The sequence below is a fragment of the Lactuca virosa genome, chromosome 5, assembly GCF_052849685.1.
Source record: "Lactuca virosa cultivar CGN04683 chromosome 5, Lactuca_virosa_CGN04683_v6, whole genome shotgun sequence".
In the NCBI taxonomy this organism is placed as follows: Eukaryota; Viridiplantae; Streptophyta; class Magnoliopsida; order Asterales; family Asteraceae; genus Lactuca; species Lactuca virosa.
The window spans coordinates 402,235,008-402,307,096 of record NC_136430.1 but is presented as its reverse complement, the minus strand read 5'-3'; the positions used below and the strand labels follow the sequence as shown (position 1 = coordinate 402,307,096).

Below are 72,089 nucleotides of genomic sequence, written 5' to 3'. Positions count from 1 at the left end.
TCAAGCCTTCATTGATATGCACACAACTGTAGTTTAAGCAGCTCATAAGATTCCCACAAGGTAAAACTTCTGCCTAGCAGAATTCTCCTTGCACAAAGTGATAATATCTACCTTAAGATGTGATTAGAGTTCATGGGTTCATCACTTTTATAGCCTCTTCATTTAGATGTAGGAATAGCAAGTATGTGAGAAACCAACCTCCTGGTGCTCTAAAATGACTAAAATCAAAGAAACATAGTACAAAACACAGGAAAAAGAGAAACAGGGGAAACCTTTGGGGCAAATTTTCTAGTGTGTTTATTTGAGATTCTCAATCTAATCTGAATGGGAACAAAACTACATAAAACAAAGGAAATTCCTAGAGATTAGGAACGGACTCTCGGCCCCCCCTAGATAATTGTTCAAGCTCCGCCACTGAATTTATTAACAAACATTTAATAAAGTGTATTTATTACAGCTGATTATATGTATCCAAAAACATAACAACCTAAAACAGAGAAAAACAAATTAATTAATCTAAAACTTGCTCATCATATAAGAGAAAAAGACATGGGTTACAAAAGATTCAAATGATCAATGAAAAAGATCAAGTGATGTATATGCGTCTATTTACTTTCTCTAGTTTGCTAATTATTCCGCCAGATAACAATCTATTACAAAATTTCAAACAACCCACACACACACACGTATATATCGGATGTATACACCAACACAATATATAACCAAATGTCTTAGAACGAAAAAGGGGCTGGTGCTGCACTAAACAGGCGATGCGTTCCACTACCCACCGGACCACTTGCAGCACTCGAGCTTAGAAGATCGATCATGTTACAATCAGGGTCGCTACGCTGTTGTTCACACAAATCCGGCAACGATACTCCTGTAAAAGTAATCATACATTTCGAAATGAAAAATTACAGACATGGAGATCGATCATGTATGTGTAGATTGAAAGGAGCTAGCTAGGGTAATAATTAATGAATACCTTCACCGAGGGCCAAATTGAAGTGAAGATCGATGATGTTAGGGCATTTCTGATAACACGCAGGTGAGCAGAGTGTGACGATAGATTTTTTATCGAGCAAAGTGTCGGATGAAATACCTGTAGCGTTTCTATCAACGCCACAAGCTCTAATGCATTCGTCTGTCTCGATGTACTCTGATAATATCTCCACCACCACTTCCGATGTTCTGCATTGATATTCCACTTTTCCTTTCTTATCTTCGAAATTCTCCAACACGCATCTCTTTCCAGAAGATGAGATTGCAAATGAGCAATTATTCTTTGTCAAATCCTCGCATAAAATCTCACCTATAGATATATATTACGATGAACGATTAATTATGAAGCATGCATAATGGAGATGCATATAAATAAAGCATGTAAATGAGAGGGAAAGAGATACATACCGGTGGTTCCATGGAGGAAGAGAGATGAAGCAAAAAGGAGAACCAGAGAAAACTTCATTGGATTATGGATTGAAAGGAGAATAGAAATTATTGTGAGGATGAAAGTGATGAGAAAAATGGGCGGTGTGTGGTATATGTAGGGGTTGACGATTACAAAAATAGAAAGGGAAAGTCAGGAGGCCTCCGCATTGACGTTCCGGTCGCATGCACCAACTTCAAATCTAGAATACACAACTTCGATACACGTGTCATGTCATGTCTCTTCTTTTTCTTATTGGATATTTTACGTACTTGCATGATATTATTCGGCTCACTCTATTCACCACCTCCCCATGAGATATTAATTAGTTTTAATTTTAAATTGTTTTTTTTTAAATGACAAGTGTAATACGGTAATTATATCATTACTTGGTTGAGCGCTTTCTCATTTTTTCTATTATTTAAAATTTAATTAATTTTATTTTATAATCTAAATAGTTGGTATATTCTAATTTACTTGATTATTAATTTATGGTAATATAAAAAGAGTTATGTTAGTCGCACTTATAAAATATATACAGATTATAAGATTTATCAAAATATATGAACTTATAAGACAAATAGTACCAATTAGAAAAAGATTATGCTTATTTATTGTATTTTAGAAGATATGGTATATTTGTATATAACTTTTATTGTAAAGTGTGAAAATAATAATAATAAACTTTTAGTTTTATATTTTAGTAAAATAATGTTAAAGTCAAGTTTTATAAACATATTATAAATTAATATTTATGTAAGTGATTTGGTTATCTAAAGTGAAAACTAGTTTATATGTAGTTTATACATTATTAATGTTTTGAAAATCAGACTAATCATCTTATTGATTTGATGGTTCTATCGGTTCGACTGATCCAAATAACCGGATGACATTAGTATTACATCATAATTAAATATAAAATTATAAAATCTACAAAAACCTCCGATATAAAAATACCAATACAAATATGAAACTTAAATAAACAATGAGCATTAACTTTTTTTTTATCATGGAAGTTTTAATTTTGTCATAGTTTGGTCACTAAAGCTACCAATACAAATATGAAACTTAAATAAACAATGAGCATTAACTTTTTTTTTATCATGGAAGTTTTAATTTTGTCATAGTTTGGTCACTAAAGCTCTAATCGTGCTAATTAACCACTTAAACTATCAATTTTGTCACCATTTAACCATTTCAGGAGGTTTCGACCGGTTGCCACTTGCCACATAACTATGATGTGGCTCCTAGAAGACAATTAAACAATTTATCTTCTCTCATATGTCTTATCCATCTCTCTTCTCTCTCGTCTCATCTGCTCCCCATCAAGAACGGTTCGTCGTCTTTATCTACATGTCCTCTCATTGAAGAAGACTTCGATACACATGTCATGTCTCTTCTTTTTCTTATTGGATGTTTACTTGCATGATATTATTCGGCTTACTCTATTCGCCACCTCCTCTATGTCCTAGTTTTCTCTCCCCCCCCTCCCCCCATAAGATATTAGTTTTAAAATTAACAAAACACTAGTTTTACATAAAGACTAGGTACATCCGTGATTGCAATCCCTAAGGATTAGTGAGTATTTTGTTATCTTTGAAAACTCTATATTCAGTTGATCTTTATTACAAAGTACCATGATTTATGCTTGTAGTGCAAGACTTAGACTTCACACTGTCGGGTCTTTAAAATCATACAATGTGGCCATTAGCGTAGACATATGCTAAGACCGCTAGCTCAAATATAAAAGGCAATGTGAGTTTCCCTTGACTCGTCATATTACATGGTTTGATTCAACAAGTTGAGTAGGAGAGGATAGAAAGACGAGTGAGGGGGGAACATTGGTGGGATGACGGTGAAAGATAAAGAAGACCATAATAGAGAAAAAAAAGTGACAAAAAGGAGATGATCAACAAAAGTTTCAAGAGATATGAAGGTTGGTGTACCGACAATAGATAGAAAATGAGAATGAGAGGAGAAAAAACATATCTAAAACTAAAAAGAAGTGATGAAGAGGGGCGTACCTAGCGAATAATTCAATGATGGTTAGGAAAGATGAGTCTTAAGGATAGGGGTATGTGCTTTTTTTCTATAATTTAATAAATATTAAAAAATATAAAATATAAATAAAAAAGAAAAAGTAGTATTTTCAATATAAACGAAGATAGACTAAACAAATCGAATCTGAACTTTTCAGTTCATGAAGCCTTTGGTCATCCTGTTGCATGTAAGTTTTTAAAGTGCATTGTTGCTCATTCTCCCATTTAAAATTATATGGCTTTAATTATAATGAATGAGGTTGTTTCTTCAAATGAAAAAAATCCTTCCTATCAACAACTTTGTGGATCTTTTCTGTTTTGGTCCACGATAACCAAGATGGATCTTCAAAAAGGTTTTTGCATTTCTTAAATATCAATTTTATTATGATGCAAAAAATATTGAATATATATATATATATATATATATATATATATATATATATATATATATATATGTTCAAATGTTTCTCACATCTATTGTGTGCTACGATGCACCAATAAGAATTTAGTATTAATTATATGTATATTAAATGCTATCCATACTTATAATTCATTTTTATGGAAACTAATTAAATTCGTCATTAATGTCAACAATAATTTTCTTTCAGAATAAATTTATATCTAGAAGAATGAGAGTGTATTCCAGCAGAATGAGAGTGTATTGTAGTAGAATACACTCTCGTTCTTCATATTCCATGCAACTTTATTGTATTTTAAGTGAGTGAGTCCTGAAACAAAATACGAATTCATATATAAACTAGGCGAATGCCCGCGCGTTGCGTAGAAACACCTACATAGTTAAATCTTTACAAATATATGTTTTTTTTAAATATAACAATAACGTTGTTGTTAAATTTGATATAATAATTTGTATACTAAATTGATATAATATATTGATTATTTTGAATTATATGATAATATATACATGTATTATAACTATATAATTTCAATCGTTTGAATGACTTCTACCCGCGAGTTACTCATGAATAAAATTAAATATAATATATGACTTAACGTTATTTATAGTTTTTGTTATTGTTAGTTAATTTTTTAAAATTTATTTTCTTAACGTTTTACTTTCTAGCATTATAATTATTTAAAACATCAGACATTGTTTTTTTATTTTTAAATGTAACAATATAATCATTTATATAGAGTTATTTTTAACTATTGTTATTGTAAGTTATTTTAAGCTACTTATTAAAATTTTTTTAACGATTATACAAATATCTTTAGAAAATAGTATTGATATTACAATTTAGTTTTTGCATTTAGCTTTAAACTGATAATGGTTTACACACGACAACGTGTTAAATCTAATAAATTAAGTATAATATGTTAAAAGTTAAAGACATAACTTTATAAGTAAAAGTAAAGATATTATTTTAATATTGAAATTTAGTTTATTTATGATTACACTTTAGGTTTGATATTTATTTAACCTTATTAACCAAATTATAATCATTATTAGAAAGACACTACAACTTATCACTTTTAACTATTTATAAATATTATTTGAGTTGTTTAAGTTAAACTAAAATTTATATTTAAGTTGGTCCTGTAATATTATATTTAATTTTATAATTTAAATATTTTATACAAATTGTTCAAAAGTTGTAGCTTTAAAATGATAATGGTTTACATCGACCAATATATTAAAACTAATAAATTAAGTATAATATGTAAAAAGTTAAAAAAACATAATTTTATAAGTAAAAGTAAAGATATTCTTTTAATATTGAAATTTAGTTTATATATGATTAAACTTTAGGTTTGATATTTATTTAATCTTATTAACCAACTTATAATCATTATTAGAAAGAAATTGAAAAGTCATGGGAGTTTCAAATGAATGTGGTGAAAGGAAAAATACATGAGAGTTTCAAATGAATGTGGTGAAAGAAAAAATGCTTCCTTTATAATATAGTATGAAACCTAGATGTGAATTCATTCTGAAAGAATCTTATTGCTTGACATTAATGACGAATTTAATTAGTTTCCATAAAAAGAGAATTATAATTATGGATATCATTTAATATACATATAATTATGGAAATCATTTAATATCTATATTTATTTAATTAAATAACTATTTAATTTACTAAATTCCTATTGGTGCATTTTAGCACACAATAAATGTAAGAAACAAAATAACCTAGCCCTATATATATACATATATATATATATATATATATATATATATATATATATATATATATATATATATATATATATATATATATATATATATGTGTGTGTGTATGTGTGTGTGTGTGTGTGAATTTCATAGTTGCATGTGATATAGAGCAACTAAGATATTGGCAGAAATTAGAAATACAATTGGGATAAATGATTGCAAGATGGGGCACTTGATCATGAACCAAATCCATGGAATTTTATGTAAGTGCATTTCATGAATATACAATTTGTTACCATCTTTTTATAAAATAAAGCTTGAATGACTTGGATTTTTTTGACAGATGTCTAATGCTTCTCCAAGTCAGCATCTCGGTGTTTACTCAACAAAGAGGATGTGGATGAGGTTCTTTCTGAAAAAAAAAACAATTTTTTTAAGGCTATATAATAGTATAACTATCCATAAATATTAACTCTTTAACCATTCTCAAATGCAACAGTTGAAGGATTTTGTTCATGATAAATCTATCATCCTAAGATATTATTCCTAACATGACATGTTCTAAATCAGCATGTTGTTTTTCTTTTCTACCTTTTTCTACTTTAATCTCAAGAGAAACTTAGGTTGTGTTTGTTTCATGAATTTCATAGAAATTTGAAGGAATTGGAATGGGAGATTCCTTCAGTTACACATTTGGTTAACAAAATGGATGGAACTGAATTTCATTAGATTCCCCCAAAATCTGTATTCAAATGATTTTATCTGAATATACGACCCTATAAATGTAGATATCTATAATCAATTATTTATTTTTCTTCATAAGTCAATTTTAATGTCATATGTTTATGAAATCAGAGCATGTAGTTTGATGTTTATATAATTAGTGTTTAATAATTGTTTCATACATAAAATCTTTTGCAGTAAATAGCAATTCTATTATTTTATTAAAAGAATCACTAAAGGGGTTTTCGGTCATTTAACATAATTTCACTTCAAATTTTTTGATAGAATTGCAAAATAAACACAAAAAAAGAAATGAATGGAATCAATATCCTTTCTATTTTCTATCGACCATACACATGACAGATTCCAATTCCATTGAAAAATTTATTCATTTAATAAATATTCTGTGCACCACAAGTTCCGTTACATTACTCTGAGATTAATTGTTATTTGTAATTCCAATTCCTTTGACAGATTCCATTCATTACTCTGTAACAAGAAAAGGTTTTAGAAACCAAATAAAGAACTTATGGTGGAGAAATGGAAAAGAAATGCACCTGAGAATCAAAGTGTATGTTTTTACCCTCAACACCATAAAACACTTGATGCTTTTTGTGTTCTTATTCAACTTTTCTGTTAATGTTTGAAGGTTCACTTTTAGTTCCATTGAATCTCAAATAAGGGTGTTGTGTTGGGTGATTATGCATTCTATCCACTGATTACAAGCTGCCAAACTATACTTTGCTGATTACTTAATATACATGCAAAATGTCTAGTAGGGTAAACTTTCTTTAATTTTATCATTTTACCTTTATTTATAGTGGTGAATTTTCAAGAATTAACATGTTAAGATATTGTACTTTTTAACCTTTTCCTTATAAAGAGCACATGAAAGTTTTAACCTATTAAAACATTGCACTTTGGAATTTGAAACTTGTTTGGTATTAGTTACTGATAATACTTTCCATTTTTTTTTCATATAAGAGATTGTAGTCTGAAAATCCAACCAAGTATAACATTATACCAATTACAACATTATACTTTCAAAACCTAACATATTAGAAACATTATACCCTAATATGTTGATATTATCAGAACAACAAACAAGCCAAGTATGTTGCTATTTTTACCAAATTGCCCTAAGGTAAAAACTGTCTTTATTCTCTATTGCTACCATAAAATGGCACAGTTATACCTTCATTTACATTATTATAGTCTTACCATCTAACCTATTAAGATATTGTCCTTTTAATTGTTTTCCTATTAAGATTCTGTTTATTTTTTACTAAAAATTGTGCATTGAAATCTAACCTATTAAGACACCGAACTTCTAAAATTTTCCTTATTAAGAATTTATATATTGCTAATCTAACCACTTATAGCATTATAATTTCTATATCTATCTTATTAATATTTTTACTATTAAGACAATTTCACTTTGAAAATCCACTTATGACATTAATTACTTTCAAATCTTAACATTATACTTTGAAAACTAACCCCTCAGGAATTGTACTTTGACTATCTAAAGTTGTCTGATTTTGGCTATTACATATAGTCTTATAGTTCAATTTTAATGAAAGACCCTGATTTTTACGTCTTTTTCCTATTAAGTTATTGTATTTTCATGATCTAACCATCTATTACATTATAATTTAATTACAACAATATACTTTTGAAATCGAACATTTTGCTTTCAATTAAGAAAAAGAGCATATCTTATATATAAGGATCATGAAACTGTTTTTTTCCTTATATATAAGGATCAAATAATATACCCAAGATCTGTTTGATGAAATGATATTGTGATTCATTACATGTGCAGACACATGAGATTCTTCGGTTGTCAAAGCAGATTGAGGAGAAGTTGATCAAAATCTTAAAAAACATACATAAAACGCGGATAAAAAAGTATTTGTAAAAAACTAATTTTATAAAAATAATTTCATAGAAAACAAAGTTGTAACAGAATAACTTTCTAAAAAGATATTTAAGTTTTAAAAAAGTTATAACATTTTCTAAAAGAAGTTTGGATTTAATAAAAATAAAAATGCTATGGAAATGTAAAATAAAAAAAATAAGGGACCAATTTCGTAGTGAAAGATAAACCTTTGGGTTAAAACAGTTATTTTTTGTAAGTATTGTGTAATGTATTAATTTTGGAAAAGTTTGGTTTTGGAAATGGAAGCCAAAAGGTTTGGGTGGGTGTATTGGTAGTACAATACAACCTTCTTCACTCTTCTTCACTCATCTTTGTACAAAAAAAAATAAGTTTCTAAAGAATAGTAACTTTGTAAAAGCGATTTTAAAAAAAATAAAAATATAAAAGAAGCATGTTTTGAATACCGAACCGGCCAGCTCAACCGGTTTAACTGGGAAGCAGTCCGGTCACCAGTTTTTCAAAAACGATTCCAAATAGTAGAACTTCAATCATTTCAATTTATTTTCAAGGAGAAAAAAGAGGTAATATCTATACCTAAATATTAATTTGAATTACTATGAATCTCAACGACCAATAATTGGTATGGACATAGTAAGTAACTATAAATACATAGAAGTTTGTGGAAAGATTTCCTTTTATGAATTGTGAAAAACCGGTTCAACCATACCAGTAAAACCGATAGAAAACCAGCTTAACCATATCGATTAAACCAATAAAAAAAACCAGTTACCCCAATAAAACCACTTCGAGTTTATGTTTAGACATTGTACCTTTTATCCATATTTTTTTTAATTATATTGATTATTCTCATTAATTTTATAACTACATAAGGTTCAATGGCCATTTTAAAACCTTTTTTTTTCAGATAAAAACATATAAATAAAACTTTAGGATTTTTATCTAAGTTATTTTAATTGTATAGGGTTTTTGTATAATTAATTAATTTTTTATCATTTTATATTTAAGTTATTAACTACATAAGGTTCAATGGCCATCAAACCGTTTAGACAATCGGTCATGTTTTCAAAACTTGTAGTAGTTTGTTTTTTTTATATAAATGGAAAAGATGGTTGTAACAACTTTGGACTTGATAAAAATTAAAAAGCTGTCAAAAAAAAAAAAATTAAAAGTCAAAGTTAGAAATGTTTATTTATTTGTAAGTATCGTAATGTAGAAAGGTGTTAGTTTTGGAAAGGTTGAGTTTTATAAAAAAAAACCGTTAGAAATGGGAAGTCGAAAGAGTTGGGTCGGTGTATTGGCGCTTAATATAACCTTCTTCACTCTTCCACTCTTCCTCGCTCATCCCGCTCGCTGCTCTTCAAAAACCGTTAGAACAGGGTTTCTTTAACACCACCTTCTTCTCTTTTTCTTCTATCGACATCACCGTTTCATTCTCAGCCGTTCAAGAATCCTCTGCTTTTCTCCCTTCGTCTCTAGGTAACGTTCTTATTTATTTATTTATTATTTTTTTTGTTGTATTTGTTTATGTTACGTATTTTTAATTCGGCCAAGATTTTTCAGGTCTCTCATCCTTACTGGATTCATCGGGCTATTGGGTTGTACCTTTATGCTTTGTAGTTGTAAGACGTCTGGTTGCGATGTCAGTTTGGTTCACCGTCTTCATCGATAAAAAAAGAGTACAGATCTTTCTCCTCTGATTTCTAGGTAGTGTATTTAATTGTATCTTTAACTCATCGATCATGAAACTGTTTTTTTTTCTCTTACCCAAGGATCTACTTTACTTGATTGCAGTCTTAATTTACACTACGACCTCTCTGGGTTTCTTTCTCTTTCTCCATTTAGTTTTTGTTTTGTTGGTTTTTGAAACAAGTAACCTAATCGAAACTAAAGAATCCATCAAACGAAGATGATTTGGTCGAGCAAGTGTTAATGTGTTGTCCGGAAAATTTAAATATTTTTGAAGCCCAAAAAGGTATTGTTTTGTTGTAGATTGTTTCTCTGTGCACTTTAGCTGTTCGATAAAATGTCTTAACTAAGTTAAAGCGTTGTTTTGAGGGTGACAATGTTATCGGATTAAACTATGTAGAGAGAAGTAAATAGACACAAGAAATTAAAATATTAAACAAGTTATTGAACTATGAGAGATTCAATTAGGAAAAGATAATTTAGTGTTTGTATTTTTAACTCAATTAGAAGTAGAAGTGTATTTTGGTTTTAACTAAAAGTTGCATATAAACTTGTGAATTTCTGTGTAATTAAGTTAGGTTTCCATTCCAATCAATATACACTAGGATGAATTTGGCGTGTTGATTGTTAACCAACTACTGCTAATGCTACAAAAATATTTGGACTTATGTTTGTAATCTTTTCTACTGCAGGATTAGAGATTGAAATTTGGTTTTTGGGGGCATAAGGTCAAATGCTTGAATCTTAATCAAATAAGGATACTTCCAAGAGGTGTTGTGATTTTTGTGGGTCTGTTTTTTTGTATACGTGTGATGTTCCCTCTATTTTTGAATCTTGTTGTGTGATATATTTAAGCTTGAATAAAAAATTTCTTCTTTTTTGACCAAAATTGGAGCATCACACAACCCAAAAGACTCTCTCCTCCACTCCTGCTGTAATTTATTTAAGAAACTGTCTTTATTGTTTAATTTTTGAATTGAAATTGGTCTTTTGAATATAAGATTAGGTCCATCTAACAGATGCATAGTTTGTAGACAAGAAACTAATTATACACTTCAACCTTCAAATTGCATCAGATGTTTTGACAACCGAATGTTGAGGTATAAATTTATCTATTTGTTATTTAGTCAATTCTTTTTTTTTATTATTATTTAAAAAGTCTGGTTTTATTTAGCGAATTGGGACACCAGGGAAGAGAAAGGCCACATGTTGTGGTCTTTGGTGGGTTGAAATGTTAAAAACAAGTGGTCAATATAAAGAGGTAATAATCATTTCTCTTTTGTGAATAAAAATATTATATACGAGAATTTTGTTAAAAAATCTTCATTTTTTTTTGCAGGAACCTCTTCATTAAGCTATGATGCATGCTTGAACAAACATTTTGTTATTGTTACTTTTTAGCTAAACCAGTTATGTTAAGAAAGTATGCCATCAGGTATTGCAATTTTTGTTACCGGATCACTTCTTAATACTTTAATAGATAACTTAATAGATAACTTTCATCATCGAATGTCAATGATTCTGTAGTTTCATCTTTTTTTTTTCTTATCAGGGCATTATGCTTTGAAAATTCTTCCATATTATATATAGCATTGTACTTCCAATTTTTTGACATTATACTTTGAATAATCCAACCATTTACTAAAAAGTTTGCCTAATTAAGCAGTCTTTTTATACTGTTAAACAACATGTCTTTTTTGTCAGGTTGTGGTGGTTTAGGTCCAAAAGGGAATCTTATGCAATTTTGGTTCTCAAGACTTCTTATTTCCCATTTTCATTTTTCTTGAATCTTAACAGAGTTACTTCCAGGTGCTAAAATGAGTGATGCTTCCAAGAAACTTGGAAAGTGTTAGGGTGCAAAGTCACTCTTGGATGTAGTGTTTTAGGCTTACCCTCTTGTATGTGTAAATGGGTTGAGTCTTTCCTATAAATAGGAAGTGAGTGACTCCCATTATGTAAGGAACCATTTGGAGTGTTAGACTAGAGAGAGAAACTTTGTACAAACCCATTTGTATATTCTTTCTAGATCTAATATGAGCTTACAAAGATTTATTTACTCCTTGTGTTCTTGATTTTACATGATGATTACTAGATCTTTCTAATTCCGCACATGCCATCATAATCAACACCACTACAGAAAGTAATTTGCTACTGGAGGTTCAGTTATGAAGGTATACATACTTTCAATAGCTGCATAAGCGTATAGGATTCCAATAATCAGATTCATTTTTAAATAATTGAATTTTCTTCCGTTATTCTTCTTAGTATCCAAGCAAAACAGATTTTATTAGCCACTAATTTTTTACACCATAAAACTTTAAGAATTCACTTTTAAATACCGTAAAAATACATAAACAAGAAATTTATTATCAACTTACCACAACTATATTAACGTCAACATATTTTTGCTCAGTTTTATGTAGTTCATATATAATTAGGGTGTTAACAATTTAGAATGTTGTAAACATTTGAATCTATTGGAGGTTCTGAAACTGCGATTTATTGTTGTGTTCCAGCCTCCAAAGTCTCCAAAGCTACAGTAGCCACCATTGTTGACAAAATGAAGCCTACGAGACAAGTTTTTCTTCCCACTCTATGATGAACACAATTAATGAATGCAACTACAATGGTGGCTGCCAAGACTATAAATAGAGACTTCATTCTTCAGTTGTATGCATCCCAAAAACACAGAGAAACAGATAGTATAACACTTAGAGTGAGAGTGTTAGTGAGAGGGTTGGTTTTTTGTAATAGTTGAGTGTGAGAGTTGCTCCTCCTATTGTAATTCTATTTTCGTGTTTAATAGAAGAGTTTTCCAACCCCAACAACTGGTATCAGAGCCCCGTTTGGTGTCCAGGGAATTTTTCACTAATTTCTCTGGTTTTTCGTCAAAATTGTTTTGTCTCAAAATCGATTTCTAGGTACACCATTAGAAAGATCTCGTTTCAAGGATTCCGAAAATATATTTTTCGTAATTTTTTGACCACGGGAAGACCTCCAAAACACCGGTCAAAGATTGGTCAAACCTGCCGGAAAATTCGCCGGAAAAACCAGGTGGCCGGAGAAGACTGCCGGAGAAGACGGGTGACGTCATCAGTGACGTCAGCATTGACCAGCTTTTCAGAAAAGTTGCAGTTTAGCCTCTGAAGTTTCAGAAAATTGCAGAAAGGTCCCTCTGTTTCTGAAAAAACTGCAGTTCGGTCCCTGTTGTTCTGAAAATAACTGTTTTGGTCCCTGGAGTTCTGAAAAGTTTCAGAAAAGTCCCTGGTTGGCAGAAATATTTCAGATTGGCCCCTGTAAGTTCCGAAAATTACAGTTTAGCCCCTGTAGTTCCGAAAAGTTACAAATTAACACATAACTTTTCAAGAAAGTATATTTTGACCCCGAAAAACTCTACCCCACCATTTTTGACGCTTTCGAATCCAACCGAGAGCTCGGTTTTATCTAATTTTTCCTCGAAATATTTGTAAAATAAATTTGCAATTATTTTCGATGGAATCTACAAGTACGATTACGATGGTTCGACTTACGCCCACAAATTACAACATGTGGAAGCCAAGGATGAAAGATTTGCTTAATCTGAAAGATTTAGCAGAGCCTATAGAAAAGCAAGGCGTCAAACCCAACACGAAGACAGACGAAGTTTGGACGAGAATAAACAGGAAAACGGTGGCACAAATTCGACAGTGGATCGACCACAATGTTTTTCATCATGTCTCTCAAGAGACAGACGCGTACAAACTTTGGGAGAAGCTCGAGAATATGTATCAGGCAAAGACGGCACGCAACAAGACCTTGCTGATGAGGCGCCTTGTAAACCACAAGTTACGAAGTGGTACGTCCATAACCGAGCATACGAGTCAGTTCCAGGATCTCGTAAACAGCTCGGTGCTGCTGATTGGGTTCTTAAAGACGAGGAACAAGCCATATTGCTCTTGAGTTCTCTACCAGATAATTGGGAGACGCTTGTTGTGACTCTCAGCAATTCTGCCCCCGGTGCTAAAGTGACAATGGAGATGGTCACAGATGCCCTAATGAACGAGGAAGCCAGAAGGAAAGAAGCTGGTACAGACCAGTCTTTTGCCCTCGTGTCAGAAAACAAAGAAAGAGGCGGAGGCAGAACTGGAGGCCGAGGTCGAGGTAGAGGCAGAGGTAGACATGGTCAAAGTAGAGGAAGATCCCAAGATCGTGGGAAATCACGAGATCGAGGGAAATCGCGAGAGCGAGGTAAATCTTCAAATACATGGTTCGAAGGCTATTGCAATCATTGTAATTATTATGGCCACAAAAGGAGTGATTGCCGAAGGTTCTTACGAGAGCAGCCTGAGACAAGCCAGAATCCAAGCAGGGAGAATGGTGAAACCATGGTCACCATAACACAAGACGTTGCCCTTGTTACATACGAGGAGGAAGCATGCCTACATGTTGAAACTCATGATGATGAGTGGGTGATTGATAGCGCTGCATCATATCATTCGACTCCAAACCGGGATTTATTCAGTACTTATAAACCCGGAGACCATGGTACCGTGAAGATGGGAAACACCAGTTTCTCAAGCATTGCTGGTATTGGTGATGTGCATTTAAAGACCAATGTTGGATGTACATTGGTGTTGAAAGATGTTCGGCATGTCCCAGAGCTGAGAATGAATCTTATCTCAGTTGGAGCTCTTGACGTCCAAGGATATGATAATCAATTCAAAAATGGCACCTGGAAGTTGTTGAAAGGTGTTATGGTTGTTGCAAGGGGAAAACTTGATGGTACTCTTTATAAAAGTCATGCAAAGTTGCTTCAACCAAGTCTCAATGTTGTTAAAGAAGAGACATCACCAAACTTGTGGCATAGAAGACTAGGCCACATGAGCGAGAAGGGATTGACGACTCTTGCAAAGAAGGAGTCCATTTCAATGGCAAAAGATGTTGCCTTGGATCCTTGTAAATACTGCCTATTCGGGAAACAACACAGAGTTTCCTTTAGCTCCACAAGAAAGAACCGCTCTGAGTTGCTGAGCCTTGTCCACTCCGACGTATGTGGACCCATTGAAGTAGAATCTCTTGGTGGAAGCCGGTATTTTGTGACATTCATTGACGATGCGTCACGAAAGGTATGGGCATACTGTTTGAGAACGAAGGACCAAGTATTGGACCGCTTCAAAGCTTTTCATGCAATGGTGGAAAGACAAACAGGCAAGAAGCTAAAATGTCTCCGATCAGATAATGGAGGCGAATACTATTCCCGTGAGTTCTCTAAATACTGCACGGAACATGGTATCAGACATGAAAAGACTGTCCCACGAACCCCACAACACAATGGTGTAGCAGAACGGATGAATCGCACCATTGTTGAGAAAGTTCGATGCATGCTCAGCATGACTAAACTCCCAAAGCCATTCTGGGGTGAAGCTGTATTGACATCTTGCTATCTAATAAATAGGTCACCTTCCGCTCCATTGAATTTTGAAGTTCCGGAGAAGATATGGACGGGTAAAGACATATCATATTCTCACTTGAGAGTATTTGGGTGCAAAGCGTTTGCACATGTATCAAGTGAATTGCGGAAGAAATTGGACCTCAAATCCACTCCATGCATCTTTATTGGATATGGAGATGAAGAGTTCGGGTACAGGCTATGGGACCCAGAACTAAATAAGGTTATTCGAAGCAGAGATGTGGTTTTTTATGAAAACCAGTATTATGATTTCAAGGCACCGGTTAACAAGCAACAAAGCTCCAAAGTTTCAGATATAATATCTAAAAATAAAGATGATGTTTCCACTGAAGAAGTGGATGAAGAAGTCGATGATGCAGATCAAGAAGGTGTTGAGCAGGGGGAGCTTCCACCCCTGGATAATTCAGATCCACTGCCAGAAGTTGCAAACGAAGGAACTCAAGTTAGACGATCCGAACGAGTACGTGCTCCATCAACAAGATATCCGACTTCAAACTACATCCTTCTTACTAGTGAGGGGGAGCCAGAGAGTTTTCAAGAAGCTCAATCTCATATTGACAAAGCAAATTGGCAGAAGGCCATGGAAGAAGAAATGAATTCTTTGGAGAAGAATCAAACATATGAGTTGGTAAACCTCCCCAAAGGAAAGAAAGCCTTGAAAAACAAGTGGGTTTTCAAGTTGAAGAAAGACGGCAAGGGAAATACTATGAAGTATAAGGCGAGACTCGTTGTCAAAGGTTTCCAACAAAAAGAAGGAATCGACTTTGATGAAATTTTTTCGCCAGTTGTGAAGATGATGTCTATTCGAGTTGTACTCGGATTAGTTGCCAGTCTAGATCTTGAACTTGAGCAGATGGATGTGAAAACAGCCTTTCTCCATGGTGATTTGGATGAAGAAATATACATGGAGCAACCTGATGGCTTTAAAGTCCCAAAGAAAGAGCATCTCGTCTGTAAATTAAAGAAGAGCCTTTATGGTCTTAAGCAAGCCCCAAGGCAGTGGTACAAGAAGTTTGATTCATTTATGATGAATCATGAGTACAAGAGAACTGTTGCAGACCATTGTGTCTATCTGAAGAAGTTTCCAGATGGAAAATTTGTCATCCTTTTGCTCTACGTGGATGATATGTTGATAGTAGGCCAAGATGCAATGATGATCAACAACTTGAAGAAGGATTTTTCTAAGTTCTTTGATATGAAAGACTTAGGCCAAGCACAACAGATATTGGGCATGAAAATTATCCGTGATAGAAAATCAAGAAAATTGTTCTTATCACAGGAAGAGTATGTTGAACGTGTGATCAAAAGGTTCAACATGGAAAATGCCAAGCCCGTTGGTACGCCCTTGGCTAACCACTTTAAGTTGAGTAAGAAAAATTGTCCATCTTCTGAGAAAGAAAAAGAAGAGATGAAGGTAGTCCCCTATTCCTCAGCCGTAGGAAGTCTTATGTATGCAATGGTGTGTACAAGACCAGATATTGCTCATGCTGTCGGTGTTGTGAGTAGATATCTAGCTAATCCGGGAAAACAACATTGGGAAGCAGTCAAATGGATACTTCGATACCTGAAGGGTAGTTCGAAACTATGTTTATGCTACGGGGGAGCAAAGCCAATCGTGGAAGGTTATACAGATGCCGATATGGCAGGAGATCTTGATAGTAGGAAATCTACATCAAGTTACATTTTTACTTTGGCAGGGGGAGCTATCTCGTGGCAATCCAAGTTACAGAAGTGTGTCGCACTGTCAACAACAGAAGCCGAGTATATTGCTGCCGTTGAAGCTGGGAAGGAGCTTATATGGATGAAACGGTTTCTTCAAGAATTAGGCTTTCCACAAGAAGAGTACATCATTCATTGCGATAGTCAGAGTGCTATGGACCTGAGTAAGAACTCGATGTACCATTCCCGTACAAAACATATTGATATACGTTATCACTGGCTTAGAGAAGCAATTGAGGGACGAGAATTGAAGTTGTTAAAGATCAACACCAATAACAATCCTGCAGACATGTTGACAAAGGTGGTGACACAAGAGAAACACAGACTATGTGCTGACATAGTTGGGATGAGGATTGTTGGACGGAGACTGGAGGGGGAGATTTGTTGTGTTCCAGCCTCCAAAGTCTCCAAAGCTACAGTAGCCACCATTGTTGACAAAATGAAGCCTACGAGACAAGTTTTTCTTCCCACTCTATGATGAACACAATTAATGAATGCAACTACAATGGTGGCTGCCAAGACTATAAATAGAGACTTCATTCTTCAGTTGTATGCATCCCAAAAACACAGAGAAACAGATAGTATAACACTTAGAGTGAGAGTGTTAGTGAGAGGGTTGGTTTTTTGTAATAGTTGAGTGTGAGAGTTGCTCCTCCTATTGTAATTCTATTTTCGTGTTTAATAGAAGAGTTTTCCAACCCCAACATTTATTTTAGTGAATCCTTGTGAATGTTGTCAACATTTGTAGCGAAACTTAGATTTGCAAAAATTCATTCAAATGACCATTAATGGGTTTTTTTTTCTTTCTTTTTTTCTTATGAATACCAATTTTATCAGATGATCATGGAAGACTACCATCACTTAATATTTATTATGTTTCATGTTTCTCTTCCATTGATTTGTGATGATAATTCTGTCAAATTCTGGATCTAGTCATGGTTTGAATGTGTTAGGTTTACCATATTGTAGTTTGTTGGATTGTTTATGAGGTTAAAACATGTATTCATTGTTTATTGACATTTTTATAAGTAATAACAGATAGTAGTCTGTTACTTAATCAGTTTATGTTGCTTTACCTTACATTGAATTAAGTTTAGCTCAAGGAAAATGTGACAATTCTAAACTACTATTTTTAGTGTTTTTTGTAATCTATGTTCTGTTAGATTTTTTATTATAGTAGTAAGATATACTTCTTTTTGTTATAATAGACGTGGAGCCAAAGCTCAAATATGGCTTTTTGAGAAAGGTTAGCCTCGTCTTTTTACTCTTTATATGTATATGCAATTATACATACCCATGTAATCTACATTCTTTTGTGTTATATTTTGATCTTGTTTATTTGTTATTAACATCTCTGAAGTTTTCATGTGCATTTGTGTATGCCATAAGGAAAAATATATTTATGATTTTTTAAATTAGATCTTCTAATTTCAGGTCTAGCATTCGCTCTTCTTTACTTCTATTGTGGAGGAGTCCTGGAGTTCCATGCTACAGCTAAACAACATGTCCTTGTTGTTAGGTTTGTGGTTTAGGTCCAAAATGGAATCTTTCGCAAATTTGGTCCTTATTTCATGGTTTCATAATGCTTTTGGTACCTATATAACAACCTAGATGTTAAATTTATGAAAATGACCATTTTGTCCATGTCATCTTCATCTTTTTTATTTCCATTTTGTCCATGTCCTTGTCTGGGTTGTGGTTTAGGTCCAAGATGGAATCTTTTGCAATTTTGGTCCTTATTTCATGGTTCTAATGCGTTTGATACCTGTATAACAACCTAGATGTTAAATTTATGAAAATGACCATTTTGTCCCTATCATCTTCATCTCTTTCATTTTCATTTTCAAGGAGCATGATGAAATTTTAACAAAATTTATCTCTTTAATTTTAAACATTTAACTTGTTTGATTTAGGTTACCCATTATATCATTATACTTTCATTGTTATCATATTAATAAACCATTAGCAAGTGATATCCAACCTAGCTGGATTGATGCATCAGGTTTGATACCCACGTGCGTTTGAGGTCAAAAGTTCAAATCTTTAAACCTGTTAAATTTGCCTCTTGCAATTATGCAGTTTTCCCTGGAATCTCCTTTCCTTGAGGGGTGAGTTTGCCCTGTAAAGGAGCTCGAACTCGTGGTCACCAATATCATACTTTCAAAACTAACCTATTAACACATTATATTTTTGTTATCTAAACTTTCTTGATTTTGGCTACCAATCATCGCATTATAGTTCAAGTTTTGTTTTTTACATCTGTGTTTCCTATTAGGTTATTGTACTTTCAAAACCCAATATTGTACTATCAATTGTTTTTCTATTAAGACACTGCAAGTTAAATCTATCCTAACAAGCTTTTGGAAATCTAAACTTGTTTGATTTCGTCTGACAATTGTAGCATTTTATGTTGAAAATATTGTTGTACTTTTAGCCTTTTTTTTGTTATTAGGACAAAGCACTTACAAAATCTCAACGTTTATAGCATAGTATTCTAAAATCTAACCTATTAATATTTTTCTATTAAAATCTTTACTTGATTCTAATTGTACTGTAGTTTTGGCTAACAACATTGTTTTGTGTCGCACCCCGACCAACGGCGGAAACGTCGGGGTTGCGACTTAAACATTTGGATCATAGTCAACAACATATAATGAAATAATAACAAAATTTATACGATATTACATTCTTTCGAAGTCTAAATACGACAAAATACACCGTTTAATAATCCATAAGCGTTATACGCGGATTTCAACTTCTTGCAACATAAAAAAAAAGACAAAAGGCTATTATAGAGCCGGCAATTTATTTTCAATGTTAAATCCTTCACCCTCACACGAGGTGAGAGTTCTTCCGGCCACCTTGAACACCTAGAGATACATACTAAAAATACGTCAACAATAATGTTGGTGAGCTTTATAGGTTTTCTTTTGACTCCGAAAATTTTATAATTCAAAATAATTTTTCCAAAGACCGGTAATTATGACACATATTTTATTATTGTAACATCCTAGAAATCATGACCAAAAATTTCATTTTGATGTAACGATTCATAAAACAATTTAAAGAAAATATCATCAAGTTATTTCATTTCATAAAAGCCATAGATCATATGTCTCAAAAGCATGTCATAACATAGTAACAATGTCAGAGTACAAATCCCAAGAATCTCATATGTGGAATAATCGTGTGTGTGTGATGCGCTGCTACCGTGCCAACTCCTTTCCCTTCGAAGAGGAAGTACCTGAAACCAAAACTGAAAACCGTAAGCACAAAGCTTAGTGAGTTCCCCCAACATACCACATACCATATAGACACATAGTGCCTTAGCATATCTGGGAGCTGGCCTCCCCTTCGGTATCTTTCAACCGCTAACTGCCTAGCATAACTAGGTGTTGGCCTCCCCTTCGGTATCTTTCAACCGATATCTGCCTAGCATAACTGGGTGATGGCCTCCCCTTCGGTATCTTTCAATCGGTAACTGCCTAGCATAACTGGGAGCTGGCCTCCCCTTCAGTATCTTTCAACCGGTAATTGGGGACTATTTCACCCCTACCACTAGCACATAATAACATAACATACTCGCACACAAAGCATAACAGATAGTGGCATACCAGACAATTATCACGAAGACAATCATCTGACTAACAACTCCTACTAGTGAGCCGGCATTGTGGCCTTAGACCCACTTCTACTGGAAGGTAACTCACCTCGAGTGTCGTGTAGTAGCTGAACTGTCCTCGGCTCCTGGATTAACTCCTCTCAAACTCCTGCACATAATTATCTCCTTTAATTACCCCTTTCATACTCATAACCACTCTAAGGGTCAACTCTGGTCAATGGTCAAAGTCAAAGTCAACATCCTGGTCAAAGTCAACATCCTGGTTGACTCAAATCGCCGAGTTGGTCCAACAACTCGTCGAGTTCCATAATCCATATAACCCTGAAATCCCGATCCTACTCGTCGAGTCCTTTCATGAACTCGACGAGTTCATCTTCAAAGCATAGTCGAGACTTTTTTACCCACAACTCGCCAAGTCCCTCCTTGCACTCGCCGAGTTCCTCAATCTTCATAACCCAAACCATGGCCAACTCGCTGAGTCATCTTCTAAACTCAACGAGTTTGCTCAGTAACAGAAAAGGTTGGGGGACCACGACCCAACTCGCCGAGTTGTATGAACAACTCGTCGAGTCCGCCATAGACTAAATCCATACAGTTGCTTCTAGTCGGGCTTACTGCATCCAATTCATAGATATGGTTCCCTAGGGTCGATATATCACGTAAAGTTTCTAACTTTACGTCCATGCATGGGTTATTTAGCTCAAAAAGCCCTAAAATATGGTTCACAAGATGCATGGGACTCCCATGGCCATAAAGTTCGCACCTTTATGCCATGGAGTCCCTCAAAGGTTCCAGATCTGAAGTCATGGCTACAAATCATGCTTGCATACATGAATGGTTCCAAAATATACTCTTTTAAGCCCTAAACTACTCCATGAAGAGATCTAGTAAATGAATAGTCAAGGTATATACTTTATACCTCAAGTGAACCGGAAATGAAGTTCTTCCTCTGGATCCGAAGCTTCTTCCTTCCACCAAGCACTTCTAGCTTCCACTCCTTCAAAGAAAAACCAAAGTATCACTCCTTTTTCACTCACAGACACTCACAAAGCTCAAGATCACGAGTTAGGGTTTTGATGGACTGAGGGAGACGATGAGGGAGGCCACAATGAAGTGTTAAGGTCCTTAAATAGGGTGCAAACCCTAAAAATTACGGTTTCATTCTGGCAGCCCTACTCGTTGAGTTGAGGCTTCTCAACTCGTCGAGTAGACTTCAAGTCCCGCGTCCAAAAAGAATCTCGTTTCTACTCGACGAGTTTGGGCCTCCAACTCGTCGAGTCCCTTTACAAAAATGAATAATTATTATTAAAATACATACCAGGTACCGGGCATTACAAATCTTCCCCACTTATTTTAGACTTCGTCTTCGAAGTCTGTTGAATTTGAGAATAGCTCGGGGTAGTTGATAGCTTATTTTATTTTCTTATTTTTATTAGTTTATTTTAGATTTTAGCTCTTTTTATTAGTATTGCATTGTATATTATTTATTTTCTTTATCATGGATCGTATCAGAGACTTTTTATTTTGCATGAGGAATTTTGCAGGGTTTTGGAGCTCATTGCGGTTGTGGTTTGACTGGAGTTGGGCTTAGTGGGCTTTCCGATGCATTATTGGGCTTGGCGGATCCACCAAAGAAGATTTGGGCTTTAAAAAGCTAAAGGCTTGGATGAAGTGGGCTTGTGAAGATGGATCTTGGACTTTTATTTTGGGCTTGGAGCATCCATATTTTTGAAGCTAAATGATGATTGGTTGGTTTAAATCACATGGATATGGAGGGGACCAAAGGAATCTTTGGTAGTGGAAGGGTGGAGTGGAGGAATGAGGAACCAATAGCAATACATCAACACTTGCACGGGTGGAATTTTCGTCGCGCGAGTACCCGCGCAACTGCCCAGTTTGGGCATTTTGGTCATTTGGCACACCATAACCTGGGGGGATCAGATCTAGCAGCCATACTCTCGATTTTACACCATTAGAGAGCTGAAGAAGGCGATTGGGAAGCTCAACAGTCATTTCTTTTCATCTTTCCAAGTTATTGGTAGTTTCTTTATGCAATTAGACTTTTGTGATTGTTATTCTAGTGCCATGAGTGGCTAAACTCTCTATTTTGGTTAACTTTGGCTAAAAACCCTTGAATGTTTGTGGGTTTTTGAAGGATTCATGTTTGATTATCAATTATCTCATGTTTATGATTCTAGTTCATATTTCCTATGCTTGTTTAATGATTTGATCATGAGCTTGGTACTTGAATAAGCAATTGTTGGTTTATTTCTTTGGTTTAACATTGAATCATTGAATTTACTTAGAATAAGGGCTTTATGATGGTAGAAATCATCTTTAGCTTATGAATCATAACTCCTTTATGGATGTGTAAGCATTGACATCCTCTAGGATTTGGGGATTCCTTTATTCTTAAGGCTAATTAACTTCTTGGGTTCAATTGCTTCAATTGGATCTTTGATTTTGATTAAGAAGGTGTGTTGTGGGCTTCCCCAACCTCCATACTACCTATGAGGAATCTTGGCATATCATGCTTCATGATTGCTATAACCAATTTGGGATGAATGATAAGCTTTGTATTGAATCCTAATGATAAACACACAAATGTTCATTGTCTTGAATTGCCTTGGTTAACCAATTGTTCCCAACATTTGAGCATCTCACCATCTTGCTTAATTGCAAGCTTTTTAGTTATTGAAGTCTTTTAGTTTTCAAGCAATCACAACACCCCCCCCCTTTTAGTTTAATTGTAGTTAGTTAGTTTATTTACACTAGTTCTATTAGATTGCATTGGTGATTGAATACAACCATTTCTCCGAGGATTGATACCTCTTTTTACCATTATATTACGTTTTATTTGCAAACAAAGGGTTTAATTTGCTTGGTGGACCTGACATCCCACCAGTAGTGCTCCCTCATCTCGTCCTCCGGCTCCCAAGTCCATTCCGAGTCCTTGTGGTGCTACCATTGCACATTCATTAACTCGACCTTCTTGTTCCTCAGATTCTTCGTCTTCCTGTCGAGGATGAATATCCGATCGCTCGATGTAGTTCAGGTTGTTATCCACCTGAATATCCTCTCGATGTAGTTCAGGCTGTTATCTACCAGGCACTTCCGCAACTGGGAGATATGACAAGTATTGTGGATCTGACTAAGCTCGGCTGACAGATCCAACCTATACGCCACCTTGCCCACCGGGGCTGCAACCCTGAAAAGACCAATGTATCTGGGGCCCAACTTGCCCCGCTTACTGAACCGGATGACACCTTTCCAAGGTGACACCTTCAGGAGAACCATATCTCCGACCTGGAACCTCAGGTCCGATCGGCGTCTGTCGGCGTAGCTCTTCTGCTGACTCTGAGCAGTCTGAAGCCTGCTCCGGACCTACTGGATCCTCTCTGTCGTCTTGAGTACCACTTCGGTACTCCCCATGACCCTTTGTCGAACCTCACCCAGCATATCGGGGTTCTACACTTCCTCCCATATAACATCTCGAAGGGAAGGGAAGGTAGGTATCCCAGCTACCACCGAAGTCTAGAACGCATGCCCGAAGCATGTCCTCCAAGGTCTGGATGGTCCGCTCACTCTGGTCATCCGTCTGAGGGTGAAAAGCGGTGCTAAAATGCAGGCGAGTACCCAACACGTCATGAAATTTCTTCCAGAATCTGGAAGTAAATCGCACGTCTCGGTCTGAAATCACAGAAACTGGCACTCCGTATCGAGCTACTACCTCTCTGATGTAGATGTCGGCCAAATTCTCGGCCGAGATGCTCTCCTGGATCGGTATGAAATGGGCACTCTTGGTCAACCTATCCACGATGACCCAAATTGAATCCACTCCTCGTATGGTCCTGAGAAGCTTCGTGATGAAATCCATTGTAATATCTTCCCATTTCCACATAGCGATATCCAACGACTGTGTCTTGCCGTGAGGCCTCTGGTGCTCGGCCTTGACCTTCCTGCAGGTCAAGCACCTCTCAACGTACCAGGCTACATCCCGTTTCATGCAGGGCTACCAGTAATCAGGACGAAAATCTCTGTACATCTTCGTCGCCCCGAGATGGATAGAAAACCTGGATTTGTGCGCCTCATCCAACAAAACCTGGTGCACACCTCCATGATACGGAACCCACACTCTCCGATGGAGTGTCAACAACCCCCGACTATCATAGTCGAAGGAGGAGATCTGACCCACTATACGCTCACTCTTCCGGTGTTCCTCCTTCATAGCCTCTTGCTGGGCCTCTTGAATCTTCTCCAGAAGTGGAGTCACCACCGTCATCCTCAAGCAAATGTCTCTGATCGGGGCTGCCTTGCGGCTAAGTGCATCGGCCACAACGTTGGCCTTCCCCGGGTGGTAGATGATCTCACAGTCGTAATCCTTCACCACATCTAGCCACCGACGTTGCCTCATGTTCAGATTCGGCTGATCCATGAGGTACCTCAAGCTCTTGTGATCCATGTAACTGGTACATCGGACCCCATAGAGGTAGTGTTTCTAAATCTTGAGGGTGAAAACAACCGCCCCAACTCCAGATCGTGCGTCGGGTAGTTTGCCTCGTGAGGCTTCAGCTGCCTCGAGGCGTAGGTGATGACGTGCCCTCTCTGCATCAACACCGCGCCCAAACCCAAAATGGACGCATCGCAGTATACTACAAAATCCTCCACACCCTATGGCAAGGATAATATTGGCGCCTCGCACAACCTCTGCCTCAGTGTCTCGAACGCTGCCTGCTGCTCAGGCCCCCAGCGAAATACAACGGCCTTCTTCGTCAGTCGGGTCAATGGTACTGCTATCTTGAAGAAGTCCTGTATGAATCTCCGGTAATAGCCTGCTAACCCGAGGAAACTTCGAATCTCAGATGGAGACTTCGGAACCTCCCATCTCATCACGGCCTCCACTTTGGCCGGATCGACCAAAATCCCGTTCTGGTTGACAAGGTGCCCCAGAAACTGCACCTCGTGCAACCAGAACTCACACTTGGAGAACTTGGCGTACAATCTCTCCCTCATCAGGGTATCCAACACCTCCCGCAAGTGCTCCTCATGCTGCTCCTGCATCTTGGAGTAAACCAATATGTCATCGATAAAGACTATCACAGACCGATCCAACATCGGTCTGCATACGCGGTTCAATATGTCATCGATAAAGACTATACACATCTGATGCGACCCGTCCTTATTCTTCACAAACAGGATCGGGCTCCCCAAGGCGAACTGCTCGGCCTGATAAATGCCTTGTCTAACAGCTCCTGCAACTGTGTAGACAACTCCTGCATCTCGGGAGGAGCTAACCGATATGGTGCCTTGGCTATCGGAGCCGCACCAAGGACTAGGTCGATCTTGAACTCCACCTGTCTCTCCGGAGGTATCCCAAGCAACTCCTCTATAAATACGTCCGGGTACTCTCGCACCACCGGCACATCACTCACAGTCGCCTTACCCGTCTCCCGGGTATCCATAACATAGGCGACATACCCTGCGCAACCCTGTTGAAGGTAGCGCCTAGCCCTCGCTGCCGAACACATAGCTGGTCCACGATGCGGCCTCTCGCCCTGAATCACCAGCTCTCCCCCACTTGGGGTCCTGACACGCACCAACTGCTGCGCACAGTCGATCACTGCCCCATTAGGGCTGAGCCAATCCATGCCGATGATAACCTTGTTCCCACGTAACAGAATGGGAACCAAATCCACGAGGTAACGCTCGTCATACAACCTCAAAACGCAATCTATGAAAACCTCTGATGCCCGGACAGATCGGTCGTCAGCAATCTCGACCTCTAAAGGACAATCTAACACGCCCGAAGAGTCAGAAAACCTCTTGCTAAGAGCAAGAGAGACAAATGATCGGGTAGCCCCCGAGTCAAATAACACCTGAACTGGGATGTCGTTCGCATGGAACGATCCTAAACAAAACACATAAACATAGCACATAAATATCATAACCGACATGTAATAAGAGTTAGTGAGAAGAAAACATACCCGTCACCACATCCGGTGCGGCACGCGCCTCCTTGGCGGTAAGTTGGAAGGCTCGGCTCCTCACCACTGGAGCATCTGTCTTGCCCTGTCGTCCATCCGTGATCCGTAGGGTCGCTGGCGCTGCTGGTACCAATATCGGGCAGTTGGCCTTTTATGGCCCTTCTGATTGCAATGAAAGCAAATCAGGTCTGATGTCTGAAATGTGGGAGTAGGGGCAGTACAATCCCTGCCAAAGTGCCCGGTCTTGCCGCACTTATAGCAGCCCGATCCCCCAGTTCGGCAAATTCCCTCATGTGACCTGCCGCATTTCCCACAGCGGCTCCTGCCCTGCTGGCCCTTCGACCTAGAGTCGAATCCCTTGGGCATCTTCCCTGAAACCCCAGTAACCTGCTCAGCCTCCGCCTTCCTATTCCTGATGTGCTCTATGTCAATCTCCCTCTCCCTCTCCCTCGCCCTCGCAATCATGCCATCCAATGTCGGGCATGCCGAGTAGCTGACATGTTTCCGAATGTCAGCTCTCAACATGTTGTGGTAGCGGGTCTTCCGCATCTCCTCATCCATCGCTTACTAAGGCACCAATAAGGCCCTCTCCCTGAACTTGGAGGTAATCTCCGCCACCGACTCATTCGTCTGCCTCATATCCATAAAATCCCTGGCCAGCTGCTGAAGCTCCACAGCCGGCGCAAACTTAGCCCTAAACCTGGTCACAAAGTCCGACCAGGTCATAGCCTCAATGGTTGGGGCTCCCAATGTGTCACTGATCGCCTCCCACCAATCTCGAGTTTGGTCCCTCAAACATCCTGTAGCATACCGGATCTTCGACCCCTCAGGGCAGAAGTTCGTCAACTGAGCAGACTCCATGTTTGCAATCCACCTCCTGGCCACGATGGGGTCCTTCACCCCATGGAAGTCTGGTGCACCACATCCCCGTAAATCCTTGAAGGAGAGTGTGCGTGTCCCTGACTGCCCAGATGTCATGTCGCTCCTGAACGCCCTGAGACGATCCTCCATCAGCTCAATGATATCTTCCTTGATCGACCCGAAAATCACCGGGGTCACCTCAAGGACGCCTCTCGTAATCTCGGATGCAATGAATGGTCGCAATCCATCATCGACTGGCTCGGAACCCGAACCCAAACTTGATCCTATCCCAGACCCTAAACCTCCTACTCCGTGACGTGTCACCACCATTCTGAAACAAAACACATAATCTTCAGGGTCATACATAACCTCGAGAGGTCTCACACACTCTACAAGTTCCCTGGTTCTATCTCAGACCTTCTTGACTCAAGTACGGATCCTATGCTTTCAGTAGTACGGGCCCATATTGCCTTTCACATATATTTGTACTTTCCTCAAGGATTGTCTTGACTTCACCAAGTCCCTTCTACTACTACTGCTCGTTGCACTAATCTCATCCTAGGCTTACCCTAGGGTAACTCACCGACCTACTCTCAGCCATCAGCTGCATAAGAAGTCCCTGCTATCTTTCCCTAACTAGCTTGCGAATACCATTACATATTACTAAGACCAGATAATTCTTCGAATGAGAGGTCCTACCCTACAACGGTTGGACTCAGACAAGAGCTGCAAAATAAGGCTAGACCTAGCTTTCTGAAATTATTTAGTCCTCATAATACGTAACTTAACGTATTCGTTTACTAGTTAATTAAAGATAACTAGAACTCCTAAAAGCACAAAACAAGCAACATTCGAGCATTGAGTAACCCAACCATGCATATTCTATTCAGGCCATCATATCACTGACTAATCAGTTTTAGCATGTAATTCAATAAGCACATATAGCAGGCACATAAGGCATCTTCCTAGATCCTTAGCCCTAATCTAGCATGCAGTTCTCATACACATACAACATGCATATAAGGCATCCTTCCTAGATCCTCAGCCTTAATCTAGACTAGATCCTCAGCCTTAATCTAGCATGCAGTTCTCATAATCATATCATATATCATAATAAACATGTATGGGTATCTTGGGGAAAACTTACTTGAGCTCGGCCGATTGCACGCATCACACTCCTTGTTCAAAACCTAAAATTTAAATTTTGGAAAATTTTATTTTGTAAAAACTTTTTAAATCCTCGATTTGAGTCCAGACACCCCCGAAGGTGTGTCCGAATCCCTCAAACCAAGGCTCTGATACCAACTTGTAACATCCCAGAAATCATGACCAAAAATTTCATTTTGATGTAACGATTCATAAAACAATTTAAAGAAAACATCATCAAGTTATTTCATTTCATAAAAGCCCTAGATCATATGTATCAAAAGCATGTCATAACATAGTAACAATGTCAGAGTACAAATCCCAAGGATCTCATATGCAAAATAATCGTGTGTGTGTGTGTGATGCGCTGCTACCGTGCCAACTCCTTTCCCTTCGAAAAGGAAGTACCTGAAACCAAAACTGAAAACCGTAAGCACAAAGCTTAGTGAGTTCCCCCAACATACCACATACCATATAGACACATAGTGCCTTAGCATATCTGGGAGCTGGCCTCCCCTTCGGTATCTTTCAACCGCTAACTGCATAGCATAACTGGGTGCTAGCCTCCCCTTCGGTATCTTTCAACTGATATCTGCCTAGCATAACTGGGTGATGGCCTCCCCTTCGGTATCTTTCAACCGGTAACTGCCTAACATAACTGGGAGCTGGCCTCCCCTTCGGTATCTTTCAACTGGTAATTGGGGACTATTTCACCCCTACCACTAGCACATAATAACATAACATACTCGCACACAAAGCATAACAGATAGTGGCATACCAGACAATTATCACGAAGACAATCATCTGACTAACAACTCCTACTAGTGAGCCGGCATTGTGGCCTTAGACCCACTTCTACTGGAAGGTAACTCACCTCGAGTGTCGTGTAGTAGCTGAACTGTCCTCGGCTCCTGGATCAACTCCTCTCAAACTCCTATACATAATTATCTCCTTTAATCACCCCTTTCATACTCATAACCACTCTAAGGGTCAACTCTGGTCAATGGTCAAAGTCAAAGTCAACATCCTGGTCAAAGTCAACATCCTGGTTGACTCAACTCGCCGAGTTGGTCCAACAACTCGCCGAGTTCCATAATCCATAAAACCCTGAAATCCTAATCCTACTCGTCGAGTCATTTCATGAACTCGACGAGTTCATCTTCAAAGCATAGTCGAGACTTTTTTACCCACAACTCGCCAAGTCCCTCCTTGCACTCGCCGAGTTCCTCAATCTTCATAACCCAAACCATGGCCAACTCGCTGAGTCATCTTCTAAACTCAACGAGTTTGCTCAGTAACAGAAAAGGTTGGGGGACCACGACCCAACTCGCCGAGTTGTATGAACAACTCGTCGAGTCCGCCATAGACTAAATCCATACAGTTGCTTCTAGTCGGGCTTACTGCATCCAATTCATAGATATGGTTCCCTAGGGTCGATATATCACGTAAAGTTTCTAACTTTACGTCCATGCATGGGTTATTTAGCTCAAAAAGCCCTAAAATGTAGTTCACAAGATGCATGTTACTCCCATGGACATAAAGTTGGCACCTTTATGCCATGGAGTCCCTCAAAGATTCCAGATCTGAAGTCATGGCTACAAATCATGCTTGCATCCATGAATTGTTCCAAAATATACTCTTTTAAGCCCTAAACTACTCCATGAAGAGATCTAGTAAATGAATAGTCAAGGTATAGACTTTATACCTCAAGTGAACCGGAAATGAAGTTCTTCCTCTGGATCCAACGCTTCTTCCTTCCACCAAGCACTTCTAGCTTCCACTCCTTCAAGGAAAAACCAAAGAATCACTCCTTTTTCACTCACACGCACTAACAAAGCTCAAGATCACGAATTAGGGTTTTGATGGACTGAGGGAGGCGATGAGGGAGGCCACAATGAAGTGTTAAGGTCCTTAAATAGGGTGCAAACCCTAAAAATTAGGGTTTCATTCTGGCAGCCCTACTCGTCGAGTTGAGGCTTCTCAACTCGTCGAGTAGAATTCACGCCCTGCGTCCAAAAGGAATCCTATTTTTACTCGACGAGTTTGGGGCCTCCAACTCGTCGAGTCCCTTTGCAAAAATGAATAATTATTATTAAAATACATACCAGGTACCGGGCGTTACAATTATTCAAACACTTTTTAACGATAAGGATTAGTCATCCTCATAACAATTTTTATTATTTGGATCTTGTTCGTTTACGAAGAGTTATGTCTCAAGGAGAGGTAGATAACACTCTACACACTCGACACTCTCGGCCGCAAATTGGGAGAATTGACTCAATCAAGATCTATACTTCTTCGAATAAAAGTCTTCAATATATCAATATTCCTATAACCGACACTATATGTCGCTCCTCCACAAGCCACACAGGCACAATATAAATAACAATGGAGGTATCGAGATCATTACCAACGTTTAAAAACAGTCGTATAGTAATGAAGAAAAAAACACCTGACGCCTGTTGCCTCGTCAGACGAAGTTGTAGCTAGCAACCACAGACGGAAAATAACGATTCGCATAAATCTTTCCATAAGAAATAGATCTACACTAAAGTTCTTTATTATAAATCTATGCCGTGTACATAGACCTACAGTATATGATCCCTCCTGGATTAACGGTTATAGAACTAGGTGTCAGTTCCAGGATTTGATCCTTACGAAGGAAAAACACACCATCATAAAATTCTCTCTTTCACCCATTTCGATACATTCCTCCCACAAGCACACACGGGATACACAATCCGCAAAATCCATGTCGACAATTCTTCAACTCATAAAATCCGTCGCTTCCGATGTTCACTAACGCGAATCTTAAATTATTTAGGATTTTATTTCTAGCTAGTGCATTTAGTTAAATATTAAATTTATATTAGCATTCGAATAATGAGACGGTAGTAACTCAAGTAGTTTCAATCTACCATCCGATAAGAAGGATGTTCCGTTAGCGTAGTCGAGTACTTCATACGTGTCGGTGTTACGTTGGTTGACCGGTTGTCGCTTTAATTGAATATTTTTGTATTTTTAATATTTACTTAATGTTGAAAATATATTATTTTCGTTTGTAAGTAAACTTTAGTCTTAAAAATACATACACGTTATTTATCGACGAGATTTCGTATTATACCATAGTATATAACTACCCGTGGTTTATTCTCATACTCTTGATATCATTTTATAATTCATTTGTATATTTTTATTTTATCATCTCGTTTAATTCTTTCATATTAATACTTGATGAAAAATAAGCTTAATGCCCTAATATGCACAAGTCATATGGTTATACCTATCATGACAAGTTAAAAATGTTCATCTATCAAAATTTCGACGTAAGTTCTTAACGATACTTTTATTTGTTTCGATAAATATTATAACACTAGATTCATCAACTTACTCTTACCTAACATTTTTATTTCCACAAGTGCTTGTAAATAAGTCTGACATTTTATAAAATTCTTATGTTTATCAATTACTAATCACCATATTTTTAACAAACTTTATTTGTAAAAATAGTATTTATAATAGACATAGACATTAATAGTTTTTGTATGTAGTATCAACTTTGCATGCATGTAACACATAAACTTTTTAGCCATCATATTATATCAAAATACTCAAGTATGTATCTCCCCCTAAACAATTAAAAATGTAAAAATGGGGCCATAAAGACTCACATTTGGTGCGTGATTTTCGGTTCGGTTTCATTTGACTTCCTGGAAATTTCTTGTCGCAACTCTTCACCAACTCTTGGAAGAAGACCCGGGACTATTCCATCCCGCTGAAATGATGATTATGGGACTGTTTTTGGGTCGAAAAGGTAAGAAAACGCGAAGTGCTTCCACCGTTTTGGTGGTTCTCGACAGCAAAAAGGTGGCAGGGGCTGTTTCGGCAGCCTCTTTGCCTCCTTAATTTTCTGTTTTTGAAGCTGTTTCGCACAAGGGAGAGAGCAGCAGGTAGGGCCGAAACAGGGGGGGTGTTTGGAGCTTATTTTGACAGCAAACAAATGGAAAAATTGACAGCTTTGTTGCCTTCTTTTCTTGCTGGAAAATCAGGAGCACAACACCTCCAAATGGAGGTGTTCTTGGGGAGAACTCGATGCAGAAAAAAAAAAAAAAAAACAGGTAGAAGAGTTTTGGGCTGAAGATTGTAAAGGAAAAGTGTTGTATTTAGTTGGGTATTTATGTCCCAAAATTGGTTTCACTCATGGAGAAGGTTAGAAGTTTTGCCATACATTCATCATGCATGTGTACTAGTAACTTATATGAGTGGAGTAATATGTGAGGAAGAAGAGAAGGAAGAAAGAAAACGTGAGGTGTATGGGTTTGTGTGTTGAAGTCTCCTATCTACATTGTACTTCAAAGTGAAGCTTGAAAGCAACCTCCTTTAATGAGTGGTACTTGCTTCATAATGAGAAGTTGAGGCTTTGTGGTTGGAAGGCCTTAATTACGTAAATAGGAAGAGGGTAGACTCTTAGGACTTGACTTGGCCTTCAATGCTAGTTCTAGATGTCTTTGGAGGTTAGGTAGGAACTAGTCCTTAAATCAAGTATGGTATGTCAAAAATGGATTTTTGTGTATTTATAGGGCAAATTTTCGAGATTTTCTAACCATATATTTACATACATATATTTCATAATTCATTTATTTTGTTATATATTTGCCATATGATAATAAGGTCCACTTATTATTACATATAACACTTGTAAGGACTTGGATATTTTTATAAATAAAACCCTTTCACTACATAAACATAATTGTATGTATCTTATTGATTTTATTAGCATATAACTAGCCGTATACTAACAATAATCTATATTAAACGATTCTTATTGTTAAAATATATACTTATATTTATAAGAATATCGTACGTTAAGTCCTCCGTCAAAAATAGTTACGGTCGTCGATCGACGGGCATCGACCTAATTTTTACGATTGTTACATTTTGCAGCATCATTTGGGTGTTGAAGAGGTTATATACATATGTTTTTAATTTTTTATAGGATGAATTTCAGGAAATGCAACATACTTCATTCTTTTTACCAATGTAGGCAATGTACTTTACTTTTTACCCATAATAGCAACATACTTACATTTCTTTACGGATAAAAGTGTTGGATTAAGGTGCTTAAGGTCTTAACTAAATTGGTATATTCTTATGAATATAAAAACAAAATCTTTTTTGGGTTGCCCTCGTATCCGGAAATATAGTTAGAAATGATATTAGAAGAGAGAGGAAATAATTTATTAATTTATTATATTGATAAATTAGTTAGAAATTGATTAGAATTAATTTGGAATTAATCAGAATTAATTACAAATTATTTTTGGGTTAATTGGAATTAATTAGAGGTACAAAGGTTGAACTGTAATTGCTTAAAAGTTGAGCAAATGAGAGATTCTAGAACCCTCCTTGCTTGGATGGTTACCATAATTTTAACTAGACAATAGTATTTATCTGTGTTAGGTTTACCATAATTTAGTACATTGGTTTGTTTGTGAGGTTAAAACATGTGTTGATTGTAAAAAATATGTTTTTGCAAAAATATTTTTTTACAATTAATCTTCTTATGTGGGTAAATGGACAACTATGGCTTAAAGTCTTTAGTGGTTGGAATCTTGCCTTAAATTAAATTTTCTAATGGACAATTAAGCTTCTTGTGCATGTAAATAGACAATTATGGCTTAAAGTTTTGAAAATCTTCACTTTAACCTTAGGATTGATGTCTGTGGGAGTTGTTGATTCTTCATAGGAGTGGTACCGATAAAGAGAAGAAGCAGGTTGTTACCAATTATGATTTGTTGGAGTTTTTCTATAATATGTCTTTACATACAAGCATTATACTTTTAATATTTTGATTTTAACTTTCAGGGGTTCTTACTACAATCAATTTCGATCGGTTCTCCCATGGGTGGTATGAAGATAATTCTTGATATCTGTCTCAACACATGAAATAGAAATGGGCATCAGCTTGTTGATTCCATTTGTTTTGTGATATATTTAAGATAGTCATCAACCAACCTTACTTGATTACCTAAGATGTTAATTTATTTATGCATTCTGAATATTTGCACTTTGAAAAGCTAAACTTTCTAGTTTCGGTTATCACTATAATAGTAATTATATATTTATCTTCATAAGTAATTTTTAATGTCATATATTTTTTTAATGTTTATGAATTTAGGCTATGTATGTTTGATGTATATGTAATTGTTTCATAAATAAAATTTGTTTTCAGTAAATAGTAGTTCCATTATTTTATAATTAAAAAAAACACTACAGGGTGTTTTGGTCATTTAGCATAATTTTCACTTCTTCTCTTCTGATAGATTTGCAAACTAAACACAAAACAACAAATGAATGGAATCAAAATCCTTTCCATTTCCCGTCAACCATACACATCACAGATTCCAATTCCTTTGACAAATTCCGTTCATTTAAAAATATTCTTTGCACCACAAGTTCCCTTAAATTACTCTGAGCTTAATTGCTATTCTTAATTCCAATTCCTTTGACAGATTCCATTCATTACTCTGCAACAAGAAAAGGTTTTAGAAACCAAATAAAGAACATAAGAAGATGCCCACAAGAATCAAAGTATATGTTTTTACCCTCAACACTATAAAAAACTTGATGCTTTTTATCTTCTTATTTAGCTTTTCTGTTAATGTTTAAAGGTACACTTTTAGTTCCATTGAATCTCAAATAAGGGTGTTGTGTTGGGTAATTATGTCTTCTAACCCTGTTTGTGCATTTCCAGAAATACCCCTCTGTTCCTAAAATTTGTGCCTATTTATTAAAAAGATGTTGAATATTGCATGGAAAACGCCTTCAGTACTTATTGAGTATGCCTGGTAATTCTTTCCAAAATATATTTGTTATTTAGTCAATTTTTTTTTTTTTTTAAAATTAAAAAGTCTGCTTTTATTTAGCAAATTGGGACATCAGGGAAGGGAAATGCCACATGTTGTGGTCTTTGGTGGCTTGAAATGTTAAAAACAACTGGTCAATATAAAGAGGTAATAATCAATTCTCTTTTGTGAACAAAAATATTATATATGAGAAATTTGTGAAAAACTACAGTTTTTTTTGCAGAAACCTCTTCATTCACCTGTGATGCTTGAACATGCATCTTATTGTTACTTTTTAGCCAAACCAATTATGTTAAGAAAGTATAGATTTCATTTCATTCTTTCTGGTAGTGATCTGTACAAGAAGTGCCAATCAGGTATTGCAATTTTTGTTACTGGATCATTTCTTAATACTTTAATAGATAATTGTGTTTTACTTTTAGTACTTAATAAATAGATAATTTTCATCATCGAATGTCAATGATTCTGCAATTTTTGGTCCTTTTTTGAGGTTTGTAATGTATTTTATCTTTGTTCCAAGTAAAATGAGAATGTTTTGTGGACCAAAATTGCAAAAATAGTTACTTAAGAAATGTAAATTGTCTTTTTTCATTGTTTAACAAGTCTTTTTGAAAAATAAAAAAGTTATGGTATGTGCAACTCAAGACAAAGCCCTGTAATCTGATTTTATCAGCAACAGCTTATTCTTGTGTTTTATGATCCATTTTTGTTGCTCATTTTGTAAAATGTTTTTATTCCATATTCCAGTTAGTGTTTCAGTAGAAGGAAACTACATAATTGTTTCTGTAGTTTTGTTGATTGATTTGGTTGTTGGTTTTCTGGAATTTGTCTTATTTCAAGAAGGAGAAGCATTTCTACCCACTTTCACAACTTTATTGAGTATTATTATCTCCTGTTTTTTGGCACTGTTGTCTGCTAACATAAACATAGTAAGACAAATATATATATATATATATATATATATATATATATATATATATAACTTTAAATTGTATTTTCATTCGTGTAAGACAGCTTGAAATTGTTGGATGACATGGCGGAATTGAGACCCTACTGTGTTCTGCAGTGTTCCATGATTATGTAACAGACAGAGTATATGATGGGTATGATAAATTTATGTATTTTTAATAGATTTTTTTAATTTCAAAATTTTCTTATTAAGGCAATGTAGTTTGAAAAACTTACCCAATTATATCATCATACCTTTAGCTATTTTCTTATAAGGACATTGTACTTTCATCTTTTTTTTTTCTTATCAGGGCCTTATGCTTTGAAAATTCTTCCATATTATATATAGCATTGTACTTCCAATTTTTTGACATTATACTTTGAATAATCCAACCATTTACTAAAAAGTTTGCCTAATTAAGCAGTGAAATAAATCACTTTGTATTTGAAAGGAAAGTAGGAGGCTATATATATAATAAGCAATCACTGAAAGTACATTGCTATTTCTTGCATTGAAACCCTATATTTTTTAGGTGCTTTGGTTGTTAAGTAATGGAATGACCGAGAGTTTTTCATTATATAATAAATAACATGTATGAATGGGAACGATGTCCTTTCTGGTGTTTGCAGTCAATTTTCTGTAGTTTGTTCATATAGCATCCTACTTCCATTTCTATCTTTTACAACATTGTAATTTCATTCTTTTCTTAATAAGGGCATTGCATAATGAAAATTCTATGTACTTTTAATGTTTCTTATTAATTAAAATTGCCTTGTATGATGATGACATTGCTATAATTACGAAGATTTTTCGAAGTACAATGCTATAATATTTGTGTTTCAAAAGTAAAGCTTGTGGATGTTCCTTAGATGAAAGTATATACCCTCTCTCTTCTATTCTCTTCTTCTTTTGGCATGCATCATTAGACTGATGTCTCATTGGGACACAATTTGCAATTTTATATCCCTCCCAAAAAGGTGGAAGGTAGGATAGTCCAAGCATTTCTTGATACCGTTAAACATGTCTTTTGTCAGGTTTGTGGTGGCTTAGGTCCAAAAGCGAATCTTATGCAATTTTTGGTCCTTATTTCATGGTTGTGTAGCGCTTTTGGGTATCTGGTTCCTCAACTCTAACAACCTAGATGTTAAATTTATGAAAATGACCATTTTGTCCTTGTCATATTTATCTCTTTCATTTTCCTTTTTCAAGGAGCATGATGAAATTTCAACCGAATATCTCTCTTTCCTTAAAAACTATTGTCATATTAAAAGAGCATAACCAGACCTTAAATCCTTAATAAGGTGATCATCCCTGAAAAAGGTTCTATACAACAGCCAACAAATCGATCTGGTAAGAATACCAAATAGGAAATCGAGTTTGGTTTCCTAATTTCTTTGAAGCATTGTTTTTCTGATTTTCTGATTTCATAGCAGTTTTTTGATTTCTAGTATTTATCTGCAAAATTGATTTTTTTTTTTTGGTATCTGAAAAAGCCCCAAAATCGATGTGGTAATTAAGCTGGTGATTTTGGGATGTTGCATGTAGTTCAGTAGTTGCATTCTGCAACTTGATGAACCCTAGATATCATATGAAGTCCTTCTCTTATTCTTTTAATATTCTGTTTATAATCGGCGATCTTAACCCGGTTTTTCTTTCCGTTTATAATCAGCTATCTTAACCCGGTTTTTCTTTCTTATAGATTAGTTTTCACATGTATAAAAAGCTTGATATAAATCTGAATGCATGGTTATTACACGTTCATTTTCATTTATATACAATAATATGAATGCTGTCACATGACATATAATATATAATGGTTGTTATGAATCTGATGATCAATACAACACAGATTATATATATATATATATATATATATATATATATATATATATATATATATATATATATATATATATATATATATACACACACACGCGCATGTAAAATACACATTAGTTATAAGACGTCTTCAAATTTGCAGAATACAATGAGAATTGCATATCGATATAATTACGGGGGCGAATGATACCGTCCACCACTTCCACTTCCAGGATAATCATAAACGGGGGGGTCCCTGCAATTATATAGACAGATTAGTTGATTAGTAGCATTGATCGAGGTGCAATTAAGTCGACCTTAAACTTTATTATTTATACCATTAAGAAATTGAAGAATAAACTACTAAAGTAATTAATGACGATACATATACTTTTGTTTAACAAGATTACGAGAATAATAGAGAGAGATCAATGTATAGTTATCCTACCCGGAATAACCACCCTCCGCATACGAATAAGATATCAGAAGAAAGATAGTCAAAAGGAGGACCATTGCCATTGGCTTCTTAACAAAGAAACCCATTTTTATTTTTGTGAATGAATATTATCAAACATCTATTCGGCTTTTATACACACATACGGAGATGAAGAAACCATGTGCCCGACGACTGCTTCTTTTTAATTCTTATTTCTTTATTTAATGTAGGGGTGAGCAAAAACCGAACCGACTAAAAATAAACCGAAAAAACCGTAACAAACCGCAACCAACAAACCGAAACCGAAGCAAAAACTAATGGTACGGATTTCATTTTTGCAAAAACCGAAGGTCTGCGGGTCGGTGCGGTTTTTACCAAGAAACCAGTCCATCAAAACCGAACCGCACCGAAGATTTATAAAATAATAAATCACTAATTTATATTTATATTCTATAATATATACATATTTTTTTAAAATACTAAGAAATACTAATACATATTATATTTGGACTTTAGACTTTGATAGTTGGTTTTCGCCATTTAATCGGGATTCCAAATCATTTTCCAAACTTATTTTCTATTTTGTTTTTATTTTTGTAGTTAAAACCACAACATAGTAGGTCACTAATTAACTATATGTTATAAGTTTATAACAAGTAAACCAAAATTCAATTTTTTTTTCTTAGTACCATTTATATATATAAAGTCATTTAGAACTTTTGATTTATATAATTTATTTTGTACTGAAAATAAACCTTTACAAATAAACGATTTCAAAAAGTGAAAAAAATTTCACCAGACAAGCTTACATGCACTTGGTTATCGTGTTTTTTAAAAAAAAAAGTACTCCAAAAAACATCAAAGACCACATCAAATTTTAGAATCGATTTAAAACCGAAACCGCACCGATACAAACCGAAACCGCATTTAGAAACCGCAAAACCGAACCATTGGAAAACTGCACCCAACGGTTTTAAGAATACAAAAACCGCATCTTGCGGTTTGCAGTTCGGTTTGGTCTTAAAACCGCACCAAACTGCACCATGCTCACCCCTAATTTAATGTGCAAACAAGACCACGACTTAATCAAACACATATTTTTCCACAATATTGTTTGTTAGCTTGTAGGAATATAGTCCAATCAATAGTATAGTTTGATTTTTAAGTTTTGAGTGGACACATATTTTTCCACAATATTGTTTCTTAGCTTGTAGGAATATAGTCCAATCAATAGTATAGTTTGATTTTTAAGTTTTGAGTAAACACATATTTTTCCACAATATTGTTTGTTAGCTTGTAGGAATATAGTCCAATCAATAGTATAGTTGATTTTTAAGTTTTGAGTCTCTAAAAGGGGTTTCCTCACACTTGCACTAAGTAATTTTTTATTATTAAAAAACAATGATAGAAATATGTTAGTTTGAAAAATATTGGTAAAAATAAATTAGTTTTTCTAACAGGATCTATTATATGACTTTGGAATCAATTTAGGGACAAAAACTTTTGCATTAATTTCCAACCTTTAGAAGTTTACAACTTTAACGTAAATATCTTGTTTTTGTTTACATCTTTTATCTTTTATTATTCACTTATTAAGTTTTTAAACTTATTATATACACTACTAGAAAAGTTGCAAATCAGCTACGGAAATTACCTACGGAAACTGAAGCTGTAATTACCGAAGCATTTTGTGACGGAATACCGACGGAATATTGTGCCGTCGGAAATCCTTCGGTAATTAACAATGGAATACCGACAAATTTAGAAAAAAAAATGATTATATGTTAGCCGTCACAACCCTGTCTCCAAAAAAACTTCTATTTTTGTTTATTATTATTATTATTACACTATAAAAAAAGTTGTGGAATAACATCGGAAAAATTCCGTACAAATTCATTTTGTTTCGTTTTTTTTTCATATATTTATCCGTACACATATGTACTTACATGTATACATACATACATGACATGCGATATAATAAAGTTAATAATACATAATAATAATAATAATAATAATAATAATAATAATAATAATAATAATAAGGAACCGAAGTTAAATTTACATATGTATATGTATGTATTTGTGTATGTATATGTATGTGAGTATGTATATATGTATATGTTTGTATATTAATGAGAATGTTTATGTATGTGAATATGTGTGTATGGATGTTTATGAATGTAAGTGTGTATGTGTATGTGTATATGTAAATTTGTGTATGTGAATGTGTGTATCTGTGTATATGTATGTGTATGTGTATGTGTATATATGTGTATGTGTATGTGTATGCATATGTATGTATGTGTATATATATGAATTCTATATATATGTGAATGTGTATGTATGTATGTGTAACATCCCGTTATTTTCTCTTTGTAAAATCAACCCTAGTCAACCAAATTCAAACTTGGGTCAACTAAAGTCTTCTTTATTGTTTTGGGTTTTTATTAAGGTTAAAATAATAACCTTTGTTTATTAAAAATCCTTAAAATAATTGTGGTTGAAATAGGAAGAGAAATGCTTAAAAACCGAGAAGTCTCGCATGCATTTTCTTCTTTTCCTTCGGACCGTACACCAACCTCGGACTGGGAACACTTCGGTCGTGAACGAGGCCGTGAACGGCTTCGGGCCATAATCAATTTCGGACCGCAAACTTGAAACCGCCATAGGACCGTATACAAGGTTCACGGCCGTGAACCCCTCGGACCGTGAACCCTCGCATATATATTCATTTCAGCCGATTTTTCTTCACTTTTTACACATTCAAACACAATTCCAAGTCTTTTTCTCTCAAGTATCATCAGCCAAGAACACAAAGAACAACCTCTCTCCTCAAGAACATGTTATATTCATCCCTTCTCATAATATTCTAGCAATAGTCACTAGTTCTTCACAAGATCTAATAGGTATCATTTCTTGATCTTGTTATTACTTCAAGAACATCTTTTAATCTTCTTATATTAGATTGAAACCCGTTAATTTAATCTATTTTTCACGAAGAACACGCGAAGAACACGAAGAACAAGCACCTGAAAACCTTTGAATCTTCTTAGAAACGTGCTTAGGATCATTAAGTGTTCTTCAATCATTCAAAAACATTGGGCCGTGAACCCTTCAAGCTAGGGTCGTGAACACTTTCAGGGCCGTGAACACTTTCAGGGCCGTGAACCCTTCATACTCTTGGGCCGTGAACACCCCTCTCCTGGCCGTGAACACATATCAGATTCCATTTTAGCTTCTAACACTCCTATTTGTAAGTTATACTTACAAATTAGTCCAGTTTCTAATCATTCCCATGATTATATTAGCTAATTGATTGCATATATGCTATACAAATCATTATATAGGACTTGTTTTGCTACGGGATTTCTTGTGGAACTAAACATCCTATATCAAATCATCATTTGAATCACCCTCCAAAAGGTGAGTTCATACCCCCCGTATTTTCATAGATTTCACTGTTTTAAGGGGGGGGGGGGGGATACAAGTCTAACACAAAGATTTTGTGTTACAAACAAAAGATTTCAATAAACTTATCAAAATGGATTTCAGTTATCATCAATTCAATTGGTTTTCAAAGATTGTGTTAAAATGACATTAAGTCACCAAAAGTATTTCAAAATATTAAATTTCTTTTAAATGTTTTATAAACTTATATTTTTCCCCAGAAATCATATATATATATATATATATATATATATATATATATATATATATATATATATATATATATATATATATAAGATTTAAAAGGCTTAGGACTGATAACCCACTTTGGTTCCTTTTCCTTGTTTGGATGTGAGATTATAAGTATCGGTTATTTGTCCGAGTGTCATTTAAATTTTATTTATATATATTTGTATATGTATATAAGTATAAAAGCTATTTCATTCAGTTCAAATACCCTTTATAACATGTTGAGCAAGGGGTTGCATTCATGAATACTCAGTATCAATTCAGAAAGTACATATAAATTATAATAGGTATAATTTACGATTCACATAACATTAATTCACGATTCAAGTATACTAAAGTACATTGTTTTACAAGAACAAAGATTTGATTCAAAACTAATCAAGAGTATACATCTTTCATAAACATGTTAAGAATACTAATTCAAGAACATACTGTCAATCATTTATTTCAGAATGATTGGGTTTTTGTAACACCCAGAATCAGAAAGACCAAGAAAGAAAAGGAAAACCCTAAGTCAAAGGGGGGTCAACTCGTCGAGTCCAAGGAAGAACTCGACGAGTCGGAGCGGGATCCGTGTGCTAGATTAAGTGACCGACTCGACGAGTCGACGAGTGGACTCGTCGAGTCAGGTCTGGGTTAGGAAGCCCTAATTCCAGGACTTGGCACCCTATTTAAGCATCTTATTCTCTTCCCTAGGGTTCATTTACAGCCTCTCTCGTCCAGAATCCAAAACCCTAGCCACCTAACTCCATTGTTTGAGCTTTTGAGAAGATTAAGGGCCTTTAGAGTGCTTCTTGGAAGCTTGGAGAGAAAGGAGCAAGGAAGGAAGAGTAGATCCAGCCTCCATATCGACTTGGCAACTGTTAGGAGGTAAAAAGTCTAAACCTTGAGCTTTCAAGTGATAGATCCCCTTTCTAGCTTGCCTTTTTGTCACAATTGGATCATTTCCAAGTAGAATCCGAGTATTAAGCCTTTGAGGATGGATTGGACAACAGATCTGGACACTCTTGAGCTTTAGAAGCTGAAAGTTGTTGGCTTTATCCAGCTAAGGTCCCATTTCATGACCTAGACCTTCATTGTAGCTTGGATTAAGTGTTCTAGCCTCATAACGCCTTGCATGCACGTAAAGTTAGCAACTTTACGTGAAATGCTAACATTAGGAGTCCAGATCTATGAGTTGGAAGTGTTGGAATGGACTGTAATCGATAGAATAGAGATGTCACGAAGTGGACTCGACGAGTCCATTCATGGACTCGGCGAGTCGGGTCGCAAACCCAAACCCTTCTGTTATGATTCGGATAAGTGAGTGGAGTTAGTAAAGGATTCAGCCAGACTGGGTCCGTAATGGACATGAAGATCATAGTACTCGACGAGTTCGAGGAGGAACTCAGCGAGTCCAAGACAATCTCCTTAGTTATGAAGATGAACTCGACGAGTTGTTCATACAACTCGGCGAGTCATGGTCTACACATTCATACGATGATGATGAACTCGAAGAGTTCAGGGATGAAATCGGCGAGTCGGTTGAAGATAGTCCCGAAGTGTTAGATGAAAGAGAACTCGTCGAGTTCTCGCTAGACTCGACGAGTGGAGTCGGGGTTGTTTTGGGATTTGAGGAGCATGGACTCGGCGAGTTGGCAGAACAACTCGACGAGTCGAGACAACTGGAAGGTTGACTTTGACCAGGACTTTCTTGAGAAGGACTTTGACCAGAGTTGACTTAGTTGACTTCTTGAGGATAGTTAGGCTAAGTGTTATTTTGGTATTGGTAGCTCGGGGAACTAGAGGAGCAGCGGTTCGGAGAGTTGTCGGATAGCAGCCGGAGGGTTATCAGCAGAGTTCAGCAGTGCAGGTGAGTTTCCCTTTGTATGTATGGGTCTACGGCTACAATGCCGGCCCATGTACTTATGAGTAGGAAGACACTGGGGTTAGCCCTAGGCACTATATGCTAGTATGTTATTCCGGACCAAGGTCCGATGCCAGGCGGGTGCCTGAGGAAGGTTTATGTGTTTGTTATTCCGGATCAAGATCCGATGCCGGTGTAAGCCCGAGGAAAGTTGCATGTTAGATTATACTTGTTGTCTGTGTGATACATGTATGTGCCTGGTAGGGAGGTGAGTGTGGGCGAGGTCCCATATCTCACCAATAGCAGAGTGTGGACGGTGTTCCATATCTCATTAGCAGCAGAGCAGGGGCGAGGCCCAAGGTAGGAAGGGAGTGAGTGTGGGCTGGGCCCGTATCTCACTATCAGTAGGAGTGTGGACGGGGTTCCATGACTTATCAGTAGCAGGATAGGGGCGGGGCCTAGAACAGGAATCCAGTAGTATATGTTCAGTTTATGTGTTATGCTATGATTGTATGTTAGTATATGTTAGCGGGCGGGGCCCAGAGACAGGCGGGGACTAAGTGAGACCGATCTGTATACCGAGCAGGGCTCGATGCCAGGCGAGGCCTGATGTCGGGCGGGGCCCGATGCCTGAGCGAGTCTGATGCCGGGCTAGTCCCGATGCAGTAGGGGCCAGGCCCAGTATGTGATTATGAGTATGGTATGTGGTAGGTTGGGGAACTCACTAAGCTTCGTGCTTACAGTTTTCAGTTTTGGTTTCAGGTACTTCCGGTAGCGGAGGGAAGAGCTCGGGATGATCACATGGCACACACCATAGTTAGTCAGCCTGGGATGTTTTACTCTGATAATAAGAATATGTTTTCAATTAACACTCTGATTTTATGTTATGAATTGACAATGTGGTTTATGTAACGTATTAAAAATAAAAATTTTAGTCATAATTTTTGGGATGTTACAAGTTGGTATCAGAGCCTTGGTTTGAGGGATTCGGGCACGCTCTCGGGTGTGTCTGGACTCAAACTGAGGAATTGGTATGAAAATTTTCAAAAAATAAAGAAAAGAGTTTTAGAAAAAGCAAAAAGGAATTTTAGAAGGAAAAGAACTTTGAAAGGAAAAAGGGTGTGGTGCGTGCAATCAGCCGAGCTCAAGTAAGTACCCCAAAATACCCATACAAGTTATGTTATGATATGCTTATTAGAACTGCATGCTAGATTAGGGCTAAGGATCTAGGAGGATGCCTTATGTGCCTGTTATATGTGTATGAGCTTTATGAATTGCATGCCAGAACAGATTCCTGAGTAGAGGATAGAACAGTTTGATTGGATTATGTGGTTAGTTTATTTCCCATTGTCTGAATGCTGCTTGCTTTGTGCTTGTGGGACTCTTAGTAATGTGAGCTAGCTATTAAGTGAATATGCTAAGTCACATGTGGCACAGGCTGGATAATCTCAGAGTGATGGATTTGACCCTATTGCGCAACTCTCGTTTGAGTCTAACCGTTCTAGGGATGAGTCTATTACTCGAAGGATTATCTGATCTCTGTTGCATGTGGCTATATTCATGAGGTAGCTAGTTAGCATTAATGGGAAGTCTTTCGGCAGCTGAGGACGGAATGAGTTGGAGGTTACCCTAGGGCAAGCCTGTTGGATTAGTGTCTAAGCCCGTAACTATATTTGGTATGTACTTGACCCGGTTATGCATGGTCCTTTTGGGTTGCCTTCACCAAAGCAACTTGACAAGGTAATTTGAGGAAAGAGAGAGGATATTATGGTTTATTAATATATTATAAGAATAATATATTAAAGTAGAAATCATATTTATTTAATTAGTATTAGTCATAAATTAATTAGGAATTAATTTGGTGACTAAAAGAGATTAATTAAATAAAGGGGTACAAACTGTCAAATGTGTGATAGTTGAGTTTTGGGTTGGGAAACCTAATGGACTAAGGGGGAACGAAATTATGATGAGGGATCATCATATTTTCGTCCAAGGGCCTTATTCCAGAAGGTTCCTTGGGCTACTTGGTGGCTAAGGTATCCATTAAGGTTTAGACTGAAACCCTAGCAGCCTGCACTATAAATAAGACCCCAAGGCTCCAATTTTCGACCACTTGCTTCCAAGAGAAACCCTAGGGCCGAAAATTAGCATCCTCCCTCCTCTCTCAAAGTTGCCTTCTTGCTTGAGGTGTTTGTGATCCATTAGAGGAGTTACAATTGTGACTCTAAGCTCAAGAGAAGAAGAAAAGAAGATCTAAGCCAATCTTTGAAGAGGTAAACATCTAGATCTGATGTATTAAGTTAATTTTCGAATTATGTATGCTAGATTAGGGTTTGCAAGTCTTGGATTCAATGCATGTACAATAGAGAAACCTAGATCCAAGCATTAGGGTTTGTATGAGTACATATGATTGTTCTTATGTATAAAACCCATCAGTGGTATCAGAGCCTTGATTGGTTTCTGTTGTATGTGATGCTTTAACTGTTTAATTGCTGAAAATCATTTTTTCTTGCCTCTGCCCGACTCAACTTGGCGAGTCAGTATCTGGACTCGGCGAGTTGGCCCGACTCGGCGAGTCCAGGACTGACTCGGCGAGTCTGTGCATCAGGCAGAGGATATTTCGGGATTTTGTTGCTGTTTTGTCATGGGATTAATGCCTAAATCGTTTTTTGAAGATAAAATCTGAATTTTATTATATTTGAATGATTATCCCTGACAAAACAAAAGATAATTTCAAATCTTTTGAATAATAGTTTCTTTATATGATAAATATGGATTATTTAAATTATTTGGTAATTATCTTGTGACTAAAATTGGATTAACTCAAATATAGATAATCATAAAATAAATTGTTTAATTTATATTATTTGTTATTTGATCCCTTGTGTTTTGAAAAGTTCAAAACTTGTCCTCAAGTTTTGAAATTTAAATTTTATGATTAAAAGTTTAATTTTGAATGATTTAAATTTCAAATCCTTAGAATTTTACAAGTTTAAAATTCAACCCTATACTATTATATTATTACAAGATTAATTAATATATATGTATAAGAATAAGCTAGTCTTATCGCTAGTAGGCCTCATTCACGAAGCCAATCTATAAGGTGGGTATAAGGTTGCTGCCTATAAAATGGCGCTTAATGGATGTACACTCACATCCACCGCTTGCTTGACTGATGGAGGGTCGTTAGCCGAACGGATAGTATAGGACACTTAATTCCTTATTATAAGTATAATGAATATTGCAAAGTAACTACAATGTTTTCAAATTCCCAATCTTAGTTACTTTAGGGTAAAATGTGAAAATTGATGCTATTCCATGGAATTACACTTTGTACCCTTGTTAAACGTTAGTGGAGCGTGTGTGGCTAACCGGCACACTAATTTGGGATTGACATTGGTGACAAAGGGTGGCTCAATGTTTATCATAGATCAATAGAGCGTGCGTGGCTAACCGGCACATTGATTAGGTGATAAAGACATTGAGTGCACCATGTTGATTCGCATGGTTATTCACAACTTGTTTGCGATCCTCGGCATCCTAGTCGCAAATTTGAAGTGCATATCGAGATTTAAACATGCCATTGAAATGTTCAATGAATCTCAAAAGAAATCTAGGAATTTTCAAATACATTTAAAACTTAATCTCTTTTCGTTTTTTATGGTGAGAATTAGTGAATCGTCATTCACTTACCTTCAAATTATTTACTTTTAGATTACGGCATCCCTTTTCTAAGTTGTAAATAATGTTGTTGGATCCTAGCCCTAATTTCTCATTTGGGTGTTTAATTGGGGATTCATTTCTAATCAAACTTTGTTCCTTTATATTTCAGATGTCAAACGCAAACGCAAACAACAACGCTTCTGGATCATTCTCGCTGATGAACCTGTGTCAAAAGGTGACATTTGATGGGTCAAACTTCAACGAGTAGATGAGATACATTCGCATGATAACTCGCTACGAGGAAAAAGAATATGTCCTCGATGAGAAGCTTGAAAAGATCAACCCAGAAGTTGCTACTCCTGAAGAGTTGGCCGCCTTTGAGGCCCACGAGCGTGATGCTACGAAAGTTCATTGCATCATGCTGGCCACCATGAACCTCGAACTCCAAAAGTCCTATGAGGACATGTATCCATATGAGATGCACCAAGATTTGCTGGACAGGTACCACCAAAGCGCAAGGCAAGAGCGCTATGAGATTATCACCAACATGATCACCGCTAGGATGGGGAGTGGAGAATCCCTAACTGCTCATTTGCAAAGAATGCAAAGGTATGTTGATCGTCTTCTCAAACTTAATGTTAAGTTTGATGAGGATTTGGCTATCGACATCATCCTCCACTCCTTGCCTTCCTGCTACAACCAGTTCAGAATGACCTACCACATGAACAAGGAAGAGGTCACCCTAAGTAAACTTCAAGGGCTCCTGAGGACTGCTGAGAGCAACCTCAAGGACAAATCTATTGCATCATCCTCTACTGTAGCTGCTCCTGTGTTGGAAATTGGCCAAGGAAAGGGAAAGAAAAGGAAGGCTCCTTCTAAGAGCCACCAAAAGGCTAAGACCCAAGATGGTTCCTCTTCTAGTGGAACCAAAGCAGGTTCTGTTAAACCCTCTTCTGACCCCAAGGAAGCAGAGTGCTTCTATTGCCACCAGAAGGGCCACTGGAAACGAAGATGCCCTAAATATCTGCAGGATATTAAGGATGGGAAGATAAAGCCCACCTTTGCAGGTATGTATTTAATTAAATCTAACAACTCATCACTTGCTACTTCATGGGTCCTTGATACTGGATGTGGTTACCACATTTGTTCTGATTTGCAGGGGCTAAGAGAAAGTAGGGAAGTGGAGCATGGAAGGATAAACTTGATCATGGGAAACAAGAAGTCTTCACCAGTAACCAAGATCGGAGTTTATTCCTTAGTGTTGAGTAATGGGTTAGGACTAGATTTAAATAATTGTTGCTATTCGCCAGATATGGCAAGGAACATCATTTCTTTTCATGGATTGTTTAGACAAGGTTTCAGATATTCGTTTGATAATAGTAATGGTTCTATTAATGCTTATTTGAATGGTGTCTTTTATTTCAATGCATTACCTTGTAATGGGATTTATGAATCTGTGTTAATTATAGATAATTTAGGAAATGATGTTTTGAATATTGATTCGTCCACAAGTTTGGACAAAGCATGCTTGTGGCATTGTCGCCTTGGCCATGTTAACAAGAAACACATAGCCCAACTCCAAAAGGATGGAGTCTTGGAGTCATTCGACCTTAGGGACGATGACGTGTGTGAGTCTTGTTTACTTGGGAAGATGACCAAGTCACCCTTTACTGGCACATGTGAAAGGGGTGAGGGTGTATTGGATCTCATACATACTGATGTATGTGGACCCTTTAGATCCACCACACGGGACACTTGTCGCTTCTACATGACTTTTACAGACGATTATAGCAGATATGGATATATCTACTTGATCAAGAAAAAGTCAGAAACCTTTGAAAAGTTCAAAGAGTTTAAGAATGAAGTAGAGAATCAGCTGGGCAGGAAAATCAAGATGCTTCGATCTGATAGAGGGGGAGAGTACCTAAGTCTTGAGTTTCACGACTATCTAAAAGAATGTGGAATAGTTTCGCAATTGACGCCTCCTAGAACGCCACAATTGAATGGTGTGGCTGAGAGACGTAATCGAACCTTGTTGGACATGGTTCGTTCTATGATGAGTCGTGCTTCGTTACCAATCTCATTCTGGGGGTATGCCTTAGAAACTGCCGCCCATATCCTTAACTTAGTTCCCACCAAGAAGGTTGCCAAAACACCTCACGAGATGTGGATATGGAAAGCTCCCTCGTTAGCACATATCAAGGTTTGGGGTTGTGAAGCTTTCGTAAGACGAGAGACTCATGACAAGCTAGAACCTCGTAGTGAGAAGTGTTATTTCATCGGCTATCCACAGAAGTCTTTTGGCTATCTCTTCTATAGACCAAGTGACAATGTTGTCTTTGTTGCTAGGAGAGGGGTTTTCAGAGAAAGAGAACTCATAAGTCAAGGAGACAGTGGGAGTCAAATTGACCTTGAAGAGCTTCAAGAGTCAGGAGATGAAGGAACCTCTGACACTGGCGTTCAACCTGAGGAGGAAACTCCTGTTGAACCAATTGACCAGTCCTTACCTCTTAGACGTTCGAGTAGAGTTATTGTTCCACCCCAGTTTTATGGTTTCCATATTACTACTGACGGGGATACGTTTATTAGTGATAGTACACTAGTAAATATGGACGAACCTAATAGCTACAAGGAAGCCATGGCAGGCCCAGAGTCTGCTAAATGGAAAGAGGCAATGGACAACGAGATTCAGTCCATGTATGACAACCAAGTTTGGAATTTGGTTGATAATGTACCAGGTCGTAAGACAGTCGGGTGCAAGTGGATCTTCAAAAAAAAGACAGACATTGATGGGAAAGTGCACACTTATAAAGCGCGATTGGTCGCGAAGGGCTTTACTCAAACTCCTGGAGTTGACTATGATGAGACCTTCTCGCCAGTTGCTAAAATAAAGTCTATTAGGGTAATGCTCGCAATAGCTGCGTTTCATGATTATGAAATTTGGCAGATGGACGTAAAAACCGTTTTCCTAAATGGGAAGTTGGCTGAGGATGTTTACATGAATCAGCCAGAGGGTTTTGTCGATGCGAAGTATCCAAATAGAGTGTGCAAGCTTGAGAAATCCATTTATGGATTGAAGCAAGCGTCTCGCAGATGGAATCTTTGTTTTGACGAGAAGGTCAAAGAGTTTGGCTTTCTGCGAAACGAAGATGAGTCATGTGTGTATGTCAAGGCCAGTGGGAGTATAGTGAGCTTCCTCGTATTGTATGCCGATGACATACTACTCATAGGAAACGACATCCCAACCTTGCAGGAGGTCAAGTCCTGGCTTGGGAAGTGTTTCGCTATGAAGGACCTCGGAGAGGCTGCATATATTCTGGGAATAAGGATAGTGAGAGACAGAAGTAAGAGACTGATAGGACTCAGTCAGGATACATACTTGGAAAAGGTACTAAAACGTTTTAGTATGGAAAATTCCAGGAAAGGGGAGTTACCAATCCAATGCAATACCAAACTGAGTAAGACTCAGAGCCCGAGTACAGAGGCAGAAATAGCTGATATGAGCCGAGTTCCTTACGCTTCCGCAGTTGGCTCGATTATGTACGCTATGACCTGTACTCGCCCTGATGTGGCCTTCGCTTTGAGCATGGTCAGCAGATATCAAGGGAACCTTGGTAGAGCACATTGTATTGCTGTCAAGAATATTCTTAAGTACCTACAAAGGACCAAGGAATGGTTTCTAGTCCTCGGTGGGAGTGATGACTTAAGGGTGCAAGGGTACAGTGACGCTAGCTTCCAGACGCATCGGGATAATTACCGATCACAGTCGGGCTGGGTCTTTACGCTGAACGGAGGAGCAGTGACTTGGAAAAGTTCCAAGCAAGAGACCGTAGCTGATTCAACGTGCGAATCAGAGTACATTGCGGCAAGCGAGGCGTCAAAGGAGGCTATATGGTTGAAGAACTTCATTGAAGACCTTGGAGTTGTGCCATCCATAAAGGAGCCCATGGAAATTTTCTGTGATAATGAAGGAGCGGTTACCTTGACCAAGGAACCAAGAGATCATGGCAGATCTCGACATATCGACAGGAAATACCATTTTATTAGACATCGGGTAGAAGAGGGACTCCTCGTTGTGAAGAGGGTATCGTCAGAAGATAACCCAACAGATCCCCTTACGAAGGGACTGAGTAGGGTCAAGCATTTGAAGCACGCTAAGAGCGTTGGGCTAAAGGACGATATTAGTTTAGATTAGATAGGTAGGAAACTTGTAATGGATAATTTTGTATTCAACATTTGATGATTAAATAAAGGTGTGTTATTTATAAGAAAGTTACTATCTTGTGTTGATTATTTATCTATTGTTTCAATTTTGCATGTTTTGACTTCCTGAATAATAAGATTATTCAAACGGTCCACAATCGCTCATATGTTGGAAGTAGATATGAAAGAAGATTGTCATAAATTAGTTTGTAAATTGTCTAAAAGGTTTTAGACATAGCAAAGGTTTGCTACAAAGTTTATGAGTGCTTATGAAATATGTTTTGAGCATTGGAATAAACCCGCACTTGCTAGTATCACTTCATGAAAGTTATCACAAGTGATCGCAAGATGATAATATCATATAATCTTTAAACCTAGAGATATGGTTATTGTTTGCTAGTTGATTATGCATTGATAATGCGAAAACGCATCAGTAACTTGATGTTATAAAACGCATTATTGTGTGTGACTTAGCTAGTAAGTGATAAAAGCATATAAGTCGAAGTTTTTCTGTACCTTTTATTCTAAGAGAATAAAAGCGATATCTTGGCCACTCGATGATTTAGTTTGACTTATGTGCCGGGCCCGGTCAGAATGAAGTTGATGTGTTCAACTAAATTTTATGTCGAATAAATCAGAGATCGAGAAACAAAATGCTAGACAACAAGTATTGTCAGCATGATATCTAGAACAGAGGATTATACGATCCCTTATCTGAAGGACATGATTTTGATCAGAGTTGACAGAAGCATATAAGAGCTATGATTGCTAACCGGATTCTAAAGTCATATGTGAGATATAGTTACTAGACTTATCCAAGTGGGAGACTGTTGGATTAGTGTCTAAGCCCGTAACTATATTTGGTATGTACTTGACCCGGTTATGCATGGTCCTTTTGGGTTGCCTTCACCAAAGCAACTTGACAAGGTAATTTGAGGAAAGAGAGAGGATATTATGGTTTATTAATATATTATAAGAATAATATATTAAAGGAGAAATCATATTTATTTAATTAGTATTAGTCATAAATTAATTACGAATTAATTTGGTGACTAAAAGAGATTAATTAAATAAAGGGGTACAAACTGTCAAATGTGTGATAGTTGAGTTTTGGGTTGGGAAACCTAATGGACTAAGGGGGAACGAAATTATGATGAGGGATCATCATATTTTCGTCCAAGGGCCTTATTCCAGAAGGTTCCTTGGGCTACTTGGTGGCTAAGGTATCCATTAGGGTTTAGACTGAAACCCTAGCAGCCTGCACTATAAATAAGACCCCAAGGCTCCAATTTTCGACCACTTGCTTCCAAGAGAAACCCTAGGGCCAAAAATTAGCATCCTCCCTCCTCTATCAAAGTTGCCTTCTTGCTTGAGGTGTTTGTGATCCATTAGAGGAGTTACAATTGTGACTCTAAGCTCAAGAGAAGAAGAAAAGAAGATCTAAGCCAATCTTTGAAGAGGTAAACATCTAGATCTGATGTATTAAGTTAATTTTCGAATTATGTATGCTAGATTAGGGTTTGCAAGTCTTGGATTCAATGTATGTACAATAGAGAAACCTAGATCCAAGCATTAGGGTTTGTATGAGCACATAGGATTGTTCTTATGTATAAAACCCATCAAAGCCTAGGATGAGAGTAGTGCTGGGAGCAGTGTTAGTAGTAGTGAAAAGGGACTTGGTGTAGTCGAGGCAATTGTTGAGGAAAGTGCGGATAGATGTGGAAGGTAGTAGGGGCCCATACTACTGAAAGCAGAGGATCTGTACTCGATTCAAGAAGGGCTAAGATGAAATCGGGGAACTTGTAGTGTGAGTGTGATCCCTCAGTAGAGATGTGTATGTTAATGATAGTTATGATATGTTGCAGAATGGTGACACTACGGGGTAGACCAGTTGGCGGATCAGGCGCCGGAGAGGGATCAGGCTCGGGTTCAGGGACCGAGCAGCTCGAGGAGCGGATGAGGGAGTTTGTATCAGCCGAGGTTACGCGCAATATTCTAGATCAGACTCCGGTGATCTTTGGCACGGTCAAGGAGGGCATACTGGAGATATTAGATGAGAGGCTGGGAGCCTTCCGTGCAGAGATGGTGGCTATGATAGGAGCACGTACTTTGACATTCCGAGAGTTTAGAGCTTGTGGCGCACCAGAGTACCATGGGGCTAGGGACCCCATCGCTAGCAGCAGGTGGTTGGCCGATGTTGCCAATGCCTTTCGTACGAGCCGATGTCCCGAGGGGGACAAGTTCCGACTTGCCTCCTGTCTCCTGAAGGACAGAGCACGAGATTGGTGGGAGGAGGTTGGACATGCAATTGGAGATGATGTCGTGTTGGACGCGATAACATGGACTGATTTCTCGGCTAGGTTCAGGCCGAGTTTGCACCAGTGATCGAGGTGCAGCAGCGAGCACGATAGTTTCAAGATTTGAAGCAGACGACAGAGACTGTGGCGGAGATCACCGCCAAGTTCAGAGAGAGAGCCCTTCTCGTACCGCAGTATGTGTGTAAGTCCCCAAATACGCTTGTGTATCAATCAGATCCAATTGATGGTGCGGAATCCCAATCAATTGGATGATGTCAGATCAAATAGAAGAGAAGGAGAAGAAGAAGATGATGAATCTTGTATGATTTGATTAGAATGAAGATCCAGATACAAGATGCACACACACTAACACACACTAAAGCTCCTTTCTCTCTCTCTTGGCCGTACACTCCTTCTCTGTTCATCAATCCCTCCTCAACCACCTAACACCTATATATATACTTGGGGAATATGGGCCGTAAATGGGTTTACGGCCGTAAACACTGACCGTAAACACATATATGGCCGTAAACACTTAGCTATTTACGGTCCTAGACATAAAAATAGATTTTCCTAGAAAAGCAAAGTATAAACCATATTTTTGACCAAACAATCTCCCCCTTGGTTTATAGCTTTCTTTTCTTAATTGACCCAACAAGCTCCCCCTAAAAAGTAGCTGGCTTTTCTTTTTAATCTTCATTGTAAGTTTGGCTTCAGCATTTATCTTCAAATTCTTCACAACTTTAAGATGAACTTGATGAATCTTCAATGAATGACTTCATCTTGAGCATTTGGGAATTTCTTCAAGATTTGACATTGAACGCACATTGGGTGAGGAGGCTTGTTGTACTGATTCATGAAAGATAGCGCTTTCAGCTTGAGAATCTTCAGAGAGAATATCAGAGAGAACTAAACTTCTGGATCACTTCAGCAGGTACAAAGATAGTAGCAGACTGATTGAGGAGGATTCAATGCAATCCGTCACCTAATCTTCAAGTCAGCTTCACCTTGCTTCTGGGGTTGAAAGATTGAAAATTGAAAGAATAATCTTCATTTCTTGCTCCTTTGAATGAGAATTCTTCGACACTCACGTATAAAGCCTTGGCTCAGAAATCAAACTCCATGAGTCTCATCTATACCTGAATTCACTTTTCAAGACAAAACAAAACTAAAAGAAAACTTAGCACACAATATTTTTGGATTTTTCATATTTTCTGAAAAAGAAATAAAACATAAATAACACTATTTTTGGATTTTTAATTAATTTTTTTATTTTTGTTTGGTTTTCAAAATTTTTAATTCTCCCCTAATATTTAAATTAAAAGAAAACTATGAACAAATTTAACAAAAATAAAAATGATATCTAACTTTAAGAGTGATTTGGGATCAAAGTTTTTAAACAGCCTTTATCCGTTTATCAGTACCTCTCCCTTCATGAATAGATCTGGTCAATCGCCGGTATTGTGGTCCACTTAAACACGAGAGATTGTGACAAAATTAGGACATACTATAAGTGACAAGACAATGTGATCCTAAGTTTCTAGATAATATTCCTTAAGGACCATTCAACTGATGACGACCAAAGATATTGTTGTCCACCTAAATTGAGCAGCGAGATCTATAGACAATCTGTAAGTGTTCAATTTTAATTATACTAGAACATGTTTCCCGCTTCCTGATATGATCCAGTAATCAAGGACTTCCAGAATACTCCTTACATCGGGTGAGCAGACAATTATTAAGAGAGAAGATAGATTTAGAATGCATATGTTAAACACCCAGGTCGGATCTCTTCCAATCACGCAGAGGGTGAAACATATGACTAACTGAAGTTTTAGAGGGATTGAGAAGAAGAATGATGCATATACTGTGTACCAGGTCGGATTGAAAGTCACGCAAAGGAGACAGTATATGGCTAACAGATAGAAAGAATTGCATAGATAGAAGATGCAGAGAGATAGAGTTGCATATGTTACAGTCCAGGTCGGATCTCTCGATCACGCAGAGGAGACAACATATGACTAACAGACAGAAAGAAAGAAAATAATCTTCTACAGACCTAATTTATCGGAATTCCCCAGTCACCCCATCAATACCGGAATTAAGGACAGAATCCGCACATCGAGGAAAAGTTAATCCACAGTTCTAGATACGAGTTCTTTTAATGTGACCAGTAGATTCCCATGTATATCTCCCTGCTCAACCTATCCGAGCGTCGTATTGTCAGCCTAAACGGATCTAACTAGGTCAAGATTTGTCAAGTCTCTGAATTCCTTAAGTTCAACTCTGCCTAGTCAAGTCCATTTTAATCTTTCGTGCCTACCAGCGCATCGAACACAGAGCGTAGACGATTTAGTTTTGGTACGTTACGCAGATTCAGATTGCCTGTTATCACTTGATAATATCACTTCCCATCACATCACCTGCAAGCACATTCCATAACCAACATATTTTTGGATTTTCTGATTTTCTAATGTTTTTGGATTTTTTAAAATTTTAAAATTTTTGTTTTGTTTTTATTTCTCCCCCTAAATTTGTGCATAGGAGAGAAACGAAAGTAAATGCACAAATTTAAACTATCCTAAAACAAAAATTAGTCTTTAAAGCGAATCAGCTTAAGAAAAACTCAGGAGTATAGAGAAGAAAACTCAAACCGTAAGTCACCTATTGAATTTGCATACAGAAGGTCTGAGAACAGCACACATAATCTCAGAACAGATCCAAAAATTCTTCACATCATTAAGCACTAACCCAATGAGTGATCCTTTCCTTTCTTCCCTTCCCGCAAAGGACACATACTCTCGAACAAAGTTCCGAATGTTGTACAGTTGAGAGATGTCCCCTATCATGTGCCTGGAACAGCCACTACCAACAAACCGAAGTCTGATGATATGCCTCCATAGCTGCTCCGACACAGAGCGGGATTAGTTGGTCTTTGGAACCCAGTCCATTTTGAAACTGGGTCGACCTTTTTCATCCTTGCACGGTACTCTCTCCCATGGCATATCCTGTTTATCACAAACAGAAGATGAAGAAATATTAGAATCGTTAGAAGATTTGGGAGAGTGAGCCTTTGGAACCCATTTGTAGTTGGGTTTAACCCATTTCTTTTTCGATCTGATGGGTGGCTCAGTACTTGCTTTTGATCTTGATGTCGTCCGTTGAAATGACTTTGATTTTGGCTTCACTGGAGCATCTCTTGGATTGGGCTTCTTGGCCGACATTCCCTTCTTGCTCTTGGGAGTTGGATTCCTGGCCTTCTGCGCGTTCCAGTCACCATGGTCTGAACGTGACCTTGAGGGGTTTCTTTTGAAGTATCTCCCTCTTGGCGCGTTCTGCCAGCCTTGTGCATAGTAGGGAACATATGCGCGATTAGGACAATTTCTGGCAATGTGTCCAGGTGTTCCACAGTGAAAACATGTCTTTTTCTTCACTATGAATTTGTTTCTTCCTGCCCCTGGTGGCATATCTTTGCCTTGTCTCTTATTGTTCCCACAAGCACAATTACAACAGGCACTCTGTTTCACTGGAATTGGTGGCCTGTATTTCTGAACAGCAGGTTGATCAGAAGCAGCTGAGTTCGAAGCAACAGATTCAGAGTTCAAGGAGAAGTTGGTTTGTTCAATGGTGTTCTCCTTGTTCTCATTCTCTGCTACTTTACCTGCACATGAAGTAGATGTGCTAGAAACATGAACATCAGTATTTTCAAACAAATCATCAAAAATGTCAAAAAAAATTAATTCAGCAGGAGCAGATGCGGAAGTATCACAAAAAACGTTGTCATTTTTAACAACAGAAACAGAAGGTTTTTCATTGGAAACAGAAACATCAGATTGAGACTCAGTTTTATTATCAGAAACAGATCCTTCAACTTCGTGCTTTGACTGATCTAAGGATTGATCTGCAGGGGAAGTAGAAACGTTAGTACTTTCAACATTAATAAATCCTCCTGAAACAAAACCAGATGGCTTGCCATAAACCATGAATGGTTCGTTGGCAATCTCCTCTTTAGACAAAGGTTGATACTGATATGTATGATTAAAAGGAGGAGGTACATTATCGTATCCTAAACCCTTTTGCTGGTTTCGTTTGAACTGCAGACAATGGTCAATCATGTTGGCAACTACCTCGCTTGATACATCAAACCTTTTAAAATCAAAATTTGCAGTTTCAAATTCTCTTTTTAATGTATCAAGCTCAGCAATTAACTCATCATTCTGTCTCTTGATATAATCATAATGTTCACATTTGTTACTGTAGTCTTCCTAAATTCTCTTAAAGTCCTTTATTTTTGTTTCTAACTGGGCCTTTAGGGGTTTCTGTCATTTTCTAAGTTGATATCCTTCATATCTCAGGTCCTCAACTTCTCTTTTTAATAAATCAATTTGTTCCCGAAGAAATTTAATCGTATCTTCATAAGATGGAGTACATGAAACTTCATTGACCGGGATGTTTGCGGAACTCATTGTTTTTCCACACTTCAAAGCGTCAAGTTCTTCAATTACAGCAGCAAGACTAAGACGATTGAGATCTTTTGTCTTCTTGATGACATCCACGTTCATATCCCACAACTTTGGAAGTGCATTCAGCAGCTTTTTATTTATCTCAGATTTAATCAAGAAAATCTCAGCTATACTCATCTCAGTAGTAAGTGTAGTAAATCGCTGCAACTGAGCTTCCAGGGTTTCTCCAGGGATATAGTCGAACATGTTGAAATTTTGTCTTAACATATCCTGACGACTCTCTTTCATGTCTTCAATTCCCTCGTAGACCTCAAAAACCATTAAAAGTCAAATTTAAAGAGTCAAGCTTAAAAGTCAAACTTAAAAAGTCAAACTTAAAAGCCAAATTTGAAAATTTAAAAGTCAAACGAGAAAATCAAAGTTTAAAGTCAAAGGTCAAATTTTAAAAGTCAAAGTCAAAATTTTAAGTAAAAAGTCAAAAATAAAAGTAAAAATTAAAAACTAAAATTTTTAGTTGAAAATGGAATTTTAAAATAAAAGAAATTGAATTTTTGGGTTAAAAATGTAAAAAATTCGAAATTGGAACCGAGAAGGACGCCTTATGAATTAAATGTGAGAGGAGTGACACAAGGAATCAGCTAGTCGAGTTGGGTAACACGTTGAGTTTATGAACCAGAGGTCCCGGGTTCGATACCCGGCACCCTCAATTTCACTTCGATTTTTTTTAGTAAAGCGCTGATGCGAGCTTCTGATGTGCGAGGCCGAGATTGCGATGCGAGGACGAGATGTAATCCGAGGCGAGAACCGTAAGCTTCGACCGTACACGTGCAATGCGATGCTGACCGTGAACCACGTGACCGTGATCTTCGGACCGTAAGCTCGCACCGTAAACCTCGGAGGGCCGTAATCTCGGACCGCAAACTCCGGGGCCGTAAACTCGGGAAACCCTAGCCGTAAACGCCACCGCCGCCGCCGCCGACCGTAAACTGTTTCTGGCCGTAAACTCTTCGCAGATTACGTGAAAAACAGTGTTTTTCACCTCTTTTTGCTCCAAAACTCGATCGAAAACTCGTTTTTATCAAAAACGCGAAGAACAAACCCCCCTTATTTTGCCAAGATCTATCCAAAAATGCAGAAATCCTTCAAAAATAAGATCAAATAAGCTCCAGATCTGACAAAATTGACTGATACAATCCAAGCTCTGATACCAATTGTAAGTCCCCAAATACGCTTGTGTATCAATCAGATCCAATTGATGGTGCGGAATCCCAATCAATTGGATGATATCAGATCAAATAGAAGAGAAGGAGAAGAAGAAGATGATGAATCTTGTATGATTTGATTAGAATGAAGATCCAGATACAAGATTCACACACACTAAAACTCCTTTCTCTCTCTCTTGGCCGTACACTCCTTCTCTGTTCATCAATCCCTCCTCAACCACCTAACACCTATATATACTTGGGGAATATGGGCCGTAAATGGGTTTACGGCCGTAAACCTGTTTACGGCCGTAAACACTGACCGTAAACCTGTTTACGGCCGTAAACACTGACCGTAAACACATATATGGCCGTAAACACTGAGCTGTTTACGGTCCTAGACATAAAAATACATTTTCCTAGAAAAGCAAAGTATAAACCATATTTTTGGCCCAACAATGTGGCGGACGATGTGATGAAGAAGGCTCGATATCACGAGATGCTGAGATGTGACATCAGGCAGTTTGTGAGCAGGTCCAACTGCAAGACACTAGAGGACATGATTGCTCGTGCCAGAGAGAGAGAGAGAGATTGATTTGGAGTTAGAGAGGAAGAGGAAACCGGATGAGATACAGGTAGCCACAGGTTCAGGCAAGAGACCCAAGGGGTCAGACTCGAGATCGAGGGATTTCCAGAGCCGCAGCCGATGCGGGAAGTGTGGAAGGACACACGAGGGTGCGTGCAAGAGCGGAAGTGGTGGGGATTCAGGCTGCTTCAAGTGCGGCCGGACTGGTCATTTTAGCAGAGATTGTACTGCTGCCACCACTCAGGGATCAGACCTGATATGTTTTCATTGCAGTCAGAGGGGCTACAAGAAGGCCCAATGTCCGAGTTTGTTTTCAGCAGGACAGGTGATAGCACCTGCCCCTGCGACTTTGAGGATCACCGACGGTCAGCAGGGTCGGGCAGAGGCGCCTACGGCATGGAGCAGGGCGTACCAGTTGGTTTCAGATGACATGAGAGCAGCCACGAATGTGGCAGGTGCGTATCCTTTATCTGTTTGACACTTTTATCTGTGATGTATTTGCTATGGTACTGCATCGATATTAGTGGTTGTACTTTGGATTCTGTTTCCTACTTATGATTGAGCTATATGCCATCTGCATACCATGGGTTTTAGAGTGGTAGTCCGTAGTTGTACCCTTTTAGAGCAGGTTACTCAGGATGCGGTCGCTGTAGCAAGCGTGAATTTGGGACTCTAGAAGTATTTCGCTAGCTTTCAAGGACGGTGGCGTCATGGTGTCGGTTAGCTTTGGAGCACTAGCAGCGGTAAGCATCAGTTTAGCAGCACGATCGTGGAGCGGTAAGAAGAAATGGGAATCCTTCCCAGACAGAAAACTGCAAGGAGCTAGTTGAGTTAAAGTGGGGGAGAGCCCTCAAAGTATTCAGGAACAGAAGTAAGTAAGGAGTTGGAATGAGTTCGCAACTCTATTGAGCAGGGTAATAGTCCGAGTGGCTATTTGGATGAGAAACGCGTGAGTTGGGAGTTTGGGAAACTTCCCAGTGTTGAGTACGTGTAATAGCGATCGGTAGATGATTGGTTTGGGAAACCAGGTTGAAGATTCTCACGGCTGGACGTGATTTTAGCCAGGATATAAGACTACGGGACAGCCGTAGCATTCACCAGCAGGTAGACAGTACGGGAAGTATAGTGAGGCTACGGGATGACCATAGTAATCACGTTAGACGATAGTTGGTTCGGAAAACCAGGTTGGAGGATCGCCAGCAGGACTCGAGTGAGTCAGGATACAGACTGAGTAAGTGTCCGGCATGGGATGCTTTCAGATTAGTAATCAGTGTAGAGTCAGCATGGGGAGTGTGGTAAAACTGCGGGATAGCCGCAACAGTTGTTAGTAGCCAGTTAGGCGTGTGGGCGGGGCCCCATATCTCCTAAATAGAGGAGTGTGGGCGAGGGCCCGTATCTCCTAGTTAGTATGGTCAGGATCAGGTAGACATAGTTCGTTGAGATTCAGTATGGAGACAGGCCTGCACAACCCTAGATAGGTGAGACCTGAGGGAGAGGCCACTTCAGTATACAGTTGGGTGAGACCCGTGGGCGAGGCCCGTATATTAGTAGCGGTACAGGTGAAACTAGAAGGAGAGACCGCTCTAGACCTAGTTTGGGTGAGACCCGTGGGCGAGGCCCGTGAGATTTTAGCAGCACAGGTGGAACCTGGTAGAGAATTTAGAGTCAAGATAGGGGATCGAGGATCCCAGGAATTAGAGAGCCAGGGTGGCAAGGTAGACAGAGCAGTTTTAGTTAGCCGAAGTTTCCTTCGGAAGTCGCTGAGAGCGACTGAGAGATGGAGTTGAGTTCAATAACCGGTAGGAGTCTGATAGTCAAGTTAATGGCAGATTAGTTGGGACCGGGGTGGTCTCGGTTCGTCCGGAGAGCAGATCAGAGACAGCAGAATCTTCGGACAGGGACAACAATAAGGGGATCCGTGAGTGGAAGTAGTTAGTTGATTGAGAAGTGCTAGGCCACTAACAGCAGGATTAAATAATCTCAGAGTGAGTGATTTGACTCTGTTGCGTAGCTCTCGTTTGAGTCTAACCGTTGCAGGGATGAGTCTATTACTCGAAGGATTATCTGGTCCATTCGCTGGGAGGGGTATCCAGCTTCAGGATATAGTAAGAGGAAGCATTCAGTAGGTATCAGTGAAGTGACCAGCACCGGGAGTGGCCGGGGATGTAGATACTGATGGGTTTTGAGCATTCTAACACTTCCTAAGTGTACATGCAACCCTAATAACCTTGGATCTATGTTTGTCTAATAATCATGCAAAGTTGAATTCCAAGGTTATATTCCTATCTAGCATACATGGGGAACATTTTTAACTTGAATGAAAGATAGAATAACTTACCTTGTTGTTGATTATGATCCTTGAAACCTTGTGAGCCTAGCACCCCAAGTGTGATGCCTCAAATGCTTCACACAACACCAAATGCAAAGGAGTAAACTTTGAGAGAATCTTACACTTGCAAAATCGGCTCTAGCCCTCTTGTTTCTTAGTGTAGCCTATTTTGGTGGAGAATGGGTTTCTTATATAGTGTTGACACATCTAGGGTTACACCATGTAAACCCTAATGTGTCATGACTCTTCATTTCCATGACCCATGGGTTTGTAACTCCCATGGAGCATCCTATGGGTGGAACCCAACTTGATAATCCATGGAGCCTCTTAGCCCAGTATATAAGATATGGAAGATTTACATAATCTACCCATATATTTAATTAGTTATCTTTTGATCACTTAATTAATTCTAAATTAATTCTTGATCAAACTAATTAAATAATATTATTAATATATTAGAACTTATAATATATTAATAAACCATAAGTGTTATTTCTCTCATTTTAGTTTATCCAATTGCATGGTGCCATGCAACCCAAATGGACCATGCCGGGTCGGGTCAAGTACATACCAGAAATAGTTATGGACTTAGACACCTTATCCAATAGTCTCCCACTTGGATAAGTCTAATAACTATAACTGCAATACTTCAGGAACCGATCGGCAATCGTAGCTCTTTCAAGGTCTCTCGGAACTGAGAAGATGATGATACGCCATTTAAGATAAGTGATCATATAATCCTCTGTTCTAGATATCAGCCGGACAAATACATGGAACAATGTCTTACTTATTGTCCAGCAGTTTGTTTCCCGATTTCCGATTTGTTTGACAAAGAACTTAATTGAACACATCAACTTAGTTCTGACCGGGCCCGGTACATAGGTCAAAACAAAATCATCGAGGGGCCCAGATATCAGCTTCTAATCCAAGAAGGAACAGATAAACTTCGACTCATATGTTTGTTCTACCACTCATTGAATTATACACAAAAGCACGTTTTATAACATCGAGTTACCAATGCGTTAACGTACAATCAATGCATAACCAACTCATAAGTAACAAATCATATCTCTAGGTTTGAAGACTTATATGATATTACCGTCTCACGATCACTCGAGATAAATTCCATGAAGTGATTCCAGTGAGCGTGGGTTGAGTCCAATGCTCAGAACTTATGAGCACTCATGAGTGTTGTAGCCATGTCCAACAACTTAGACCTCTGCAACCAATCATGACAGTCTTGATTCATACCTACTTCCGACATATGACCGACTGTGGAGGTTCGAATAATATGATATACCAAACATAATTATTCTGGAAGTCAAAACATGCAAAAGAAATATAGTAAACGATCGACAAGAGATAGCAACACTTTACTCATAAATAAAACACCTTTTATTCATCATCTAATGTCAATTACACTTTACAAATTTCAAGGTTATCTAACTACTAAATCTAATATCATCCTTCAGCCCTATGCTCCGAGCATGCTGGAGATGCTTAACCCGAGTCAGTCCCTTCGTGAGGGGATCTGCTGGATTCTCATCCGATGATACCCTCTTTGCCACGAGGAGTCCTTCTTCTATTCGATGTCTGATGAAATGGTATTTTCTGTCGATGTGTCTGGATCTCCCGTGATCCCTTGGTTCCTTGGCTAAGGCAACTGCACTTTCACTATCACAGAAAATTTCCATTGGCTCTTTAATAGCTGGTACAACTCCACGGTCTCCAATGAAGTTCTTCAGCCATATCGCCTCCTTTGCTGCCTCGCTAGCTGCTATATACTCTGATTCGCAAGTTGAATCAGCCACCGTCTCTTGCTTGGAACTCTTCCAAGAAATTGCTCCTCCATTTAAGGTAAAGACCCAGCCTGACTGAGAGCGGAAATTATCCCTATCAGTCTGAAAGCTAGCATCACTATACCCTACAACTCTCAAGTCTTCACTCCCACCGAGGGTAAGGACCCAATCCTTAGTCCTCCGTAGGTACTTGAGGATATTCTTTACCGCAGTCCAGTGTGCCTTGCCAGGGTTCCCCTGATACCTGCTAACCATGCTCAAAGAAAAGGCTACATCAGGTCGAGTACACGTCATAGCATACATGATCGATCCTACAGCCGAAGCATAAGGTATTCGACTCATTTCTGCTATCTCAGCCTCAGTACTAGGGCTTTGTGTCTTACTCAATCTGGCGTTACTCTGGATGGGTAACTCTCCTTGGAGTCCTACATGCCGAATCTCTTCAGCACCTTATCCAAGTAGGTACTCTGACTAAGTCCAATTAGTCTTTTACTCCGGTCTCTCAAGATCCTTATCCCTAGAATATAGGCAGCTTCTCCTAGGTCCTTCATAGAGAAACACTTCCCAAGCCAGGACTTAACTTCCTGCAGAGTTGGGATGTCATTTCCTATGAGTAGTATGTCATCCACATACAATACCAAAAAGCTAACTATACTCCCACTAGCCTTGACATATACACAAGATTCATCTTCACTCCTAGAAAAGCCAAATTCTTTGACTTTCTCATCAAAGCAAAGATTCCATCTGCGAGGTGCTTGCTTTAACCCATAAATGGATTTCTCAAGCTTACATACTTTATTAGGGTACTCTGTATTGACAAAACCCTCTGGCTGACTCATGTAAACATCCTCAGCCAACTTTCCATTAAGGAAAGCGGTTTTGACATCCATTTGCCATATTTCATAGTCATGAAATGCAGCTATGGCTAACAGAACCCTAATAGACTTAATCTTGGCCACTGGAGAAAAGGTCTCATCATAATCAACTCCCGGAGTTTGTGAGAAACCCTTTGCAACCAGTCGTGCCTTATAAGTGTGTACATTACCATCCATGTCGGTCTTCTTCTTGAAGATCCATTTGCACCCTATAGTCTTACGACCTGGTACATTCTCAACCAAGTTCCAAACTTGATTGTCATACATGGACTGTATCTCGCTGTCCATTGCCTCTTTCCACTTGGCTGACTCAGGGCCTGCCATGGCTTCCGCGTAACTGTTAGGTTCATCCAGACCTATCAGTGTCCCATCACTGATAAGTGTATCACCTTCCGCAGTAATATGGAATCCATAGTAATGCTCAGGTGCATTCCTAACCCTTGTGGAACGCCTCAGAGGTACATACTTGTCAATTGGCTCAACAGAAGTTTCCTCCTCAAGTTGAGTGCTAGGGTTTGAAGTTCCTTCACCACTTGACTCTTGAATTTCTTCAAGGTCAACTTGCCTCCCACTATCTCCTTGGCTTATGAACTCTCTCTCTCTCGAAAGAACGCCCTCCTAGCTACAAAGACCACATTCTCAGTAGGTCTGTAGAAGAGGTAACCAAAGGATTTCTGTGGGTAGCCGATGAAAATACACCTCTCACTTCGAGGTTCGAGCTTATCATGAGTCTCGCGTCTCACGAAAGCCTCGCAACCCCAAATCTTAATGTGGTCTAGTTTGGGTACTTTACCAGTCCACATCTCATTAGGAGTTTTGGCAACTTTCTTTGTGGGAATTAGATTAAGGATATGGGCGGCAGTCTCTAAGGCATACCCCCAAAATGAGATTGGTAGCGAAGCTCGACTCATCATGGAACGAACCATATCCAACAAGGTTCGATTACGCCTCTCAGCTACACCATTCATTTGCGGTGTCCTGGGAGGTGTCAATTGTGAGACAATCCCACATTCCCTAAGATAGTCGAGGAACTCTGAACTAAGATACTCACCACCTCGATCGGATCGAAGCATCTTAATGTTCATGCCCAATTGATTCTCGACTTCCTGTTTAAACTCTTTAAACCTCTCAAAAGTGTCTGACTTATGCTTGATTAATTAGACATATCCATATCTACTGTAATCATCAGTAAAAGTCAAATAATAACGATTAGCATCCCTTGTGGCATGTTTGAAGGGCCCACACACATCCGTGTGTATAAGATCCAACAAACCTTCACCCCTCTCACAAGAGCCTGTGAAGGGTGACTTTGTCATTTTTCCAAGTAAGCATGATTCATAACTATCATCTGACTTTAGGTCAAATGACTCCAATACTCCATCCTTTTGGAGTTGGCCTATGCGTTTCTTGCTTATATGTCCAAGACGACAATGCCATAATGATGCTTTATCCAAGTTATTATCATTAACAGAATCAATACACAATACATTATTTCCTAAGTTATCAACCACAGATACAATTTCATACACACCATCACAAGGTAATGCTTTAAAATAAAGAACATTATTAAAGAAAGCATTAATCGAACCAACTTCATTATCAAATGAAAAGATGAAACCTTGTTTGTACAATGCATGAAAGGAAATAATATTTCTTGCCATTTTTGGCGAATAACAACATTTATTCAAATCTAAACTAAACCCACTACTTAGCGATAAAGTATAAACTCCAATCTTGGTGACAGGTAAAGCTTTCCTATTCCCCATGATTAAGTTTATTCTTCCATGCTCCACATTCTCACTTCTTCTTAGTCCCTGCAAATCAGAACAGATATGAATACCACAACCGGTATCAAGGACCCAAGAGTTAGAATGGGGTGAGTTATTAGATAAGATAGTGTAAATACCTGCATGGTTGGGTTTAACTTTCCCATCCTTCACATCTTGCTGGTACTTTGGGCAGTTCCGCTTCCAATGTGACTTTTCATGGCAATAGAAGCATTCAGCCTCTTTAGGGTCAGAAGAAGGAGTGACAAAACCTTTCTTGGTTCCACTTGAAGAAGAGCCATCAAGGGTCCTAGCCTTGGTACCCTTCGAAGAGCTCTTCCTCTTCTTCCCTCTACCTTTCCCGATTGCCAAAACCGGGGCGGAGTTTGGAGTAGGAGTGTTAACAACCGACTTACCCTTAAGACCTGTTTCTGCGGTCTTGAGGAGTCCCTGAAGTTTGCTGAGTGTGACCTCTTCCTTATTCATGTGATATGTCATGCGGAATTGATCATAGCATGATGGTAAGGAGTGCAAAATGATATCTATTGCAAGCTCCTCAGGTAAGTTCACATTAAGCTTCAGCAACCGATCCACATACCTTTGCATTTTCTGCATGTGGCTCGTGACGGATTCCCCGTCCTTCATCATGGTTGTTATGATAGAGCATATGATTTCATACCTCTCTTGTCGTGCACTTTGATGGTATCTTTCCATCAGATCTTGGTGCATTTCAAAAGGGTAGAAGTCCTCATAGGACTTTTGGAGTTCCGCTGTCATGGTGGCCAACATGATGCATGCCACTTTTGTAGCATCCCTTTCATGTGCCCGGAAGTCAGCGATCTCCTGGGGAGTTGCAGTGGTCTCATCAATCTCCTTAAGCTCCTTGTCAAGGACATATTCTTTGTCCTTGTAGCGGGTAATCATCCTGATGTTTCTGATCCATTCATTGAAGTTGGATCCATCAAAAGTGACTTTCCCACACAAGTTCATAAGGGTAAAGGAGCCATTAGGATTAGAGCCAGAAGCAGCATTGTTTGAAGACATCTGAAAGAAGAGAACAAGATTAGTTTAGATATTAAGAGAGTCCTTAATAAAACACCCAAATGTAATATTAAGGCTAGGATCCAATCACAATATATTATAACTTAGAAGAGGTATGCCGTAATCCAAGCTATAACATATTTGAAAGGTAGGTGAATGACGATTCACCAATTTCCACCATGAAAAACGAAATATAAATATTAGGTTTTTAATTGGTTCTTAGAAATTCCTAGATTCTTTTGAGATTCAATGAACTTTTCAAAGGCATGTTTCAATCTCGAGTGTGCCCTCCAAGTTTTGTGACTGGGATACCGAGGATCACAAAACGAGGTGTGAAGTAACCATGCAAATCACTTGGTACCCTCAAGGTTTATCACTCAATCGATGTGTCGGTAAACCACACACGCTCCACCGATGCTATGGTAAACCTTAAGTCACCCTTTACCTACCTTGTTAAGTCCAAGTTAGTGTGCCGGTTAACCACACACGCTCCACCAATGACTTAAACAAAGTGTAAAGTGTAATTTCATGGATTAGCACCTTATTCACATTTTCCTAAAGTAACTAAGATTGGGAATTTAATAAAAGCATTTAGTTACTTTATAATATTCATCATACTTTTAATGAGAATTTATAAGTCCTTGTCTTACCCGTTCGGCTAACGACCCTCCACCGATCAAGGAAGCGGTGGGTGAGAGTGGACACCCATTAAGTTGCCATTTTATAGGCAACAACCTTATACCCCCCTTATAGACCGGCTTCGTGAATGAGGCGTACTAGCGGTAAGACGACTTGTTGTTATACATATATATATTAGTAACTTATAATATTATAAAGTATAAGGGTTGAATTTTAACTTTTAAAATTCTAAGGGTTGGAACTAAAGTTTTAATCAAGATTTTACATGTTCCAAAACTTTAGGGCAAGTTTTGTGAACTTCCAAAACTTTTCATTTCTTATAACTTATGAATTAATTGAGTAATAAAAATGAAGACTCTTCATTTTTATAACTCTTGTGTTCTTTTAATGGCTTTAATAAAAGTGAGACTTTTGGTTTTCCATAACTTGAGGACAAGTTATGGACTCCATTAAAACACATTATGATCATGAATTAAACTACCATGAAGGTTACAACCAATTCCTATGATCATCTAATCTTCATAAGTTCAAGAACATGAATATGAACACTTTCAAGAATCAAAAATTACACTTAAAAAAACTTGTAATTTTAATAATTGCCATTGTAAATGGATTAGCATAAACATTACACCATCTAAAACAAGCTTTAAAACATCAAAACAGTTTAGGGTAATGTTTCTAGTCCATTTCCAGCAACAAATGTGCAAACTTTCATACGAGCAGAAAACAGAAAAACGATTTTTTTTCAAGCTGTTTGCACACAAAAAAAAACAACAAACGAACCTGGCTCTGATACCACTGATGTGTTTTGAGCATTCTAACACTTCCTAAGTGTACATGCAACCCTAATAACCTTGGATCTATGTTTGTCTAATAATCATGCAAAGTTGAATTCCAAGGTTATATTCCTATCTAGCATACATGGGGAACATTTTTAACTTGAATGAAAGATAGAATAACTTACCTTGTTGTTGATTATGATCCTTGAAACCTTGTGAGCCTAGCACCCCAAGTGTGATGCCTCAAATGCTTCACACAACACCAAATGCAAAGGAGTAAACTTTGAGAGAATCTTACACTTGCAAAATCGGCTCTAGCCCTCTTGTTTCTTAGTGTAGCCTATTTTGGTGGAGAATGGGTTTCTTATATAGTGTTGACACATCTAGGGTTACACCTGATGGGTTTTGAGCATTCTAACACTTCCTAAGTGTACATGCAACCCTAATAACCTTGAATCTATGTTTTCTCTATATACATGCAAATTTCTTTTCAAGGTTATTTCCTAACTAGCATGGCATGGGGATTACATAGAACATAAAACTAGTAGAAATACATACCTTGTTGTTGCTTGGATTCCTTCAAGACTTTGTGAGCCTAGCACCCCAAATGTTGTGCCTCAAATGCTTCACACAACACCACAAGACTTGGAATAACTTGAGAGAATACTTCTTACACTTGAAAATCGGTTATGCCCTCACTAGAAAAACTAGGTCACGATTTTGCTAGCCATAGGGTTCCTTTTATAGTGTTGTCACAATTAGGGTTTACATATGAATGCCCTTAATTGTCATGACTCTTGATTTCTCATGACCCATGGGTTTGTAACTCCCATGGACTATCCATGGAGCTCCATATGGTTATAACCAAACCCATAAACCATGGATCATTAATCCACCATAAAAGAATTGATGATTGTCATAATCAACCCTATATATTTAATTAGTCTCACTTTGATCACCAAATTAATACTAGATTAATACTTGATCAATACTAATTAAATAATACTATTATTAATATATTAGAACTTATAATATATTAATAATCATAAGTGCCTTATTTTCTCATCTACTCTATCCAAGTATTGCAATGCCATGCAACCCAAATGGACCATGCCGGGTCGGGTCAAGTACATACCAAATAAAGTTATGGACTTAGACACTATATCCAACAACACCATGTAAACCCTAATGTGTCATGACTCTTCATTTCCATGACCCATGGGTTTGTAACTCCCATGGAGCATCCTATGGGTGGAACCCAACTTGATAATCCATGGAGCCTCTTAGCCTACTATATAAGATATGGAAGATTTACATAATCTACCCATATATTTAATTAGTTATCTTTTGATCACTTAATTAATTCTAAATTAATTCTTGATCAAACTAATTAAATAATATTATTAATATATTAGAACTTATAATATATTAATAAACCATAAGTGTTATTTCTCTCATTTTAGTTTATCCAATTGCATGGTGCCATGCAACCCAAATGGACCATGCCGGGTCGGGTCAAGTACATACCAGAAATAGTTATGGACTTAGACACCTTATCCAACAGATACAGCAAAGGGTATGCCCTTCACAGAGATAGGAGAAGGAGTTGATTGTGTACTGTTGCCTTGGGAAGGCCGTAGCGGCACAGAGTTAAGGGGTGAGCCCCTAAGATGTCCAGTGATGCGACATCGGCCTCCGGCGAGCCTTCTGGTCTTCTGCTGCGGCGGAGATCTGACATCATAGTGCAAACCCGTTAGAGCCGTCCCAGGGACTGTGCCCCGGGAGCGGACTCCGACGGTCAAGTTAGATCAGCTAGAAGATCTGAGATGGTCCTCCATAGCTGGAGAGAACCATCTTGGTGCTAGTGGTGGTGTATGGTGGCTGACGGCGGCGGGTGGCGGCAGAGCCACCCGGCCGGAGTATAGGGCGGCGGCTGAGCCAAAGGGAAGATCTAGTGGCGACTAAACCACTTGGGAGAGAGTCCTCCTTCATGGAGGAGGTATTGTTCACTATATAGTGGACAATTAGGTCAGGCCTTGGGCCAGCCCAATTCAGGCCCAGCTAGCAAGGAGCTGGGCGAGCCCCGCCCGGAGGCGCCGGGCGAGGCTGGCGGGCGCGCACCAGGAAAGGATGGCAAG

General features: G+C 37.8%; 1 protein-coding gene and 2 long non-coding RNA genes across 5 annotated transcripts; 1 reads left to right on the top strand and 2 right to left on the bottom strand.

Moving 5' to 3' along the window:
- Window positions 1-541: 541 nt before the first annotated feature.
- LOC145117277 (uncharacterized) lies at window positions 542-1,502 on the bottom strand. The gene is made up of 3 exons (XM_079053583.1): window positions 1,411-1,502; window positions 986-1,312; window positions 542-880 (listed from the first exon to the last, which is right to left on the bottom strand). The coding sequence occupies exons 1-3, from the start codon at window positions 1,466-1,468 to the stop codon at window positions 732-734; spliced, it is 534 nt and encodes a 177-aa protein (XP_078909709.1). The 5' UTR covers window positions 1,469-1,502; the 3' UTR covers window positions 542-731.
- An 8,002-nt stretch (window positions 1,503-9,504) lies between these two features.
- On the top strand, window positions 9,505-12,734 carry LOC145115912 (uncharacterized). 3 transcript variants are annotated; one of them, XR_013711762.1, is made up of 7 exons: window positions 9,505-9,707; window positions 9,792-9,935; window positions 10,610-11,017; window positions 11,092-11,178; window positions 11,257-11,352; window positions 12,010-12,088; window positions 12,434-12,734. It is a non-coding gene; the product is annotated as an uncharacterized LOC145115912 (long non-coding RNA). The 3 variants fall into 3 exon arrangements; XR_013711761.1 differs by lacking the exons at window positions 12,010-12,088; window positions 12,434-12,734 and adding an exon at window positions 11,622-11,964; XR_013711760.1 differs by lacking the exons at window positions 12,010-12,088; window positions 12,434-12,734 and having other exon boundaries at window positions 11,257-11,964.
- A 25,718-nt stretch (window positions 12,735-38,452) lies between these two features.
- LOC145117148 (uncharacterized) lies at window positions 38,453-38,954 on the bottom strand. The gene is made up of 2 exons (XR_013712524.1): window positions 38,780-38,954; window positions 38,453-38,587 (listed from the first exon to the last, which is right to left on the bottom strand). It is a non-coding gene; the product is annotated as an uncharacterized LOC145117148 (long non-coding RNA).
- Window positions 38,955-72,089: the final 33,135 nt, after the last annotated feature.

Coding starts and splice junctions, on each gene's coding strand:
- LOC145117277 (XM_079053583.1), bottom strand. CDS start 1,468: ATGAAGTTTTCTCTGGTTCTCCTTTTTGCTTCATCTCTCTTCCTCCAT. Junction 1,313..1,410: donor CTTCCTCCATGGAACCACCG/GTATGTATCTCT, acceptor ATATATCTATAG/GTGAGATTTTATGCGAGGAT. Junction 881..985: donor CAATTTGGCCCTCGGTGAAG/GTATTCATTAAT, acceptor TTACTTTTACAG/GAGTATCGTTGCCGGATTTG.